This window comes from Cibotium barometz, chromosome 53, assembly GCF_041138505.1.
Source record: "Cibotium barometz isolate CiBa-2024 chromosome 53, ASM4113850v1, whole genome shotgun sequence".
Lineage (NCBI taxonomy): Eukaryota > Viridiplantae > Streptophyta > Polypodiopsida > Cyatheales > Cibotiaceae > Cibotium > Cibotium barometz.
This window is the reverse complement of record NC_141098.1, coordinates 21,015,200-21,087,288: the sequence shown is the minus strand read 5'-3', so window position 1 is coordinate 21,087,288 and position 72,089 is coordinate 21,015,200. Positions and strand designations below refer to the sequence as shown.

Below are 72,089 nucleotides of genomic sequence, written 5' to 3'. Positions count from 1 at the left end.
AAGAGGTTATAGACTCGCTCAATATCCCATATCAAGAATGTTATGGTTCACCCTAACCCTCCTTGAAACACATCCAAAAAGAGATTACCTGGTGAACCGCAACTATCGTGGGAGGATTTTTCCAATGGCCGAGCTCGTAACCCTTGAGGTCTCCAAGCTCTACAACTCCTTGAGAAGCAATTCCACCGTGCCTCCCGTGAGCATTGTCACATCGCCGCATTGCACTACGGGTACTCGTCCCTCCTCTCACCTCACTTCACTCACACACACTCACTAGCATGCATTAGGGAGAGAGATTAGCAAGAACAAGACTCAATTGCACAATGGGAGAGTATGTTGTATTATGAGAGATATTAACTTATATACATGGCCATAAGTGTTCACACTCACTCAAACTATGGCCGACCGGGCACTTTAGGCTCATAAGAGGCCTAAAGCAATTATAATGACTACTTTCATAATATATCCATGAAGTACATCACTTAGGACTTCATCCTTGCTTGCTACCACACGTTCTTGAAGTGGGAATCACCATAAATATTCCGTCATACCATTACGGGCGCCCGTCCAAGCTGTAGCTTTGGACACTATTGCTTCATATCTTGAATGTTTGACTCTTTGGTGTATCTACGGTGACTCCTTGATGTAAGATAATGGCGGTAGCTCTTGTTAATCCTAGGATTGGATTAACAAAGAAGAGGAATTTTCCAAGGGTTTTAAGATTGGCTATTTATACGTGAAAAAATATTGTCACGATGTGGTGAGGAAATAATGCACTTGGCCAAATTGTTGCTTGACTTTGAGCCTTATTAGGGTGGTCCTCCTCACATTGTAGATGTATTTATAGATGTTCTTGCACTTTGTAATGAAGCTGATGTGGAAGAAGACCAAGAGGTGAGACTCCATAACCTTAGTTGAGTAGGAGCTTCCTATAGTTAGAATAATCAAAATCCATCCTCACAATGGTTCACCCCTAGCTTATAATAGCCATCCAAGAACTTGTATCCCATGGTCACCTATGCATCATCATAGCAAGAGGATAATAAATGGGTTTGAATACTGTAGGCTCAAAACTAAATACAACGAGAACCCACCCTCGAGCTAAAGACCACACAACATGCACCCTTAAGGTGTGTATATTCCATACCATGCCCCCCCACCAATCCTCACAACTGTGGTGGCTAGTAGGCTGAAAGGCCACTGTCCCAAGGTCTGAGTCCCACGGAGGAACGCATGTGAATGTTGAAGGTATTTTGGGGTCTGAAAGCTCCCTCATTGAGCTACAAATTGATGTAATGTATTGCTCATTTAAGTTATAATTTTGTGATATAATTTGTATTTACTTAAACTTTTCTTAACTCAATTCAAGTTATAATTTTGTGATACAATGAGTTTAAACTTACTTAATTTTTTAAATTCGTATTTAACTTATATTACATATAAGTTATTTAATTTATATTTAACTTATATTTACTTATTTAACCTATTTAGTTAATTTTATATTTACATATAATCTTCTTAATTCATATTTTACTTATTTAATTTCCTTACCTTGAATTCATGAACGACTATCGTTAAACCTAGTTTGCACAAGTCTAAGTTGTGCCATTTGGCAATGTATGTGTGTGTTGCACAAGTCTAAGTTGTGCCATTTGGCAATGTCTGTGTGTTGCATATTGCGATGGGGCTCAATAATAGAACTCTATCCACAAAAAATGTTGAATCAAACCTAATTCAGCCCCAATCCAAATGTATCCATTGACAAGCAAGGAAAAAGTGAGGTTGTTTTTTGCCCAAAAAGTATTTTTCTATGTCACATTGAAAATATGTAAATATAAAATAAATAAATCCAAAATTACTAGTTTTGAGTGAATATGAAGACAAAATTGCTAAAAATACCCGACTTGTCAACACATAAGATAAAAGAATTTTTGAAGATTTATCCATCCAATTTATCTATGCTTTCAAGTTCTCATAATCACTAATCTATAATTATGAAGACAAAGTCACTAAAAATACCCTACTTATCAACACATACGATAGAAAATGTTAAAGATTTATCCAATGTATCTATGCTTTCAAGTTCACATAATTGCTAACGTAGTATTGCTAACTTAGGCCTACTTTAAAGAATGGGAAAAAGAGCACCAGTGGTGGTGGGCTCTATTGGAAAAGATGGAGTGGGTAGTACCATGGAGTCCTTTGAGAGGGGGTGGGGGGAGGGGACAAATGCTACTTTTAAAAGCCAAGTGAAGAATATGCACAAACAAATTAGAGCCAAAAGAGGGTGAGACAAAAAAAGACAAGAAAAACCCATGAACAATACATGATTTAACAACTCGATCTTTCGCCTCAAGTTGGATCAATTGTCAAAGGCACGATAACATAACATAGTTTAGATTAGTTTTAAAGGCTGAAAAAATATTTTTAAAATGGGAGAATTCCACATACAATGTATATTTAGAGGGAAAACAACATAACATTCCACATAAAAATGAATGGGTTCTATAGCCCCTACGCACGATACTTTCACATGCTTTTGCAAAGGCACTACCGTGAGGCGCTTGCTTTGTATGGGACACTGTACAACTCATGATAGTAACATTTACATACACCTTCAATATATGAGACCTCAAAAGATTACACCTCAAGTTTATGATAAGACAATACATAAATTCTTATAACAAAGGTTAACTTGACTCTTTTCGAAGAGTATGAGAAATCAATGTCAAATTACTACATGATAAAATCCACCTCAAAAGTTTACTTGTCCTTAAGAGAGTTCAAAAGTCATGGAGAGATCCAAAATTTTAGTGGCAATATTATTTATTTCCAACAAATTCAACAAAGTTGAGTTGTAAGCTTAGTTATTTTTTAAAACCATCAATTCACAATGTTCACCAACATTTCTAGACACATTGAAATGCTTTTGCAAACACAAATAGAATCCAACAACATGTAGCATTGATGTCACTGAGGCAAACTTTGTTAAATATAAAGGTAAATGTACTTCTTTTATAACAATCACATTATTGAGTCGTGTAGTACACTCTCTCTCTTGAGCATTGTCTCGTACATAGACAAATTAGATTGAGATTCATCTTTTGCATCCTTTACAAAAACCAAGTACGCGGAAAGATGCTTTTTCATTACAGATGAAATGGCCGAAGCCGATACAAAAGGAACAGATTCCCCTTTAAGCTTTACATCCAAAATGTGCTTTTTTCCTCTATGAGTCAAAGTAATCTTAATGTTGTACATATCCACCACCGCATGTACTCTATGACATCATGGCATACCCAACAAAATATCACACCCATCAAGTGGCATGATATAGAATTTCTCACTATCCACATAACCCTGCACATGAAGCCTCACCTTCCCAATAATAGAGGTAACAGATTCTGCATACCCAAGACAAGCCATATTAGCCTCATACAAAGGCCCCATCTCCTCTGCATGGATCCCCAATCTGCCAGCCAAATCTGGTGAGATAAAGTTGGCTCTTCTACATATAAGAGTGTGCTGCCTTAATCATCAAGTCTACATAGTGTACAGCGAGTTTATACACACAAATGGATATATGTACATTGTCTCAATCGACGAGTTTGTGCACATAGCTAGAATCAAGGCTAGTAGGTAGTAAGCAATCAGGGCACGGTAGGCGGACAACGATGATTCATGTATCCATTATGCTTCCTCAGTAGGATGATTCTTGTATTTAATCAAGTATCAATGATAAATAGCACCTGTACGAGTGGTGGTCTAGTCATGGTCAAGGATAGATTCTGGGACTAAAATTTCTAAGTCTTCTTGTAAAAGAGGTGGGTCATATAGAACATGATAAAGTGGAAGAGTTCCCTTAAATGGGCATAGCAAACTGATATGGAAGGAATTGTGTATACACGAGTGAGGTGGGATGTCTAATCGAAAATCATTGTCATTGATTTTCTTAAGAATCTCGAAAGGCCCGTAAAAACGTGGAGCAAGTTTAAGGTTGGGGTGCTTTTCAATGCTCTTAAGTCTATGTTTTTCGATTCTTAAACAAATAATGTCATTCTCATGAAATTGCATAGGTATTCGCTTCTTGTTTGCTTGTTTTGTATATCATTCTTGAGCTTTTTAAATAGATTGAGTTATAAGAATACAGCGGAAAGAGATATCAAGACAAAGCATAATAGATAATACAATAGATACACAATGGAGAAAATTTAAAATTATGATTATACCAAAGAGGTACAAGTGATGGTGTTGTCCACCCATGTGCTCTCCAGTAGAGCTTAGATGGCGATTTATACAGACTTTGGATGGAGTATGTACGAGGTGTAGAGCGGGGTGGATACCACCGCCCACTAATGATGGACCCCAGCTAATGCTCGTACTCCTAACCATCTCAATGGTCACAATAATGATCCCATTAGCATCTAAGCCGGGGTTCCCACTAAAGACATATGCACCATGGCTACTCCTCATAATGGGGGCCTAACAATGGGGGCCTAACAAATGTGCATTATACATCAAAGTGAGATACATGCTGAGAGGTGGGCATTGAGTGTATACTAACATGAGTCACTTCAACCAAAATTTGGATATGGTCACACGGGTAAAATGGTTTGCGACGCGGCAGGAACTTATGTTCTGACTCTAGAAGACGGAGTAGGTAACTTCTTACCATAGACAACTTTGAAGGGTGCCTTTCTTGTGGGTAGAGTGGTGGTATTGCTATAAGAAAATTACAGAATACGCAAATGCTCATCCCAATTAGAAGGTTTGTCAATGGCATGGGCCCTCAAAAGGGCCATGATAGTGCTATTAGTAGCTTTGGTCTGGCCATTGCTTTCTGGGTGGAAAGTGGAGCTAAAGTCCATCTTAGAGCCTAAATTTGAAAACAAAGCTATCCAAAAATGATTGCAAAAGCGAGAGTCTCTATTAGAAACAAAAAGGCCCTCAAAAGGGCCATGATAGTGCTATTAGTAGCTTTGGTCTGGCCATTGCTTTCTGGGTGGAAAGTGGAGCTAAAGTCCATCTTAGAGCCTAAATTTGAAAACAAAGCTATCCAAAAATGATTGCAAAAGCGAGAGTCTATATTAGAAACAATTAGTCTAGGAAAACCATGATGAGTGAAAATAATTTTAATCAATATCTTTGCAGAGCAAGTGGAGTAGTCAATATCTTCTTGCATGCCACAAAGTATGCTTGTTTGCTAAACCTATCTACTATGGTCCAAATCATGTCATTATGCGAGGAAGTATTAGGTAATCTCGTAATGAAATCCATTGAAATTTCATCCTATGGACCATTCTGAATTGGCAAAGGCATCGATAGCTAATATGGTTTCCATGATAACACGTTGACAAACAATGCAATCAGAGACATATTTTGCAATATCTTTTTTCATGTTAGGCCGATAAAAAGTTTTTCACATGATGTCAAAGTAGAAAGTACGCCACAATGAGGTGGTTCATGCATTTCTTGCAAAACAATATGCCTAAATGGTGCAGTAATGCATAATCTTTTCTCAAAGAATAGGAAACCGCCAGCATATGAATAACTATTGAGAGGCAAATAGTTATTATGAACAAGTGGATTCCAATCATTTGAGAAATCAACATCAGGGGGATAATTGTCACGCATAGCATTCAATGGATTCAATATGAACAACATAAATGTTATTAATTGATGGTCTACGGCTCAAAGCATCTACAACAACATTAGCAACGACGTGGTTTATATTGGATCATGGGGTGAAAACTTTGAATGAAGTAGCCCATTTAATATGATGATCGGAGATCAAGGGCTGACTAAGTAGGTGTCTAATGCTTTGTTATAGTCAGTCTTAATCAAGAATTATGAACCCATGAGGTAGTGCTTCCACATGCGAAGAGCATGTACTATGGCTAAAAGTTCCTTATCATAGGTGCTATAGTTGAGTTTAGAGGGTTTTAGTTTACGACTTTCAAATGCTAAGGGATGATCATCTTGCATCAAAATGGCTCTTATGCTAGATCCACTAGCATCACAACTAGGAAAAATGGTCTAGTAAAGCCATGTAATTATAGGAGTGGGGCATGAGTTAAGAGATATTTGAGACGGTCAAAGGACTTTTGTTTACTATCACTCCAACGAAAAATAGTTTTCTTTTTCAACAGTAATGTAAATGGTAATGCAATGAGAGAAAAGTTTCGCACAAATTTTCTATAAAAGCCTGAAAGTCCAAGAAAAGATCTCACATCATGTACAGTCTTAGGAGTCGGCTAGTCTCTAATGGTTGCTATCTTTTTAGGGTCAACATGAATGCCATCAAACAATGTGCCCAAGATATTCAATTTCACTTTGAAAGAAAGAGCTTTTGTCAGGGATTGCATACAAATGGTTCTCTTTAAGAGTTTAAAAATAATTCTCAAATGGTTTTCGTGTTCTTTTTCAGAGCGACTAAAAATAAGAATGCTATCAAAAAAGACAATCACAAAATCTTAATGGTTCAAAAAGATTCTATGCAGCATGCAAATAAATGTGGCTGGTACATTTGTAAGGCCAAATGGCATTACTAAAAATTCATAATGACCAAATTAAGTGTGAAATGTAGTTTTATAAATATCAGTGGGGTCCATACGTACTTGATGAAAACCTGATTTTAAATCTATCTTGCTAAAAACACAAGAACCTTTCAATTTGTCAAGCAAATCTTCTACTTTAGGAATATGATAACGATTTTTGATAGTCACTTTATTTAATGGACGGTAATCGACACACAAGCGACACGATAAGTCTTATTCTTCTTTAGAACTAACAAGATTGGTACTAGGTCGTATCAATCCTTTATCTAGTAATTCCTTAATTTGGCTTGAATTTCTTGCTTTTTCAAGGGTTTTGTCTATAAGGTGCACGATGTGTTCCTGGGCAAGAGCTCTATTTTATAGTCCTCGGGCGGGGGGAGAAGAAGGTAAGTGAGGGGGATAATCATTAACAAAACAATCATGAAAAGAATCAAGAAAGTGTTGTTGATGTATGCTTTGTGTTCTTTTCTAAGTGCTCTTTTTGCTTGTGTATGTGTAACAAATGGAAAAAGTTCAAGTGAAGAGTCACTAGAAAGAGATATCAATGTGCCATTATGTGTGAATTGCATAGTATGAGTGTTGTAATAAATGTTAGGATTGTGTTGATGACAAAATGGCATTCCTAAAATGATGCCTGGGGAATGTAAATGTGCAATCAAGAAATCACGATGCTCTTTATATGACCCAATTTGAATTTCAAGATTTTTAATTTCATGAGTGCCATTGTAAAACGAGATCCTTGGAATGTAGATTTTACTTTATATGTAGAGGGAGATGTGTACAGTTGTAATTTCCTTACAAGACTTTCTAAAATAAAATCATGCGAACTCCCATCATCATGCAAAACACAAACTTGATGACCATCGCGATAGAACCTTGCATGCGTAATAATGAATGGATAGATTGAGGAATACGTGGAGGGTTGTTTGATTCTTGATTAACCTTGTCATGAAGAGTGTCCTCCGTAATGGTGTCATCATCGACATCACGAGCTTCTTCTTCGATGTAGTGAACCGCGACGATTAGTTTCTTTGGAGGTGGTAACTTAGCGAAGAAATCTGCCGTAATATGACTTGGCTTTAAGCAACGATGTCAAGTAGGAGTAGGCCTAGGTGCTTTTGATGAGACATTGTGAGCACTATTGTGACTTGGCTTGGGGTTTGAATTTACAAAATTTCGCTTTGAAGTCGCCCCATTAAATACATTTTTAGGAGGAAATGCGGATGCACATGAGTGTTGAACATTGCTAGTGCAATTTGAATTGAAAGAATTGGGTTGAACAAATTGTCTAAATGGATGATTATTACCCACAAAAGATGATTGCCGATTTGTTGGACTAGGCCCTTGCATAGGCCTAACAAACTTGCCGATGAAGTAAAGCTTCTTCTCGGCATCATGAGTAAGAGAAATAGCCTCATAGAGAGAAGAAGGTTGGAACATATTCACCTTTGCTTGCAAGCCTTCTTCAAGACCATCCTCATACTTTTGCTGCAAAGTGTCATGATGCACATCTTCTACCATGCGAAGATGTAATAATGTTTGTCGAAAACACTCAGTGTATTGTGACACATTGTCATGATCATTCCAAGAGAATTTGCTCCATGCACGGCGTGCCTGCAAATGAAACCAAGGTGGAAGGAAAGGCTCTTTGACTTTGGCTTGAAACTCAAGCCAAGTGGTTGGCTTGTTAGCAGCATTATGAAGTTCATTCCACCATAGAGATGCTTTATCAACCATGTGATTAGTGACATATTTAATTTTACCTCTTTCAAAGAAGTTTTCATCAGCAAAGTAATCATCAAATTGACTTAACCATGAAAGAACAATGTGGCCATCCTTTCTACCATCAAATTTTGTAAAAGTTAAAGAGCAACAACTTATCTTTGATTCCTTGCGTGTGCTTTGGGCTTCAAAAACTGCTTTGAGAATCTTGGTGAGACGATCATCTTCTAGAGAATCATTGGCCCACGCATGCTTCTCATGCTCCAATAGGGATTCCGTGTGCATGCAACGTTGTTGCTCTTCTTGGAGTTGAGCTTGGAGAATTGTCTATATGCAAATCATCACTTGAAGAAGAATTCATTTTGAATTTGGAAAATTGGTTATCTCGTTTGCACAATGCAAATCACGATCGGGTTAAGAGAAGAGATGCCGAGTGTTGAATGTGGAAAGAGGATCACCTTGCTTTGAATAGATCAAGGACGAGAGGTAATACTTCCATGACCAATCTGCTTCAATTTGTTGCTTTTACACCATAAAATAAAGATTTGAAGGTGTTGTTTATGAAGCAAGAGGGTTGATTTGAGAGTGAAATTGTTGATGGAGAGGCCTGCATTCACAAGCACATTGTTTATGAAGCTTGCAAATCACTTTGCATATGAATTGAAACAATCATTTTTAATTGCTATTTAAAATAAAATAGGAGTGTAGTAGCTCAAAACGACGGGGTCGATGAGGTGAAGAGGGGGAAATTTATAGAGGTGAATTTGGAGGTGCGATGTGGATTTTAGAAGCAAAATAGTATAATTTGGGGAGAAATTTTGGGGGGTTTATGAAAAAGTGGGAGGGTGAATGAAGAGAGGGGAGAAGGAAAAGAACAAATCCCATAAGCCAAAACATGGAGAATGGGAAGAGGGGTATATATAGTGTGTTGGTGGTGTCATTTACATGTATCCAATAGGTGAAAGAGAAGGGAGGGAGCTTGTGGGCTTCACTTGCTTGCTATTACTAATGACCTTGATCCTCTATATAGGGCCTTGCGTCTTAGGGCCTTTGTGGGCATATGTACGACACCGTCAGATTTACCCGATTTTGTAGGCTGGTGGGTTGGTGCCGTTGCATTCGCGTAGCGTGTCTATTGGATGCTTCTTTGCGCAGCAGGTGGCATGTTTATCGAGGACTGATTCTTTGCTCGATGGGTGGCATGCTTACCGAGGACTAATTGCTGCAAGACTTCTGCATGTGGGTCTGGCTATGGTACCACTGTGACAGGAGGGATGTTTTCCTCATGCACAAATTCAATAAAATAATGGACAAAGCTCACTCTACCTCTCTCAAAACACCATAGCTTATTGAGAAATAGACTTGGGCTTGGGGCCTTAGGGCCTTTGTGGGGGCTGAATGCTTCTTTGCGTGGCACACTTATGGAGGATTGATTCTTTGCACGGTAGGTGGTACGCTTACCAAGGATTGATTGCTGCAGCACTTCTGGATATGTGCCTGGCTCTAGTACCACTGTTTATTACAAGAGGGTTGTTTTTCTCATGCACAAATTCAATAAAATAATGGACAAAGCTCATTCTACCTCTCTCAAAACACCATAGCTTATTGAGAAATAGACTTGTATGAACATGAAAGAAGAGAAGATGCACGACACACACATCAGGTACAATCTCCTCCGCACTTGCTTAATGGCTTACGCTTTCAAGCAAGTGTATTTAGATATCTTAATGTCTCACGCTTTCAAGCAAGTGTATTTCAAGCAAGTGTATTTAGATATCTTTTTTTATTACTTTATGATCCAAAAATGACTTTTACACTCCACTTTGGGCCTTGCTCCTAAACTTTAAGAAAGTGTTATGCATGAAGTAATGTGAATCATCCTTGGGCCTTGAATTTAGCAAAGTGTCATGCATGAATTAATACGGGCCATCTATTACAGGTAAACAAACCATTTAAATAAATATGTCTCTATAACAAATGTGCATAATAAGTACGTGCTGCCATTTTATGTACAAGATAATGACGGCCACCAAGCCACTACATAAAATGTCACATAAATATTATGTCGTCAAAAATATAATATTGCCATGAACATAGTGATGCCAAATGTGCATCCAATATGCACGCTAAAAATGTGTAACCATCATCATGCTGCTCGCACTAGCCTTGCCATGCATAAGATTATATCCAGTGACTATCTACCTAACATGGTGCGACCAGTACCTGGTGTTAAGTCACTGACCATGTGGCAAATAATAAAAAATAAATATCCATGAAAAATATACCACATAAATATTTTAAGGGCATTTATGTGAGCCCAAAACCCATTTTTTTTTAAAAAGAGAAAAGATAAACTACATGTTTGAGATATAGAGGATAGAGTATAAAGAGGGGGTTACCTTGGGAGTTGGAGGTGAGGGCAACCCAAACTCACACCTCTTTGTCACATCATCAAATGCAATAACATATTTTTCAAATGTACTTATAAACCCAAACTCACATCACTTTGCCACATCCCCAAAGGCAATAACACATTTTTCAAATGTTCTTATAATTGTAAACTTTCCAAATACTCAGAACCTAATGTTTTTTTTTGATATTTCTCAACGAATTCATCATTGACCCAAAAGTTTCCTAAAGTTCATACCTATTTAGTGCCACATCACCAATCCTTACTCTACTTATGCCCAACATCAACCAACTTGCAACAACAATTATGCAAAAATAGTTTAAAAGTTGTGAAGTCATATAAGTTCTTAGCATTTACACATTTATAATATTGTATAAAATATAGCTTTCAATTTCATTTGTAAAACAGGTGACAAATTCTTAGTAGCCCTCATAAGGTAGCGTTCCCAGAAGCTTGTGATTCCTATAGCTTGGATGGGTGCCTCCAAATGAGGTCCTTTGAAGTTAGAGAGCCTTTCTTCGTGGCATAGTTTACTGTACCATGAGAAGAGCATTTATTGATTGAACGACTACAAGTTGTCATGGTCAAGTTGATGAGGTTTGGTGATGTAGATGGCTAAGTATTGAAAGTGTTGACACAAGGCTAAATTTTGAAGAGCAAAAAAAATCAGATTTTTTTTGAAAATGCATTTAAAACGTTGTTTTCACAATGTTTTTTTTTTGACGATTATTTAAAAATTGCCCCCAAAAAAAGTCCCATACACAAGAGGCCAAGTTTTGGGACAAGCACAATTTACATATAAAAACGTGTGACTAGATGGCGGGACACATGGATGGGTCCTGTTCACACGGACGCTGCTGCAGGAACCAGCATGCGTCTTCTCTCTCGATAGCTCCGACTATCTACGGTGGGCGAGCTCTGCGTTTGCATTTCTAGGGTTCCATTCCTCGGGAGCCATAGCTTGCTCTCCTTCCCTCTCTCTATTTTGTACTTTCTTCTTCAAGGTTTCTCTGCGGTTCCCTGTGAGACGACAGCCATGAATGGATCGACCTCGCAGGAAGCCAGAGCTGGAGTCGCCGAGCGATGGATAGCTTCTCACGCAGGTAGTGTCACCAACGACTCCCCACGCTCATCTGCAAGCTCCTCTCCAACAGGCTCCCCCTGGCCAGGAAACCCTGCCGCTGACTCTGCAAACCCCAACCTTAACCCTGACGCTAACCACAAACCTGTAAACCCTAACCCTTACTCTTCCTCGCCGGCTCCATTATACAGCTTCGAAACGGTGCTCGGCAACAGGCTGGCTGCCAAAACGGGATACATGAATGGCACATTCCTTAACTCTGCACAGGAAACTCCATCGCCGAACGCATTTTCCAAGCCTTATGGAGCCTTTCTTGCCATTCATAACATGCATAGCGATAGCTCTCACATGGAAGTAGGCCCTAATTCTGTACCCGACAGCATTCACGCATCCCACCATGATCAAGGAGATGGAGTGAACGATGGCATTAGGGTTTCTCCAGGCTCTCCAGAGAGTTACTACCCATCCTCAGGCAACGAGAAGCTTTACGAGGCTTACAATGACTTGCACAGCCTTGCTCAAAACTTCCACAAACCATTCGATGCCCCAGCAATACTGGTTGTGGGGCACCAGACAGATGGAAAGAGTGCCCTTGTGGAAGCCCTCATGGGTTTCCAGTTCAATCATGTGGGGGGAGGCACCAAGACCAGAAGGCCCATCACGCTTCATATGAAGTACAATGCAGCATGCGTGGAGCCAGTGTGCTACTTGGTAACTGATGATAAACCTCCAAGAGAAGAAGAAAACTCTCTTGAAGAGCTACAGGTGCGTTCTTCTCCACATTTTTTGTATATTTTGAACGATGCCATCTCCTGCTTAACTATGTAGGGAAGATTGTTAATGCGATTCTCATTGGATGATAGGCATATATTGAAGCAGAAAATTTGAGGCTCGAGAGAGATGCCTGCCAATTCTCAGCAAAGGAAATTGTAGTGAAGATTGAGTATAAGTATTGCCCTAATCTGACCATTATTGATACACCTGGGCTCATTGCTGCTGCACCTGGTCGAAAAAATCACCTACTGCAGGTATCCTTCATTTGACTTGATCTTGGGGATGGCCATAAACTTCATTTTGAAACCTTTGCTTTGATTAGCAAGTGAAAATATTCTGTATGAGTCTTGAGTGTGAGGTTTAGAGAAAACATTGCTAAAACTTCTGATAACAGGCTCAAGCAAGGGCAGTGGAGACACTGGTTCGCTCGAAGATGCAGAGTAAAGAATTCATTATCCTTTGCCTGGAAGACTGCAGCGATTGGAGTAATGCCACAACTCGGAGAGTTGTGATGCAGGTATCCCTAATGAATTCTTATCATGGCTTTTAATGCCTTTTAAAAATATATTAAAATGTAGAGAGGCCAGGCATATGTAGCTGGACATGCAGTGTTTGTGTTTGTTTGTTTGTTTTTTGTTTTTTTCCAATTCACACACTGTTGTTATATATATAAAAGACCAGATTAAGGTGGTCAAGAAGAATAAGTGCAGCCTGGGCACGTTGCTGCCGCCCCAGCACCTTCTGCCCATTTCTGTCCGTTTTGCAGTGCTGCTTGCAGATAGCATTGTCGGAATGCACAGCGGAAAAGAGATGAACTGCTGTGAGAAAGAAAATGCAGAAGTGTAGAGAGAGAGAAGCTGTATAAACTCTGCTATATACACAAGATCTGGTACAATGCTGATACAACCAAGTGTGGGGGGCATGGGGCAATATATATGGCCAAGGGCTGCTGGTCGGCCAGTAGAGAACAGGCCGACAGCCCATGAAAAAACCCACGACTGGGAAACAATCCAGTCGGCGAGCATATATGGAGTTGGCCAGCCACAAACAAGTCGGCCAGCAAACAAAGAGCCCCTCCTGGTTGTCCAGCAACACTACAGCCGGCAGCCGAACAAAACACCCCCATGGGTCCTACAAACAGGGAAAATGGACAGGAGATGGCAGGCACACCCACAAGAGAGGCCCTCACTTCCTATGGTACAGAAAGGAGATGACTACTAACACCCCTTCTCAGCTCTTGCATGTGGAACCAGCCCCAATGAGCTGAAGTGCTAACGAAGCATCACCTGAGGTAAAGGCTTTGTGAAGAGGTTCGCTGCATTGTCCTCCGTTGAACAATAGATAAGCAAGATGTCACTAGCCAAAATCTTCTCCCGAACAAAGTGATATTGTATCTTTATGTGCTTGGTCCGGGCATGGAAGACCAGGTTCCGAGCAATAGCTATACAGCTATGGTTATCGCACTAAATGACTGTGGGTTCCTTCTGCGGAATCCCAATCTCGCCAAGTAACCTCTACAACCACACAACCTCGCAAGCAGCACCACAAGCAGCCCGGTACTTTGTCTCTGTAGAAGACAAGGCAATAGTTGGTTGTCTCTTGTTGCTCCAAGAAGTAGCTCCTGAACCAAGGGTAAATCCGTAGCTTGATGTACATCTCCTCGTGTCTGGATCTCCTTCCCCATCTGAGTCACTCCAACCTTGCAGTTTGACTTGGTCCTTCGTTCCCCCTCTAGTGTCATAGAAGAGTCCAAGATTCTTTGTACCCTGTAGATACTGCAAGATCCGCAATCGTGTGTCCCAATGAGTCTTCAAAGGTGTCTGCATGAATGAGATCAACAACCCCACTGGAAAACTCAAGTCGAATTTGGTGTTCAGCAACCAAATCAATGAACTAACAAGCTTCTGATACAAGGAGGTATCCCAATGGTTTCCAGTAACTCATGAACATACCGCTGCTGTGAAACAAAGAACCTCCTTTGGGTTTGCTAAATTTCCAATCCCAAAAAGAAATGGAGCAAGCCTAAATCCGTCATCTCAAACTCCTTTGACAAGGCAGCCTTCGTCACAACTATGTGCTCCACATGACCGCCAGTGAGAATAAGATCATCTACATAAAGGATAATCAAGGTGACCATACTGCATTCTTGAAAGAGATGCAAGTTTGGATCTGCAAGTGATCTTTGGAATCCCTTTCATAGAAAGAAGGAATCAATCTTCTGATTCCAAGCCTTGAGAGCCTACTTAAGACCATACAAGGTCTTTTGTAACGTGTAAACTATCCCCTTTGATCTCGGAACCTCAAAGCCTGGAGGTTGCTCAACATACACCTCCTCCTGCAAGTCACTATCAGGGAACATAGATTTTACATCCATTTGATACACTGGCTACCGTTGAGAAGAGGCAAGAGCAAGAACTGTCTGAATCATGGTCATCCTTGCTGTTGATGCAAAGGTGTCCTCATAGTTGATGCCAGGCCGTTGAGCATAGCCCTTAGCCACAAGTTTGGCCTTGTGCTTATCCACTGATCCATCATACGTATACTTGGTCTTATAGACCCACTTGACACCAATGACTGACCGTTTTGATGGCCTCGGAACGAACTCCTAAGTGTTATTCTTCTCTATGGCTTCCAGTTCCACTTGCATGGCTTTCCTCTTAAGTCTCCTGGGAAAGAGCTTCCTTAACAGAAGTGGGTTCTTTGTCCCAAATGATACGAGACATCAAAGCATAGTCCATTTGTAACAGCTCCTCTGATTCACTTTTATCACGAACTTTGTGCGATCTTTGAGGTCACCTGACTCCCGAATGGTGTCCAACAACCACTTTGGTACTTGAACAGAACGCAAAGTCTGTTGAGGCTCATCTCCAACCTTGGGACTTCGAGTCAAGTTTCCCCCTTTGCTTCTTTGGAATGTGAACATAGGCATCACTTCCAAAAACATGGAAATGTGAGACATCTAGTTTCCTGCTAAAATAAGCCTCATATGGAGTCATCTTAGGTACGGAAGTTGTCGGAGATCGGTTGAGGGTATGGACAACCGTAGCCACATCCTCTCCCCAAAGTGGACGAGGAAGATCACGATGCTCCAACATCGTCCTCGCCATCTCCGCCACAGTCCGGTTCTTACGCTCAACTACTCCATTCTCTGAAGGCGATCCTGTATTGGTCAGCTCCCGCTTGATGCCATGCTTGCCAGATGTTGGCAGCAAGTAGGAACACTGTAGTTCTTGCATTCGTTGTAAGGAGCATAGGGAATTTTTTCCGAAGCAAGCTATTATGCGGGTTTCGAAACCTTTGGAGTTGGTACACACTGACTTGTGTGGACCTATGCAAACCCCATCTTTGGGAGGTTCTTTGTACTTTATGCTGCTTGTGGATGATTGTTGTAGGTTTACATGGGTTTATTTTCTTTCATAGAAGGACCAAGCCTTTGCTCGGTTCACTGAGTGGCATGTTATGGTGGAGTCGTCGTCTGGATTGCAAGTGAAGACTCTTCGGACTGACAAAGGAGGGGAGTTCTCTGTAATGCTTTTATGCAATTTTGTCTGGTCCCGGAAAGCCCGCTTGCAGCGCATCCACATTCAAGTGGCCAAAACCCTTTCTACTGCCCGAATACCTCTGTGTTTTCAGATTTGCAGCCATGGGTGCTGTGTTTTTTTGGACTGATTTCTGCTGGTAGCTCTACCTTCACTTGGGGTTCATCCGTTGGACCCGAAGGTACCTTCTCTTCAGCGTTTTTCCTGATAGGAGGTGTGGACATTGGTTGGCCTGAATTTTCAGGTTTGCAGCCGTATGTTGGTGCTGCGTTTTCTTCTCTAGTGGACACAGATCACTTGCAGAGGGGGTTTCTTGTTTTTGGATTGTGGCTTTGGAGGCAATTTGGTACTTGAGGAGGATACTGACTTTCTGATTTCAGTCAGCGTTTTGCTGATTTTGGATCATTTATACTTGCGTTTTGTTCCTGGCCTTCACGGTTTCCCGGTTTCTTCATGTTCCTTGCCTTTTGTTGGCGGTGGAGTGCTGTTTTTTGCTGGACAACAGTGTTTTGGCTGCGTTTTGCTTCCCACAGGAGTTTTCTATACTCAGAGGGGGCCTATCTCTAGCTACTTCACTTGAGGATCAGTTTCGGGAGCTGTTTTGTTTCTGTGGAGACTTTCTTCTATGATCGGTGTTTTCAGATTTTGGAGAAGAGCAGTGATCTTTTCAGAGATCTTGAGCGGAGTTTATTTTGTCCGAGCCTGTATTCTTTGCAATGTTTGTAGAGAAAGGAGGGTGTTCTGCCCTTGAGGTGTGTGATCCTTTCACATGGATCATTTATTTGTTGCTGATTCTTGGGATCTGATTCTACTTTTGGAATAGTCTTTTGCTCTCAGTGATGCTTTTGATGACTTTGTTACCATTGCAGTTTATATTCCTGCTTCCCTTTCTCATTGTGAGGAGTCTACCTTTGCCTCTCTTTGTGATGCTTTTGAGGATGCCCTTCCCCCTGTCAGTTTTGCAGGTTTATTGTTTTGGAAGATGGTTTTTTGGACCCAGTGGGACTCTTTGGATCTGTGGTTGCTAACCATGCCTGGGGCACAGTGATACTTCCAAAATTTTTGGATTTGGATCAAAATCAGGTTGGGCTTGTACGAGTCCGACGATATCTTTTTTCAAAGGGAGATGTGGAGTCCTTTCATCTTGCGATGCCCACCTCAGTGGCGTGTGCTTATGTACAGCATTGGGCAACTCATGGTACGGAGTTTGAGCAGATGGACTTCATCTTTTCTATAGAGTCTTTACATCTTGCGATGCCGACCTTTTCAGAGGATGCTTTTGTACAGTATTTGGCTACTCTTGGTACAGAGTTGAAGGAGATTGACTCTATTTCTTTGGAGGGTTCCAGTGAGGAGCAACTTGCTTCTCCCAGGATTGATTATATACAGGATCTAATCTTGGTTGGTTATGAGGTTTTTCATACCTTCTCCAGGCTGGAAACACGGCATTCGACTTCGGGGAGTGTTCTTACTCTTGGGTTTGGAACCATTATTTGGAAAGCACTTCGCAACCTACTTGGTTGTTTTCTTCGAGAGGAGTGGTGTACCTGGCAGCTTGTTTTGTTGCTTTTGTGGCTGAGTTGTTGAAAAGATTGCTTGTGGAGCTTTCTTGGTACCTGTTTTTGCAGTCTTTCATCTTTGATTGAGGACAACGTCTTTGTTGGAAATTATTTCATCCCCAGATGGACTTTCCCATGCATATTCATGCTTGTATTTGGCTCCATATGAAGCCTTGCATTGGCATATCTTAGCAGAGATTTTTCAGCATTTTTTCTACCATTTTTTAGGCATTTTATATCATTTTTTGCTATAGCCTTGTTGTTGGCCGCTCCCTTTTTCCTCAGATCATCTCTCTTTTCAGCTTCTGCAGTGATAGGCAGCATCTACGGGACCTCCCTCGTGTTGCTCCACATGATGTACTACTTTTTCTGGTGATATGGAGCAGTGATCTTCTTTTCTCCTTTATGCTTGCTGTCCATATACAGTGTTGTACAGTTCTTGCAGCATTTCTGAGTGGGTATCCCAGCATAGTATCCATTCTTTCATGGTATCAGAGCGGGTAACATCTACAGGGACCTGCGTTTTCTATTCCCATGCTGCTGTTGTCTGTTTACAGCATATAGGAGTTGTTCACTTGCTGCGTTTTCCAGTGGAGCTGCGTTTTCACTCGAGACTGCCTCTAGTGCTGCAATTTCTTTCTACAGAGTTGCTTTACAGCCTTTACCATTGGAGAGTAATTCTATTCTCTTCTCTTTCTGGTTCCCTCTCACCCACCCTCTCTTCTAGTCTTTCTAAAGGTGGCTTGGGCTCTTGGAGGTGATGGCTTCTGGAGATCACCATTCTCCCCTCTTGGGGATTCTCTTCTCTTCCCCTCTCATCCCTTTGGATGAGTATCTTCCTTCCCTTGTGCTGTTTCATGCTGAAGCTATTATTGCAGATTTTCTCTCCTCTCTTTCAGAGGAGGATAATGGTTCTTCTACAGAGCAGGTGGATGTTTTTGTTGAGATATCCTCACATATTCTGGAGCTTCCTACTTTGGCAATTTCTCTCCTGGCAGTTGCTTCTCCTTCTTATGTTTCAGAGGAGGCATCTTCCACTATCTTAGAGCTTGTCCCTACTTCGAACCTGGCAAATTCAGCTATCACTGACGATCAGTTTGTTCCAGTGGTTGTTTCATTTCCTTCTTCAGAGGAGGATTCTACTTCGGCCCCGATACTTGTTGTAGATGCAGAGGAGGCACCACATTTTTCGGAGCCATCTATGGTTCCATCTCCTGAGGGCTTCTCTCTCCAGATTGATCCTGTTGTTTTGTCTTCAATATCCTCTCGATCTTCTCGTGGCTTCTTCCGGAGACCACCTCGGTATTCAGATGTACCATATCTTCGTGAGCTTTGTGCCTTTTATGAGGAGGTTGTTTCTTCAGACTCTTTGGAGGATTTTTTGCAGCGTACCGGACCTGGTCCACCCATCTGGTGTGCTGAAGAGGAGGTGTTGGAAATTATTTCATCCCCAGATGGACTTTTCCATGCATATTCATGCTTGTATCTGGCTCCATATGAAGCCTTGCATTGGCATATCTTAGCAGAGATTTTCCAGCATTTTTTTGGTATTTTAAAGGCATTTTTGAAGACAAACAAGGTTAGGGTTAGGGTTTACACAGGTTCAAGCATGCGTGGAAAACAAGGAGAAGAAGTGAACACGACTGCTGTATTCTACAATGATAGAAAAATCAAGTACAAGCCACATGATAGTGACCCCTAAAGGATAAGTGTTCACATGTCCGGCCATAAATGTGCCGGGTGGACCAAAACACTTATAAACTGCATATAAGTGAAACTGAACTAAATTGGGGGAAAAAACCTCCACTAACTGAAGTAAAAAGTGCCCCAGTAACCTACTGATGATCACTAGCACTCCTCTGGGTGCATACACAGCATAAAACCCAACAAACCCCCCTGGAGTGATATGTGATCATTGTACATCATCCACCAAAAGGAAACAAATTCAAAGCATTGCGGAATGCTTCAAATTTCGGACGTGGTAATGCCTTGGTGAAGATGTCTGCCACATTCTGATCTGTAGGACAGTAGATCAGACTGATATCTCCTGCCTGGAGTCTCTCCCGAACAAAATGATAGTGAATCTCAATGTGTTTCGTGCGAGCATGAAACACAGGATTCCTGGCCACAGCAATGGCACTCTGACTATCAGTATAGATAGGTGTAGGCTCCTCCACTGAAATATCCATATCAGTCATAAGACGACGCAGCCAAACACACTCAACAGTAGTAGTGTAGGCTGCTCTGTACTCTGCCTCACAAGACGAAGTGGCCACTGTGGTCTGTTTCTTGCTTAGCCAAGAAATGCATGAAGCGCCAAGGAAGAAACAATTCCCACTAGTGGAATGTCTGGTATCAAAATCACCAGCCCAATCTGAATCACTGTAAGCGTGTAACTGCATGTCACCCCCCTCAGGGTAAAGCAAACCAAGAGTCGAGGTACCCTGCAAATAACGGAATACACGCTTCACAGCTTGCCAATGTGACAACCGTGGGCTGTGCATGAATCTGCTCAACTGAGAGACTGCATACTGAATATCTGGCCTTGTATTACACAAGTAAATAAGGCACCCAACAGCCTGAGCATATGTAGTGGCATCAAAGGAAACACTGTCATCTTGTAGTGACAGTTTCATCCCAGGCTCCATAGGAGTACTAATAGGCTTGCAATCCTGAAATTTAAACTTCTCCAGAAGTTTAGCAACATAACGTGATTGCAACAACCCAATGCCTCTGTTATCCTGCACAAACTGTATGCACAAATAGTAATGTACAAGGCCCAAGTCAGACATGTCAAATGTCTGTTGCAGTATCTCCTTAAAAGCTGCAATTTTGTCATCATTTGATCCCATGAGCAAGAGATCATCCACATAAAGACTGATGACCAGCAGATCTGTCTCTTCTTTCTTCACATACAAAGTGGTCTCTGATGGACTGTTCACAAATCCCTGAGTGAGTAGAAAAGCATCTATTTTTGCATACCAAGCTCGTGGAGCTTGTTTCAAACCATACAAGGCCTTTTTCAGCCTGCATACTTTCCCCTCATGACCATGTTCTGCAAATCCCATGGGCTGAAATACATATACTTCCTCCTCGAGGTCCCCATGTAGGAATGCAGTCTTTATGTCCAACTGGTGAACAACCCAACCACGATGTGCAGCCAATGCAATGACACACCTAAGTGTCGACATACGGGATGTAGGAGCAAATGTCTCCTCATAATCAATGCCCTTTTTCTGTGCATAGCCCTTTGCAACTAGACGGGCTTTGTACCTGTCAATGGATCCATCTGCATGTCTTTTCAACTTATAGACCCATTTAGTACCAATGGCTTTCCTGCCTTTGGGCAGATCAACTAAATCCCATGTTTGATTCTTTTTAATAGAATCAATCTCATCCTGCATGGCTTTGTTCCAATGCACATTATCTCGTGCATCCACAAATGAATCAGGCTCATCATCATCCTGTAAACTGGCTGCCATGACCAGATTCAACTCCATGATGTGTGCATGCTCATTGGTCCTTGTCTCCCTACGAGTACGACCAGCAAGAGGACCCTCTAAATGGCTGTCCTGTAATGTCCTCAAATACCATCTAGGTATATGTCTGACCTGTGGTGCCTGCTGTCCCATATTTGGTTCAGCTTCTGGCTCATTTGGCTGCTGAATTTCTGCACCACCTACATCATTTGCTGGCTGTCCAGTACCCTCATGAGTTGGATCACCAACTGTGGAATGAAACTCCATGGGTAGTAGACCTTCAAACACATCATTTTCAGCCTGATTTGCTTCATAACCAGCCATGGATAATTCTGATTTTTCATCAAAAATCACATCCCGACTGATGAATATCTTCCTGGATAGTGGGTCATATAACCTGTAGCCCTTGCTCTCACGGCTATACCCAACAAAAATGCATCTTGTGGCTTTATCATCAAGCTTCCTCCTTAACTCTTTGGGTATGTGTGCATATGCAAGACACCCAAAGATACGAAAATGCGATACAGAAGGCTTGCGGCCATGCCAAGCCTCAAAAGGAGTAATAGAAACCAATGCCTTTGTGGGACATCGATTCAAAATATGACAAGCACACATTACTGCTTCCACCCAAAAGATATGTGGTAGTCTTTTTGCCTTTAGCATACATCTGGCCATCTCCATGAGTGACCGATTTTTCCTTTCTGCAACCCCATTCTGCTGTGGAGTGTAAGGAGTAGTATACTGATGTTTTATACCTCTACTCCCAAGAAAGGAATTCAGCACATGTGACATATATTCCCCCCCTCGGTCAGAACGGAGAGTCTTCACCTTGCATCCTGACTCTGTCTCAGCAAGTGCTACAAAGGCCAAAAATGCATCATATACCTGTGATTTCTGTGTCAAAGGATAGACCCAGCATATACGAGAGAAGTCATCAATAAATGTTGCAAAATAAAAGCAACCACCTAATGACTTCGTCTGCATGGGACCACAAAGATCACTGTGTATAAGTTGCAACTTTGCAGTTGCTCTTAGAGCCTGATCACGTGGGAAGGAAAACCTGTGCATTTTTCCCAAAATACATCCTTCACAAATGTGATCTGGAGGCTTCTCCATGAGAGGTAGATCTGTAAACATATTATGTCGCTGCATAAGCATAAGACTACCAAAATTTACATGCCCCATGCGAGCATGCCATAACTCCGCATCAACCATAGCTGGAGTAAGAGTGAATGCATGATAAGCAGACTGATCCACTGGCTGAAATGCATCCAACTCATAAAGTCCATGACATAATGTACCAGTAAGCATCAAGGTCAAGGCATTTGCTTTGTCTCTGACCATGCATTTATCATCATCAAAGTGGACTTGCATTCCACAATGTGCTAAAGAAGAAATGGACAACAAATTCTTCTTTATCCTTGGTACATATAAGGCATCTGTAAGGCGGAGAATGGAGCCATCAATGGCTGTAAGCTGAATCTCCCCAATGCCACACACTGGATATGAAGCATTGTTGGCACACTGAACAGTTTTGCCAACAGGGGGAGGGCTAACATGACTAAACAAATCCCTGCGAGATGTGATATGTTTTGAGGCACCACTATCAAAATACCAAGTACATGCATGCTCTGTCAAACTGAGTGCCTGTGAAGACCAAGAGGCATCATAGCTGCATGTAAAAAAACAGTAATCCCTGTCCTCAACAAAAGAAGCAGTCTCTGGAGGAGCTTTAGGAGCATCATTAACAGACATCCCAGCTTCCTTTGCCTTCTCTTTGGCAATCCTCTTCCTACATTCCGTGATGTAGTGACCTGGCTTCTTACAGTAATGACATTTGCCCTTCTTCTTGGGCTGTCCATCACCTTTCTTGGTATCCTGTGAAACCATCACCTGAGTTTTGATTTGCACTCTTTGGCTGAGATTTCCCTTTCCCCTTTTGACGTGTAGTAAATGCTTGTTCAGCATTTGTGTTCATATTCATATTTTTCCTCATTTGCTCCTCTTGTAGTAAGAGAGCAACAAGTTCCTGATACTTGAGGGGTTCAACAGCATTCCTCATGCTGAGGTTCAAAGAGGTATGGAAAGCCAAGTAAGATCTTGGCAAAGAGTGCAAGATGGTGGACACAAGCTGTGTCTCAGGAATAATCTCATCCACATTGATGAGTTGCTCTCTCAAATCCTGCAGCTTGTTTAAGTGGCTAGACATATCATCTCCTTCATTCATCTTCTGATTTTCCAGCTCTCTTTTCAAAAATGAGATCCTAGCCTCATTACGAGCAGCATACATTTGCTCCAAAGTCACCCATGCATTCTGTGAAGAGCCAGCTGAACGAATATGAAGTATAATGGACCTCTGAACTGATAATGCAATGAGTGACAAAGCTTGTGCATCCCTGGCATCCCATGTCTTTTGAGCATTTGTTCTCTGAACAGGCAATGGCTGTCCTGGAGCCTGTACCTGTTGTCCTCGTCCACGAGCACCCCCTTGGGGAGGAGTCTCTGGAGCCAATGGACCTGGACGTGGTTCATCACCACTAACAAAATCCCAAAGACCTTTTGCCACAAGCACATTTTTCAGCATAAAACTCCACAAGGAGTAGTTCGTGCCATCCAATTTGTCTTCCTTAGACAAATATGTGAATACATCACTTTGCTGTTGATTTGCCATTATGCTTTACGCACAATGTTGTACCTGTTTACCAAAAAACCCAATAGCAAAAACCCTGATAACAACTGTACTCCACTGAATACAGTTCACCCAAATCTGCCTGCACTCTCAATCCTCTGAATGTGCAGCTCAATGCACCAATGACTGAGTAGAGCAGCAAATGGCGTACACAATGCCAAAATGTCCCAAAAATGCCCAAATTTGCTGCACCCAAACTGTGCAAAAATCTGTATATTTTCTTGCTAGAAAATCTGCCTGTTGTGCCTGTATATTTTCACAGAGAAAATTAAAGTGCCCAATATTCAAAACTTGTAATGCTTACCAGCTGAGATTTCAACAGGTCTGAGTTGACTGAAGTGTGCAGATACGTAGACTGTTGTACAGTCGCCAGGTGCAGTCGCCAGGTACACCACTTTAAAGTTGCACTTTTCTCTGTGCAGGTGACGATTAGCGCTGACTGGGGCTACAGGCGGCGTCTTGCAGGTGGCGCACAGGTACTCGGGCTGAATAGCAGAGTGAAGGCGACCAGGCACAGTTGGTACAGGCGTTGACAAGTGCAGTACAGTACTGCGCTGTCTTGTACAGTTGGCGCAGGCAGGTGACAGTCGGCCCTTACAGGCACGTAGGCTGCAGTACGGCGGCGCTGTCAGGTACGGAGGCTACAGTACGGCGACGTTGACAGGAACAGAAGCTGCAGTACGGCGGCACTGTCAGGTACGGAAGCAGCAGTACGGCAGACTGGTACGGACAGATGTACGGGCAGATGTACGGCAGTTGATAAAGGTGAATGTGTACAGCAATGGGCAAAGGCAAAGCTTCAATGGCTCTGATACCAATTGAAGACAAACAGGGTTAGGGTTAGGGTTTACACAGGTTCAAGCAAGCGTGGAAAACAAGGAGAAGAAGTGAACACGACTGTTGTATTCTACAATGATAGAAAAATCAAGTACAAGCCACATGATAGTGACCCCTAAAGGATAAGTGTTCACATGTCCGGCCATAAATGTGCCGGGTGGACCAAAACACTTATAAACTGCATATAAGTGAAACTGAGAGAGAGAGAGAGAGAGAGAGAGAGAGAGAGAGAGAGAGAGAGAGAGAGAGTTATATTAACGTCCACGGGAGGCCGAATCCGACCTATGGGACAGATCAGGTACATCCATTTACATTCCACTCTGGGTATCGATGCCAAAGAGGCATAAAACTGAAAAAAAAAAAACTCAAAATGAACTCTTAAGACTCTTAAGAGTTTAAGTTACAATGGGTTCTATTGCATCTAGTTCGAAATTGAGGTTCAAAATAAAAATAGCTATATTTCATCCATGGATGGATTTGCTCTTGAGGGGGGTGGGGTACGGAATTCTTTAATGATTGCTTGTCCTCCTCTGTATATTGCCCATTTGCCATTCTTTCTTGCTTCTTTAACTTTATTCAGCTCTGCCGATTTGTTCTCGAGTTGTAGCGGGGGAGAGAGAGAGAGAGAGAGAGAGAGAGAGAGAGAGAGAGAGAGAGGAGCTGTCTTTAGGGTTTTGTCTACAGTAGAGCTGCTGTTTTAGGGTTTTGAAGAGAAATTTGCTGCTTTTTTAGGGTTTCGAACAGATTTGGGCTGCTGTTTTAGGGTTTCCTGTACATGTTTTAGGGTTTCGTCTTAAGTAGAGCTGCTGTTTTAGGGTTTCGAACATAGATTTGCTGCTGTTTTAGGGTTTCAAACAGATTTGGGCTGCTATTTTAGGGTTTCCTCTTCTTCGAAATCTGCTGTTTTTGAACGTAGATTTTGCTGCTGTTTTACAGTTTACAGCAGTCGTTTTGGGGTTTCCTTTTGCTGTTATAGGGTTTTCAGGCTCTGCTCTTAGGGTTTCCAGGGTTTGCAGCTACTGATTTAGGGTTTGCAGCTGCTGAATTAGGGTTTGCAGGTGCTGAATTAGGGTTTTCAGGTGTTGAATTAGGGTTTGAGAGAACGGGTTTTCTTTGCTTTCGTACATGGATTTGGATGACCCGGCTGCTGCTGTTGGTGGCATGGCTGCCAATAGCCTTAACATGGATCTTATTGAGGAGATGATCGAGAAGGATGTGGGTTATGCTTCAGATGCCTCGGAGCAACAAAAACGTCAAAGGCTTGATGTTGATGCAAGCTACACTCCGGTGAATGTTGGAGAGAATGCAGAGGAAAGTTCTCATGTACCTTCTCTGGAGTTTGCACGTTTGCTGCAGATCACTGGTGAGCTTCTGCAAGAATATGTGAAGGCAAATAGCATGCAAATGGTTGCAGTAGATAATGGTGGTGTGGCTGATGTATGCATGGAGACTCCTTTGTTGCTACAACAGCTAGCAGATTTTCATGTTTGTGCTGCTATCTTCTTCTTTACTGGGCGTATTTCGTTGTTGCCTCGTCTTAGAGCATGGTTGGGCCGCTTGGTGTCGCCTGAGGCACTTGAGGAGATTTATGATGGTCCGAGAGGCTTTTATGAAATATTTTTTCGCACTTCGGAAGCCCGTAGGGTAGTCTTGGAGCAGGTGCCACTCTTTTTGGATGGGCAGTTGGTTCATGTGGTTCCGTGGAAGCCTATGGCAGAGTACCAAGATATGTTGCGCCAGGCTTGCCCAGTTTGGGTTCCAGTTTGGGTTGAAGTGAAACAATTCCCACCAATGTTTTGGCGTGTTTTACCAGGTCTCATGCGAGGTATCGGTGATGTCTTGGTGGTGCCTCGAATGACATCTAGAAACCGAAATCGTCTATGCATGTTGTGGGATACTGGCAGACCTAGGCCGACACATTTGTGTGTCAATATGGCTGGGTTGCAACCTTTAATGTATGAATTGAGGTGGGATACATTTGCTGGCCATTGTTTCAAATGTGGTGAGATGGGCCACTTTGTCTCTGAATGTCCTAAGAAAGAACAAGAAGTTGCTACCAAGGATATCGTTGATGGGCAGTTGCCCGTGGAAGATGAGCATGATACTCCTTTACATGATGCCCAACACATGGATGTACATGTGGATGTTCAGAATGAGGTTGAGCAGCCATGGGTGGAAGTACGTGGTAAAAAGACATGATTTGTTGCCCCGCGGGGGGATTTCTCAGATGCTGTTTGGCGGGGGCCTTTGCGTACTCATCAGGGGCCCTTACATACATATGCTCGTCGCCCTTTGGATTCAGGTGCCCAGCAACAGACCAAGATTGAGAGGTTGGGAGGCCAACTTTCTCAACGTACGGGCTCTTGGGGTGGATAGAGTAGAACGCTATCCTATTAGAAGTCGCCTAACAAAAGAAGCACAACAACAATTGCCTCTTGTGTTTGGTTCGAAGGGTGAGGTCATCTTGCCATGGGATGGTCATTACCCTTCGGCACGTGCTCGGGAACTCCAAGGGCAGTCTGAGATCACAAATACCATGTCTAAAAATGCAATGCTTCAAAAGGTTCGTGATTTGGCAGATTGTCCTGGGCCTAGTACACGGCCTTGTTGATTCCTTTTCTGGGAAGGCTTATGAAAATTGTTCAATGGAATGTAAAGGGTATTTCTTCGCGCCAAAAGCAGTTCAGGCTTTGGCGTACAATTTTTTGTCATGATTGGGATGTTTTGTGTGCAGTTGAACATAAGCAGCATAAGTTGGCTGGCAAAGCCTATGTATATAAGGGGTTTCATGTTTTCTACAGCGGACATCCTGCTTTGCAGTCAGGTGTTATGTTTGCTGTTCGTTCGCAGTTTCAGCCTTCTCTTGTGATTCAAGATGTTCATGGAAGATTTCTAGTGATACAGATTGTTTGGGATGATACGCCTTTATGGTTGTTAGGGGTGTATGCTCCAAATAATACTTGTGCACGCCGTTTGCTGTGGAATGACTTGTGTGCTCTTTTAATCTCTCATCGTGGCTTTGTGATGGGAGACTTTAATATGTGTGTCTCCAGAGAGCAAGCCACGTCGCCTCATTCTGTAATGGATGGCGCGGAGAGAATGGCGTGGGAAGCTTTTGCAGCAAGGTCGCTAAAACAAGACATGTGGTCTTGGTTGCATTTAGATGACAGGGGTTACACTTATGCCTCACAACAGTTTTGGGGCACTTATGCTAGATTGGATAGGATGTATATTTTACATCAAGATCTCTTTTTGCCAGAGGTTCTTACTACGATGGTTGATCAGCAACAGGTTTTCTCGGATCATTGGCCGCTTGTGTTTGAAATGGTCTATCATCCTGTGGATGCATATAAAGGCTTGTTGGGACACTTGCCTTTGTGCTTAAATCACACTTTTTTGGAGCATGAAGTTTTTGATGTTTATATGCGTCAGTTGATACGACATTTCTCCACAAGAGTGTCCATGGAAGAGTGTCCATGGCTGATTATCATGCTTGGCCAGTGTTCCTTAACAACACTCGGAAATTAGCGCGGCATTATGGTCTTGCTAATGCCTCTATACAAAAACAGCATGTGGCTCTTCTTGAGTCGCTTTTAAAGGGCTTGCAGGCGTTCATGTTTACTAACTCTATGGATGCTGAAGTTGTGGATGCCATAGAATGGCTGAAAAAGGAGCTATCTAGGGTGCAGGAAGCACAATATGTTCGCTTTAAACTACTTGCACGTCTTGATGCTTTGCGGGATGCTAACTGTCAATCTCATCGCTTCTATGATAAGTTGCATCAAAAACATATGCGTGAGAATATTGTTAGGCTGATGGATGCCCAAGGCAACCTTGTTACTCAACCTTCTGAGGTTATTCTTTTATGAAGATTTGCTTGCCCCTCGAGAGGATTTCTCGCCGGCTGTCCTGGCTGCACAAGGGAGTCATTGTTTGTTGAAGTACGATATCAAGTTGACCCTGATGTGGCGGTTCAGCTTGATGCTCCTGTTACTCAAGGGGAAGTGGAAGGTGTTCTCTCCAAACTTCCCATGGAAAAGAGCCCTGGTTGGGATGGTTTGACAAATGAGTTTTTTCGAAAATATGCTGATCAACTTGCAAAGCCTTTGACGCTCATTTGTCAAAGGGTTTGAGATGAGGGATATATGCCTGCCGATTGGAAGTTGGGCATACTTCGTTTGTTGCCCAAAGTCCCTTCGCCTACTTCTTTGGCTCAATGGCGCCCGATCTCACTTATGGGTATTATGTATAAAATCTTTACAAAGATTTTTGCCAATCGCTTGCAGAAGGTGCTTCCTACTCTTATTCATGCATATCAATATGGATTTGTGCATGGCAGGAATATTTTGCATAATATTTTTAATGTTCAAATTGGAGTGGATTATGCCAAGGCAAAGAAGCAAGAGATTGTGATGGTGCAGCTGGATCTTGAAAAAGCTTTTGATCATGTCAGTTGGTCTTTCCTTTCTCAGTTAATGACAGCCATGGGCTTTGGTCCCAAAATGGCTAATTTGGTGCATTTACTTGGCTTTGGCTCTATCACGCGGATTATGCTCAATGGAGGACTTTCGGATGGTATTTCTCTCACCTGTTCTCTCCGGCAGGGTTGTCCTCTTAGCCCTCTTTTCTTTGCCATTGCCACTCATCCTATGTTATCTCGCCTAGATGCTATGGCATCGCATGGTGAAGTGGTTGGTTTGCATCTCCCTCATGGCAAGCAATTGGTTGCTCAAGCCCTTGCGGATGACACTTTTATGTTTCTCAGGGCCGAAAAAGCCAATATAGATCGAGCAATGGAAGCTTGGAATAATTTTGCATTGGCTTCTGGGCTGAAAATAAATTCAACAAAATCAGCCCTCATTGTATGCACGGAATTTGATCTTGAGGCATTAGGGTGGCAAGGCCGTGTGGTGCATATAGGAGACATTGTTCGTCATCTTGGGTATCCGGTGGGTGTGGATGATCCCCAAGCGCTTCTTGCTTGGATTTCTGCTCGGATCCCGGATAAATTTGTGTATTGGAAAGCTCAAGGGTGGCCTATGTACGTGAGGGTTAAGGTAGCTCAGGTTATTATGCTTAGCATGATTTCCTATTTTTTGCCTTTGCCACCTTGGACGCACAAATCTCTTCTCCGTTTGGTTGCTCCCATTCGGTTTATGTTGTGGAAGAGGCAAGGAAATATTATGGGTCAAACATGGATAGCTTGGAATCACATTACGACGCCCAAAAGAATGGGTGGGGCTGCTTTACTGGATGTCCGCTTGCATATGGTGGCGTGTAGGTGGGCGCTTTTTCAGGATATGTGTTTGCAGGAGTAGCCTTGGGTATTCATGGCTCGTGACTTGATTGAGTTGGAGGGATTGTCACATGGACGGACACGTGTGCAGGCTTCATTGTGGGACATTGTGAATGCGGCTCATCCTGTCCGTATTCGCTCATCTCACATTTTATCGCATATTCTCCTTTCTTGGCATGAAGTTCTAGTATTGGCTCGGTGGGATCCTGGTCATGAAAGACTACTTTTGAACTCTTTGCAGTTCGAAACATTTGTGGAGTCGCGTGTCATTGTTTGGCCAGACAGAGATGCTTCACGCATACGACTCAACCGCATGGTCAGGTTAGGCTTGGTTAGAATCCGAGATGCTGTGATACCTGGTCGTGACAGGCCATATTCGTTTCGTCGTATTCGGCAGCACTTTAAGGTTCCAAAATACATTTCAGCCACTATGGGTTGACATCATGCATGCAGTTGAGCCTTTTACTCCATTACCTCGGCCATCTGCAGATCAGCCTTGGCTTGATTGGGCACTATGTAAATCTGGTGACTTGATATCACTTTCAGCTAACCAGGTTTATCATAAGCTCGTATCAGAGAAAGATTAGGTTTCAGCCAAGGCCAATAAGGTGTGGGGATTGCACAAGTCTAAATCATGGTGGCAGAAAACTCTTATCCGTGGTTGGCAGTCTAAACTCCCTTACCAAGGTAAGGTTTTCATTTGGAGGATGTTGGTGGGAGGGTTACCTACACGGGATCAACTTAGGCGTCGTAAAATTACATTGGCCTCTTGCTTCTTCTGCACGACATGCACTGAAACAGTTATGCATCTGTTCATGAGTTGTCCAGTGGCCCGTCAGATTTGGTCTTTTGTCTCTCGCGTTTGGGAGGCAGTAGAGAGGTCTACTGTTTCGGCTCATCAGTGGATATTTGGGATTTGTCCTCAAGTCATTACTTCGGACAGTCACCTTGTGATATTCCATTTCCTTAGATGGACAGGACTTTGGCATATTTGGACTACACGGAATGGGTTCATCTTTGATTCCTTGTCTGGAATACATGGGCACATTCTACGTATCCGCGGTTTGCTGCTTTGGCAGTTTTCTTCTCTTCTCTCAGCTCAGCTACTGCATGCAGATGTTATTTAGTTATGGTCTACGGCGGCTCGGCTGGCTCATCTTTGATGCTTTTATTTTGGATGCTTATTTGGCTAGGAGACTTTCTTATTAGTGTACAGGTTTGCATGGTCATGATCCTTTAGAGGATCTTTTGTGGGGGTTTTTGGGGCCATAGGTTCTGTGTGAGCCATGTTGCTGATGTACATTTTTTACATATAATATAAAACACCATTTCACGAAAAAAAAAAAGATGGAGAGGAAACACAAGTGAGAACCTGCTCTCAATATCATCACCAAAAGGAATACATGTCTCGAGCAAGAGGGGAGAACCTCGTAAGTGAGGGACTGTGCAGCTTGACAAGCTAGGCAAGCAATGAAATATGAGGGAGGCATGCCGGCTATATATACCTCTACATGAAGGCAGCCGACTGGTGATAAATATCTCCACGACTGGGAAAATACCTAGGACCATAAATGGGAAATAAATATGGGTAAAATACATGTGAGGGGTGACCAGTCCCTTTGACTAACATGGTCAGTCCTAGAGGCTAAAATAGGACACTAAATAGGAAGCCAGCAAGTAGGGGATGATATCTAACACAAAGCACATGAAGCTTATAGCAGACATGCAAATAAGTCTAGACGAGATGTCCACTTCAAGGAAGGGGATTGGGTCTATCTGCGTCTCATGAAACAGAGGTTGAAACTTGAAACAAGTGGGCAAACGTTGTCCCAAGCTTTCTTTCTGTAGTTTTGGACCTTTCCCAATAGTTAAAAAGATAAGTGATGTCTCCATGAAGTTGAAGTTGCCTAACAGTTGGACATTGCATGATGTTTTCCATGTTTCTTGGCTAAAACCATATGTTGGACCAGAAGTGTTTGATGTTTCAGATGAACAGCAGCCAGACGTGGTAGACGAAGCAGAAGTCATTGAGCCTGAGGAGATCCTTCTTCATCGTTGGAAGCATGGTTCCGGTCGACGAATACATCAGTTCTATACGAAGTTCCGAGATCGAGGTACCCACGAAGCTGTTTGGCTAGATGAGGAGTTCTTTCAAGAGTATCCCCAGTTATTGGTGGACTACTTGGAAGCCATGAACCTGCCACCGAGCTAAGCAGGAGGGAATGTCACATGCACTTTGCATTGTAGTGCATGGTGACATGAAGGCTCATCATCATTAGTGCAACATTGTACAATATCAGCACCCTTTAGGATGATAATTGTCGTACGCCATGATCCCATTGTAATCCTCACTCCAGGTTATGTCAGGCACGAGCTATGTAGGTCATTCCTCAGCCATGGTGAGTCAGTCAATCAGTCAAGTTCCTTAATCCATTTGTCCATACGGAGCGTTCCATACGCCGTGGACAAATTTTACAAGCTTCTATATAAATGTAGCTCTAATTTGTTCTAGACCTTATCATGCGTTCCCTATGTCTCATCCATGCATCCTATATGCTTTCCCACAGCCTGCACACATTATGTGTACACAGTTGTTTTCAAAATACCATATTTAATGTTCATATTATTCAAACTAGAAAAAGAGTGGTGTACTTAATGTACCTTATCTTATCAGTACTTTTTGCACTTATATCAAATACATATTGTGTGCATTGTACCTAACGTTTCTAACCACGTCGCTTAGGCATCACAGGAGCTTTGCAGGTCGTCTAATATATAGGATGTTTGAAAGTTACTTGTTGCATTTATAGCATTATGATGTAAATTGTACTTTCACAGATCTTTACACCTAATGCTTTCTCTTATGTATGCCAAATGGGACATGTCACATGGACTAGAAATACGAGCTAACACTTTTTTCCAGGTTTCTAATTAGGCAATTACTGGCTGTTACAGTGCTTATTTTTGGTCTAGATTTCTTTGCTTTCCAGATTAGAGTGCTAACCATACTGTGCCATGCTTGCTAGATGGATCCGGAGCTTTCAAGAACGGTGATAGTATCCACGAAATTGGACACCAGAATTCCACAATTTGCTCGATCTGCAGATGTTGAACTGTTTCTCAGACCTCCTCCTCGTTTGTTGGATGGAAACATTTTGGGTGATACTCCGTTCTTCACCTCTGTACCTTCTGGAAGAGTTGGCAGTGGGCGGGACTCAGTATACAGGTCCAATGATCAGTATAGAGAGGTAGGAACCTGATACGAGGTCAAACTTGTATGGCTAATTATTTTGGTATCTACGGCTTGTATATAGTTTAGTTCCTGTTGTGTTGTGCTCTTAGATGAACAGTGGTAGACATTCAGCTTGAATAACTGAGACCCAAAGTTAATCCCGCTGGCTTTTAGACTGCTTATTCTGTTTACCCAAGAACTTGAACGATTGCAATCTGTTTTTTTGGTGTTGCATTTTGCAGTTTCAGCTGTCAGGCAAATCAGAATGGTAGGGTGTGAGGGGAGAGGGGAAAGGGTTTTTTTTTGTTGTTTGGTAGGGGTGGGGGGGTGGGAGAGTGGCTACAACTGCTAGGTGGATGTGTAAGCTGCTCGACACTGTATTAGGACAGGTTCGAACCATCTGTCCCGAAATTATGTAATTACTGTTGGCAGCAAGAGACGAGGCTGGCTTGTTATGAAATTACTGTTTGGCAGCACGAGAGGAGGCTAGCTTGTTATGAAATTACTCTTTGGCAGAAAGAGAGGAGGCTTTCTTCTGCACTTTGTCCTGAACATGTCACATGCATCCATTGCTCCATCAGATGCTGGCGAAATGACCGGCTCTGTCAGATGCTGGCGAAGTGACTGGGCTCTTTGAATAGGGAAACATGTTTGCTAGCCTTGAAAGGTAAGCAAAAATGGCCGTGAGTGATGTTTAGCTAGGCGTGCCTGCAGTCGGCAACAGACATGTGCACTTTCAGGCTGGGGTGGCAGAAATATTGGCCTGCCTTTCTAGAGGCCCAGCCTCCTGGCAGCTTTCAGAAGTCTTCAACTCTCAGCCTCTCAAAACAACACAAAACAGCTGCAATCTAGGGCATTGTTCTTGCTCAGTCCATATACACAGTTTGCAACAAAAATGCCACCTAAGCTTTTTCAGCATTTGGCTTCAAATCAGTGAAGCAAGAGTAGAGAAAAAAAGGAAGGAGGGATGGGAGGAAGAGGCTGTTGAGATTCAGTCCTTGTCATGTGTGCTTTTTTCTCGACCTTATCTCCAATGTGCATGCTTGTGCTCTTCTAACAATGGAAGTCTTGAAACCATTGGGCAAGGTGAATCTTACAATGTCAAGTCATATTTAAACATTGATAGGGCGATCTACGTAAGTTAGAAGTTATTTTTTGGCTGGTCTGTGAGGACTGCAGGAACTAATGGCTCAACTCCACAAATGTGTTTCTTCAAGTATGATTGTTACTTTTAGCATGAGGTTTTGCTGCGAGAAGTTTTACTGGTTGGAGGTGCCATGGAGTAGTCCTCCTTTTCATGTTGTACTTCAGAAGAAATTCAAGCATAGACAGAGGTTGATAATTCATAGTGAAGAAGAGTGAACTCTATTCCTTGCTCCAAGGAAGGAGGTTTGAGGTTTGGGAGCCTTTCTTTGTCAAACAAGTGTTATTTGAAGAATGGGAGTTGGAGCCCCTTGTCGAACGCGAAGGCTTGCCGGCTATGGAAGATACCGATGCTGATCTTTTTGACGATTATCTGTCACAATCAGATTTCCAAGAGTTCAAAGCTGCTCTTGAAGCTTCTTCTTCGGAACGTTAGGCACAAATTGCCGCCCAGATGCAAGCCTTGCAGAACTCCATCTCTCTCTTGACCACTACCCTCTCTACTCTTTCGGGTGTGGATACCTTGGCCTCTGCTTTAGGCCCCAATATTACTCCGGAACCGTTCGGGGGCGAGCAAAAGCAGCGTACCAAGGAGATCGTGGACACTTGGCTACATAAGTGGCAGGTCCATTTTCAGTTTCATCCATATAATAATGGAAAAAAGATCGAGTTAGGAGCAGGTTTCCTCTTAGGCAAAGCTTTGCTTTGGTGGAAGGAACTCAACCCTAAGCCAACAACTTGGGCACAATTCGAAGACGTCTTCAAGAAGGAACTCCTCAAGAAAGAGGATGATTATGATTTTGTTGCCCAGTTTACAGCTTTGACCATGACCTCGTAGCACCTCACTTATGAGGTCTACCTCCAGAAGTTTAGGGACTTGCAGATGAAAGCTACAAAGATGGATCCCACTACTCTTTTGGGGTTCTTCGTAGCTGGTTTACCAGACTCATACCGTTTACAAGTTAAAAATAACAAATGCAAAACATTGGACGAAGCCATTCATTCAGCTCGTATCTATGATGATAAAATGGTCTCTTCCAAGTCGAAACCCGTTACCGAGCAGGGGAACAAGCATAAACGAAAGTTCTCTGCACCTATGGCTAACACGATGAAGGAAAGTCTTCGGACTAACCTTCGAAGAATTCAAGTTCGACACCAGCGAAGAAGAAACGACTCCTTAGGGCTTTAAAGCTCAAGAAGGAAGGACGTTGTTTTATCTACGAAGAAAAAGGACACATGCGTAACGATTGCCCAAAGCAAAAGGGTGCAAAGACCAACGCTGGACCCAAGCCAAAGGCAGCTAACCAATTGTCTTTGACAGGCACGCCAGTTACTGTACTTTCTCGTCCTAGTGCATGTTCTGATTGTCTGTTCAACTCTAAAGTATTTGGCTTGCATGATCTTCTCCGAGTTTATGGAGAAGTAAATGGCCATAAAATTCACATTCTTCTAGACCCTGGCAGCTCACACAACTTTGTTAACTACAAACTTGTGCAGAAATTGAGTCTTGATACGACACCCAACGATCATACCTATGAGGTACGCCTACCTGCGGGAAGGCAAGTATGAGATTGAAAGGTGGAGATGCTTCTAATCCAGATTCAGGACTACAAAGATACTCTGGAATGCTATGTTATGCACCTAGAAAATGTAGACTTGTTATTAGGAATTGAGTGGTTTAAGACTCTTCAAGTCCAGATAGATTGGTCTAGTCATATTTTTTCTTTTCAGCATAGGAACACCCAGTATAGTATTTTAGGTGATTGTATACATCCCTCTCGGGGACCTCTTGTAAATACAGTTGATTTTGGAAATATAATGGATTCTTCTTTGTATACTGCTTTCCATTGTGTATTGATTCCACTTTCTTCCTTTCTCATCCCTTCCATGGATGTAAATGAATTAAGTGTGTTTGAAAGCAAAGAATTACAGAAGATACTTGATTCGTTTGAAGATGTATTTTCTAAGGAACTGCCATCGGGTTTACCACCTGAACGGGCCGTAGATCATCGTATTGACTTGATCCTTGGTGCTCATCCTGTCAGTATTCCACCTTTTAGGATGAGCCAAGTTGAGGAAGATGAGTTGGCTAAACAACTGGAAGATTATTTGAGGATGGGTCAGATCCGTCCAAGTAAATCACCTTGGGGTGCACCTGTGTTGCTTAGGAGAAAGAAGAACAACACCTGGAGAATGTGTATAGATTACAAGAGATTGAATAAGATGACAATTAAGAACCGTTATTCTCTCCCTAGATTAGATGACCTGATTGACCGGTTAGCAAGAGCGAAATATTTCACGAAGATAGATTTACGTACTGGCTATCACCAGATACGTATTCATGAAAGGCATGTCGAAAGAACCGCCTTTCGGACTAGGTATGGCCATTACGAGTTTCTCGTATTACCTTTTGGGTTAACCAATGCTCCAGTCACTTTCCAGTAAATGATGAACGATCTTTTTCGTGAACATTTGGGAAAATTTGTGGTGGTGTTCCTGGATGATATTTTGATATATAGTCGTACTCTTGAGGATCATGTTAGACACCTCATGATTGTCTTATCTATTTTAAGACAGAATCGACTATATGCTAAGTTAAGTAAATGTGAGTTTTTTATGACAGACATCATTTACTTGGGACACAAGATCACTAGAGATGGATTGAGCATTGACTATGACCGAGTTCAGAAGGTTCTGGACTAGCCTATACCGCGAACAGTGAAACAACTTCGTTCTTTTCTCGGTTTTGTTGTTTTTCTTCGGAAATCCGTGCGGGAGTACTCTCAGCTCACATCTACCGATGACCGACTTATTGAAAGGTCGTGGACGTAAGTCAAATCAGCCTATCACTTGGAATAACGATTTGGATATGGCCTTCAGACTTTTGAAAGATAAAGTCAAGGAAGCACCTATCGTAGCATTACCCGATTCTAGTCGGCCTTATGTTCTTGAAACTGATGCCAGTGACTATGCCATCGGGGCTGCTCTATTGCAAGATGGTAGACCGGTTGCTTTTGAAAGTAAAAAGCTAGACGACTCTCAATCTCGTTGGCCAACCCTTGAGAAGGAGCTTTATGCTGTGATTCATGCTCTCAAGGTTTGGAGACACTGCTATAAAAGCAAGATTTTCCATAAACAAAGAAATGAATACAAATACCAAACAATGTTTGTTGGGGAAGACTTTCAACAATTCCCCGTCACTCACTGGAGAGTAGCAAGGGCGTCCTTGATGTTCCAGGTCCACACACAACACTGGTGTGCCTGTGCTAGCACTTGGTTTGCCCTCTCACAACACGAAAATGTAACGGAAGGGCAGCTGTTACACGGAAATCTTATCAATCATGAACACCGAATAATCACATAAGCATGCCAGATAAAAGAAAGATGTTAGCCCTGCAAAGTACACACTGGGGGCCAGAAGATGGGTTGACTCTCCCCCCTCCCCCTCCCCCCCTTTATGGTTAGATTACCAAAAAGGAGTTTGCTTCCGAATACAACTTTGTGGGTGCCCAGGGATTCTCCACTGGCTAGCACACATTTCTTCCAGTATAGTATGAAAACAAAACAAAACATTCAGCACCAGAGAGCATTCCTAGCATTAAGCACATGTAGGACAACCATGGACAGCCCATAGCACTCCCACATCAGCCCGAGACAGCCCTGCAGCTTCATCTTGCTCCTGTCTGGCTCACAGAGTAAGTCAACCAGCTCTCAGAAGCCACAAAGGAAATCGACTAGCAACAGTTCACAAGCCAGATGGTCTCTGATCAATAGAGGATGTCTCTCCCACAAATCGGCCAGTACTTCCCTGCCTCCAGTGCCTTGACCAGCAGCTTCTTAGGGCCGTAAACAGTTGGCCAGCATCAAAAACAGCCACTATGTGAAGTCGACCAGCCTTGGCCACACCCGTTGTTCAATTCCGTCACGGTAGGTAGCGAGCGGTAGATGGCTGTAGGAAGTTGCAGAATCAGTCGACCAGCTCCTCCCATGCACCAAAAAGTAGGTGCCTATCCAAAACTGGAGTGCCTCCACCCCCCCCCCCCCCCTTTCCCTCTTCCCCGTAATAGAGTTCCACCGCTCAAAATAGCCCAGGCTTGTGCTTTTTCGTCCAGAAGGGGGCGCCTACAAGAGATTGGTCCAAAGCTTGTCCAGTACCCATCTATTGGCCGCCACGTGTATTAAATTGGTCTTGCCCAATGTAAATAACTTATAATTTGTCCGGTCACTTATAAGTGAGTGTGGACTTGCACCCATAATTATTAGTATGTGAAATCATAAAGCTGTAAATTGGGTTTTTGGGGACAGTTACCACTTGCAAAACACAAATAGACCACCTGTCAGTCCCAAATAGGTGTGCACATACACGTCAGAGGGTACCGAGATGTCCCCGTCCCATGGACAACACATGCAATAATCTCAGGCATTGTCCAAGCAAACAAAACAAGTCATCCAAATATAAAATCCAAGTCATGCACACACATGAGTGCTGCTAGACTGGAAGAAACACCCATCTGCTCAGTTGTATCAGTTAAAATGTCCAGGGCTCATGGTCCTTCCAGAACCTTTCCAGAACATAAATACATAAGATCTCCAGGATGGCTAGTTCCAAGGAATCACATCATGTCAGGCTCCATGAGTCATACATGTACACCATGTCAGGCCCCACAAGCCACACATGTACTATCATGTCAGGCTCCATGAACCATACATGTACTGTCATGTCAGGCTCCATATGCCATACAAACACATCATGTTAGGCTCCACCAGCCATACATGTATGTCATGTTAGGCTCCATATGCCATACATGCATGTCATGTTAGGCTCCATATGCCACACATGATCAGTAGAAAACAGAAGCTGTGAGGAAGTTTGTGACATTCCCCCGTGACTTCTAAGCAGTTGACCGCAATTGAGAAGCTTCCAGATAGGCCGTTAGAAGCTCCAGATAATCCTCCAAGTAATCCGCGTCCATCCATTTTGCATCCATAGCTAAATAGTTTTTAAACTTCACAAGATACCTGCGTACTAGCTTTCCACCTGCATGCTTATGCTCCTTATGAAAAACTATATGCTCAGGTTGCAATGCCTCCTCAAGTTCATCCACCTCTGGTGGATTTTCCAAAACTGGTTCCATAGGAGGTGGTCCCACATATGGCCTTAGCAAACTTGCATGAAATGCATTATGTATTTTCCAGTGATCGGGCATTACCAATCTATAAGCCACTTCATTTTCAATATATAAGTCACTGGAGGAGTATATGTCCAAGGAATTTCATGCATATATGGCTGAAAAAGGCATAAGGCATCAATGTACATTGCCATATACATCTCAACAAAATGGTATGGCTGAGAGGAAGAATAGGTCTCTCATGGAGATGGCACGATGTATGGTGAAAGCCCAAGATTTACCTCATGGTTTTTGGTTAGAGGCAACTATGTGCGCAAACTATGTGTTGAACAAATGCCCTACTAAGGCCTTACAGTGTCTAAAACTCCTTATGAAGCTTGGCATGGCAGGAAGCCTTCTGTGGCTCATTTGCATGTTTTTGGTTATCTTGCTTATGCTCTTGTGCCTGAGCAACAACACAGTAAGCTTGATGGATAAGGCAGTTAAATGCATATTTGTGGGATACAGTTCAGAAAGCAAGGGATATAAACTCTACCATCTGGCCTCAAAGCGGATTTTGGTAAGTAGAGAGGTTGTTTTTGTCAAAAACTCAATTCAGCCCATGTTTTCATGCAAAAAACAATAGAATGTATGCTCACAAGACATGTTTAATTTGCTCCTACCTTTGTTTAATGGAGGGCATCCATATGTAGAGCAATTGAATGCTCAACCAAGTGCTGAAATTTATTTGCTCTACTAAATTTGCCTTTATCTCTCAAATCATGCCATCTTATTTTGCTGCTTATCGAAAAAAGTTATAGTTTCAATAAGACTTTGAAAAAGGTTCGTTCTTTCATGAATCGTAGTAAATTTATCTTTGTTGGTATTTCAGCTTTTGGAATGTTTAAAATGATAAGGAGTAAGTTTTATAGAAGTGGGGAGCTGAAAAGCCTACTTAATTCATAATTCAATGCTCTTTTTTGTAAAAGTGACTTGTTCTAGCTTAGAGTAGGGTTTGTTGTTTTAACTTAGAGTAGGCCTTGTTTAGTCTTTTTGTAATTCTTTCTCGCTTCAGCTTAATATTGGTTCTTTCCTATGTTTTGTGATTCTTTGTTGTTATACCTTAGAGTAGACTTTGAGTGCTAGTCTCTATCATGGCTGAGTATGCCCATCACCTCTGGAGAGTGATAGAAGCTCAGTTCGCTGGTTTTATAAAGCATGTTCTTTTGGACTAACCTTATACAAACCTGCACCTACTCTTGGGCACTGATGACGTGAGTAGGGATGTCATAGCTTATTGTCCACGCTATGCATGATAGATTTGATGAACCTACACTTCATGTTTGGACTGACATTGGAGTTAATGGTTGCACTTTTGAGTTGAAGTCTTTTTTAAAGTTTAGCTTAATGTTTCGTTTTGGCTCTTAAGTGCTTTAGGTCTAGAGTTTACAGTTCTCTGTTTTGCTATTTTGTGTCGTATAGTATCTCAGCTCAAAAGGTTAAGTTCTTATTAAGAAGAAGTGTGTATACTTTTGTGTGTGTGTTTTTTATTTTTTAAAGTTTCTTTCATTCATGTAATTGTTTTGTGGTTGTCCGAACCTATGCAAACGCACTCTCCAAATCTCGGACATACTCATTTGCTCCAAAGATTTCATCTTTTGTTTGTAAGATAGGTGGAAGAACCACCTTGCCATAGACTATCTCAAATGGAGCCTTATTAGTTGAAGAATGCATAGTGTTATTGTATGCAAACTCAACCAATGGCAAATACTTTTCCCAATCTGACTTCTGTTGAGATACGTAACACTTGAGCAAATCACGTACGACTGAATTGACAATTTCACTCTGACCATCCGTTTGAAGATGATAAGCTGATGAAAAACTCAGCTTTATGCCCATATTATTAAACAATGCCTGCCAAAATAAACTAGTGGTCCGAGGATCTCTATCCCCCACAATAGATTTAGGCATGCCATGATGTTTGAAAATCTGAGCCAAAAACAACTTTGCCATGTGCTCTGGCTTGATGGTTTTCCTCACAGGAATAAAATGTGCCTGTTTGCTAAAACGATCAATGATAGTCCATATTGCATCATTACCATGTGTAGATCTCGACAAATCCATAATGAAATCCATGGCAATGCTTTCCCATGGTTCTTGTGGAATGGGTAAGGGCTGAAGCAAACCGGGTGTCCTATGCTTGTCAAACTTGACTTTCTGACACACTAGGCACTCACGAACATAAGCTTCAATACCCCTGCGTATAGTTGGCCAAAAGAAATCTCTTTTCAAAGCCTGTGTAGTAGCTAGAATACCACGATGACTTGCATATGGAGGAGCATGACACTCTTCCATAACCTTTTGGCGCAATTCTTGGACCACACAAATACGGTTTTGCATCATCAGAAAACCATCTCAAGTTGAATAAGATGGGATAGTAGTACCATCATTCAAATCAGCCCAAATAAGCTGAAAATCTGTGTCCACAGAATATATATCCCCCACTTGAGACTTGCGTGACAAAGCATCCGCCACCAAATTCTTCTTGCCTGGAGTATGCAAAATCTGAAAATGAAACATGGACAAGAAATTTGCCCACCTTAGATGTTTTTCTGAGAGTTTAGATTGACTGAGAAAGTGCTGTAAACTCTGATGATCCGTTTTAACCATAAATTCAGTCCCCAAAAGATAATGCTTCCATGTTTGTAGGGCATAAATAACGGCCAACAATTGTTTCTCATAAACCTACAAATACAATTCTACATGTTGCAGGCGGCGGCTTTCAAAAGCCATCGCATGTCTCTCTTGATTCAAAAAATCTCCCAAACAATCTCCTTATGCATCACTCTTGACCACAAAAGGTCTATGCAAGTCTGGAATAATAAGAACATGCCTTGAGCTGATGGCGTCCTTCAACTTTTGGAAAGCTGTCCTTTTTGAATCAGACCAACAGAATGCAACTTTCTTCTTCGTCAAATCATGCAACGGAGAAGCCAAGAAAGCAAAGTGTTGAATAAATCGACAATAGTAAGAACATAGACCAATGAAGCTCTTGACTTAATGAACATTTTGAAGCTTTGGCCAGTCCTTAATAGCTTGAATCTTTGTTGCGGGATCCATGCGTACACCTTCTTTTGAAACAATATGCCCCAAATAATGGATCTCTGACAAGAAGAATTTACTCTTCTTTCCATTGATGAAAAGCTTGTGTTTCCTAAGCTCTTCAAAAACAATGGCGAGATGTTTTTATGCTCAGCCTCACTCTTTGAAAAGATAATAATATCATCAAAGAAAGTTCCCATGAACTTGTGGTGAGGTCTAAAAATTCTGTCCATCATTTAGAATTCTATTAAAAGCGGCGGGAGCATTTGTAAGACCAAATGGCACCACCAAATATTCATATAGCCCAAATGAGGTTCTGAAAGCGGTTTTGTGTACATCTTGAGGTCCCACTCTAATCTGATGGTAGTCACTCGAATTTGATGGTAGTCACTTTTAAGATCAATGCGACTAAAACAAGCAACACCCTCAAGTTTGTCAAGAATATTATTGATTCCAGGAATTGGAAATCTGTTCTCGATGGTAATCTTGTTAAGGGTCCTGTAATCAACACACATTCTGTATGTCCCATCCTTTTTCTGCAGCATCAAAAGTGACCACATCAGCCTTAACCTGAGACTTTGATTCAATAACCCTCTGTACATCTGGGTCCCTTTGCAAAGCACGGAGCTCTTCAAGCTCATTCATCAACAGTCAACTCTCGAGGTTTTGTCAATTCCCATCTGCTGGACAATTGCATCAAAAGTGACCACATGAGACTTTGATTCAATAACCCTCAGTACATCTAGGTCCCTTTGCAAGGCACGGAGCTCTTCAAGCTCATTCATCAAAGCATCAAGATTCTGCTGATCCTCAGCCCTAGCAGACAACGGTGGATCTACCAGAGGAGTCAATAGAATGATTTGGCTGGCTGGCCATAATGTATCTACCAGATTTTCAGAAAGAAAATTCTGCTCTCTACCAGCTTCCCAAGTATGATAATGAATAGACTGCAAGGGTGCAATAGTGCCCCTACATAGATAGGAGGGCCATGAAGTCTTTCCACACGCTCAGTGCCATTTAAGCTAGAAGTAACCTCTTTCGAGGCGCGGTAGTAAGACGAGGGATACCTCAGAATTCCAATCTTCTCTCATGGATAATGACTCCTTACAGCTATATCCAGCATTATATAAGGCACAAGCTTTGTAGAAAGCCAAGCTCTGATACCAATGTAACGGAAGGGCAGCTGTAACACAGAAATGTTATCAATCATGAACACTGAATATTCACATAAGCATGCCAGATAAAAGAAAGATGTCAGCTCTGCATAGTACACCACACTCGGGCCAGAAGATGGGCTGAACCCCCCCCCCCCCCCCCCCCCCCCGGCGGCCCCCCTTCCCTTTGTGGTTAGATTACCAAAAAGGAGTCTGCTTCCGAATACAACTTTGCAGGTGCCCAGGGATTCTCCATTGGCTAGCACCCATTTCTTCCAGTATAGTATGAAAACAAAACAAAACATATGCTGAATTTTGATGTCAATCTTCAGCACCAGAGAGCATTTCCAGCATTAAGCACATGTAGGACAACCATGGACAGCCCATAGCACTCCCACATCAGCCCGGGACAGCCCTGCATCTTCATCTTCCTCCTGTCTGGCTCACAGAGTAAGTCGACCAGATCTCAGAAGCCACAAGGGAAATCAACCAGCAACAGTTCACAAGCCAGATGGTCTCCGATCAATAGAGGATGTCTCTCTCACAAATCGGCCAGCACTTTCCTGCCTCCGGATACCCTGACCAGCAGCTTCTTAGGGCCATAAACAATCGCCCAACTTAAAAAACAGCCACCAGGTGAAGTCGACCATTCTTGGCCACACCCGTGGTTGAATTCTGTCACGGTAGGTAGCGGTAGATGGCTGTAGGAAGTTGCAGAACTAGTCAACTAGCTCCTCCCATGCACCAGAAAGTAGGCGCCTATCCAAATTGGAGGCCCCCCCCCCTCTCCCCGCGCCCGCGTCATAGAGTTCCACCGCCGAAAATAACCCAGGCATGTGCTTTTTTGGTCCAGAAGGGGGCGCCTACAAGAGATTGGTCCAAATCTTGTCCATTGCCCATCTATTGGCTGCCACGTGTATTAAATTGGTCTTGTCCAATGTGAATAACTTATAATTTGTCCGGTAACTTATAAGTGAGTGTTGACCCGCACCCATAATTAGTAGTATGTGAAATCATAAAGCTGTAAATTGGGTTTTTGGGAACACTTATTACCACCTGCAAAACACAAATAGACCACCTGTTAGTCCCAAATAGGTGTGCACATACACGTCCACAGGGTGCCGAGGCGTCCTTGGCCCATGGACAACACAGGTAGTCATCTCAGGCATTGTCCAAGAAAACAAAACAAGTCATCCAATTATAAAATCAAAGTCATGCACACAGATGAGTGCAGCTAGATTGGAAGAAACACCAGTCTGCTCAGTTGTATCAGTTAAAATGTCCAGGACTCATGATCCTTCCGAAACCTTCCCAGAACATAAATACATAAGATCTCTAGGATAGCTAGTCCTAGGGAATCACATCATGTCAGGCTCCATGAGCCGTACATGTACACCATGTTAGGCCCCACAAGCGACACATGTACTATCATGTCGGGCTTCATGAACCATACATGTACTGTCATGTGAGGCTCCACCAGCCATACATGTATGTCATGTTAGGCTCCATATGCCACACATGATTAGTAGAAAAAAACTGCTCCTACTCCAAGGGGAGTAGATTCTAGCGGTTGCAGTTTCTTCTTTCTCGTATCCATAACAACACTCTTTTAACGCTTCATGTTCGTGTCGATGTAGAAGGCATAATTGGCTGTTTACTCCAAGGTGACCCCGGGACCCAAGAACCGCAGGAGAACCTGTGAGGAAGGTTGTGACGGAAAATGCTGAAAATGGAGAACTGGCACCAGTGGACATTCGTGGGCATGATTTCCAGCAGCGGTGATGTTGATGATTTTCTGTTGCGTAAAGTTCAAAGGATTGGTCACGGGCGTTGTCCCCATAGGCACGAACAAGCATGATGGACGCCCGGAACAGCCCCAAAATAGCACAAAACAGCCCCCGGAATGGCTTGACTGGCGCAGAACATGCTGTCCAGCAGCATGAGCAGGTCGGGGCGGCACACGGACGCTGAACACCAGCCGCTTGATGATGATGTAATGTCCACATAGTCCGCCTTGATGAGGTAGCTGGAAAGCTGACGTGCAGGGATGTAGCAGGGCGTTTTTATGATGCTGATCTTAGTTATGTGCTCGGATTTGCAAATGGATGAGTGTAGCATGTGCAAAGAGCATAAACGATGGAGAGCTAGGCGTTTTTATGATGCTGATGTTAGATATGTGCAAATGGATGAGTGTAGCATGTGCAATGAGTATAAACGATGGAGAGCTAGGCGTGCAAGAAAGTGACGATTTGCTTGCAGAGTGGTGAAAATGAGTCGTGCATGAGATTTTAGTTACCCACACCAACTAATGGCGATTTGGGTGGTGGTGGCGAGGAGCTGGAGATCCTCTTCTGGAAAGGAGAGGCAAGGGACGACGGCCTCAGTAGGGGATTACGGAGCGTCTGCCATGGAATCCTCCTAAGGGTTCAAGACCAGAAGTTGCGGAATCTTGCCTAAGAAAAAACACACCGGACTAGCACATGTGCTGAAGACGGATGGAGGAGAAAGCTGGAGGGGAGGGGAGTAGTGGAGGAGAGCTTGAAAGGGGAGGATGGGTGGTGGACAGCGCGAAGGAGGAGACCGGAGGCGGGCGCAAGGAGGCCGCAGAGGTGGAGGGAGAGGGGGCGTCGAACAGGTAGGCGGGCAGCCCAAAGGGAAGGGGGGGGGGCAGCAGCATAGGTGCAAGGGGTGGGTGGGGTGAGCGGCGCACAGGAGGGGATGGGGGCGGCGCAGAGTAGACGGGCTGCGCAATGGGAAAGAGGGGGGGCATGGGAGGGGGAGGTGGAGGTGAAGGCGGGAAGGCCATGGCGAGGGTGCAAGGGAGAGGCGGCGATGGCAAGGACAGGTGCAGGCTACAGAGGGGGGGATCTTCTACTTGGACTTTCAGTGTGAACAACTTATAATTTTCCCTGCCTCTTTTTAATGAAGTCTGAACATGCAACCATACACCTTAGTAAATAAATAAAACTGAGCTGTAAAAGAGTTGTGTGGACACTTACCGCCTGCAAACCCACAAGACAACTTTTTAGATCCAAATAGGTAGTGCACACGCATCCACGGGGACCCGCGTCCTCAGGTGGATGGACAATCACAAGCGAAAATACTCGGCTTTGTCTGCAGGGTATAAACAATGCCACACAGGAAAATAATGTCCAGACATGCATCAATTATGCATATGCACATTTGAGCTTGGAGAGTCACCCATGTGCTCTCTTGTACTTCCAGGATTTCGCCTGCCATCTCCGTACACCATATGTACATGGCTGGAATCACCCACATGCACCATGGATACTTTCACAAGACTCGATATTCACATGATCTTCGCTTGAATATCCTGCCATGCCCTTGGACTCTCCAAGTTTGGGGAATGACCTGAAATTTCCTTTGGTGTTGCATTGAAAGGAGTTTGTCTTAAGAGAATCGCGTGAAACCTTTATGTTGTGGAACGAAGCAATGCCTTTGAGCAGTAGTTTAATTCTTCTTTTGTAGGCTGTTGCTCTGAGGGAAGCACAAGATGTAACAGCTTTGGAGGAGAAGTTGGATCGCATTTTGTCCCCTGATGAGCGTGCTCATGTGGGAGTTAGCAGGCTGAGGTGGTTCCTTGAGCAACTCTTGCAACAACGGTAATGATTTCTTTTCTGAGAAGATGTAGTATTGTAGAGTTCAGTTTCATTTATAGAGGAAGCATGCACTAAACTGAGAGCTTAAGTTGTAAATGAACATTTCCAGGTATTTGGAAAGCGTGCCATTGATTGTACCTCTCTTGGATAGGGAGTATCGCAATGCTTCGAGAAAGCTTCGGCAAACAAACCAGGAGCTGGGGTTATAACTTTCTCCCTTGAATGTATAAATAAAAATACACATTTATGTGTACATTTGTATGTGTAGATAGCATCTTGCAGATTACATGTTGAGAGTAGCATAAAAGCTCATCTCTGAACACAAAACCTCAAAATTCTGAGACGAAATATTTTAAAACATGAACAAAACTCCCCAATGAGTGTTTACATCATATTAGTACCTTAGGAACACATGAAGAGTATCTACAAATCGTTCCAGGGTGCCCATTAGCTCAAACACATGAGAGGATCGCCATCTGGACTGTCTTGACATCATATTAGGACTCGTGAGGTATAGTCTTTGGACGCAGGAGGCATAGTCTTAAGGAAATTTTGTTCTAGACTTAGGGAGTGGTAAAAGAGACAATGGCTACATGTGGATCACATATCAGAGGTTTGACATCTTGCTTTGAGCGTCAATATCAAGGAAATCCTGATTTAGAATTTAGTAATGGTATTAGAGTGTTTCATGATCATTCAATGCTCATTCAATTATGGCTTGTAATGTAGAATTAGTATATTGTTTCTTGTCTAGGTGGCATCCTGCTCTTTTAGATGGCATCTCACTATTCATATTCCCTTGCCTTGAGGTTGGTGTTTAAGGGAAACATCCTTTTTGAGAAGGGCAAAAAAGGGGGAAGACCGCTTCATCAATGGAGGTGCAAGCTATGGAGAAAGAAAGAAAGTTGTATTAACATCTTCAAAAGGCCAAAATGACCTATGAGACCAAAAGGTTACATCATATCCATGAGGTACATTATCCTGGTACAAAATAGTAATAAAGAAAAATAACAAAAATCTAGAACTAAAAAATCTGATCTAGGTACATGAGCAGAGAGCTCTCATAGGGTGCCTAATACATCCCTCATGGGCCGCTGTGACATGGTGCTCAAGGTGGTAAAACTGAGCTGGCGCGAGAAGGTCCTGTGATGATGGGAGATGATGGCCCCAATCCTCCTGTGGTGGTGTAGCCGTGGGCGAGGGCCATGGGGTCTGGGGTGTCGAGCTTTGCATAACTCAGTGGCTCTGACAAGTGTCAAACCTCTCGGCCGAGCTCTTGCACTAGCCTGTGGTTTGGGTATGATGGGTGGATTGGCCCTCAGAGTGCTAGTATGGAAGAAGTTGGTTAGAGCTCTCTGTGCTTGTCCTCGAGCAAGTACAGCTGATGTGGATCTCACTAAGGACTCCCTGTGTCTATGGAGCTCTAGAAGAAAAAGTCCGAGGCATCTTTGATCTGGGAAGTCCATGATCTTGGAAAGTGGTCCGAACCCAGCTTGGAAGAGGCAATGGAACCTCCCTCGAATCTCATAGTATAGAGGGCATCGGCATATGTAATGATCCTCTGTCTCGGGCTCTATGTGACAGAGCTGGCATATTCTGTCCTCTGGTGCGGCCGCCCTAGGCCCATATCTGGCAGTCTCCACTCTCAGCTGGTGGGACGAGGTGCGGATCTGGCCGATCGCACATCTCACCCCAAAGAATAGGTGTGTGTCCATGTAGCGTGGGCGGATGATGAATCCATCCTCTGTCAGGCATAGGAGGTGATCTATGTAGAAGGCCATCTTCGTCCCCAGTGGATGACTAGGTGAACTCCATGTCCTCTGAGTATCCAGTCTGACAATGTCCTTCCTGATAACCCTGTTCCGCTCTATGTGGTTGAGAGCAAATGACGGGGCCTCTATGCTGCACTGGAACGGGGGGAGTGCTTCCATTTGCATACCGTGCATGCCAAACCTAGTGCCTACCTGTGCATACCAGCACTCTGTATCTCCCTCAAGTGTCAACTGTCTCGAGGACTCCAGGGCTAGCTGGGGGTATCTATCAAGTGGAAGCTCCCATAGCTTGTGCAAGTATGTCAGTGTCTGTAATAGAGCCTCTGTCACTATCGATGTTGCCCCCATCTCTGCCCGCACAATCTCATGTGGCACTGATAGCTTACTCCTAATCATGCGTGAGATCATCGCCACTATGGGCCTCTCCATCAGCTTCCACCCATCATATACCTCCTTTGTATGTGTCTCAGCCTGTTCTCTCTTTTGTCTCCTCCTGTGGTATAAGCTAGGACCCTAGATAGGGGCACCATATAGTAGTGTAGGTGTAACTAGAGTATCAAATAGCCAAAGCTTTGTCCTCGGCTCCTGAAACTATCTGCGAGCATTGCCTCTCTAGCGAGCCAAGGGCTGCATATCCCCTCATCAATCTAGCTTCAGCCGCCTTCCGCATCGAGAACTGAGGTCCAGCAAAAGTGATCCCAAGGTATACATATGAGGGAACATACTCCATAGGCTCTCCACTGTATGCAAACTGTACTGCAGATCTACTTATCCAGTATGAGGAGGTGTTAAAGATCATGACCTTGGTCTTTCCAAGGTTCACAATGAGGTCCCGGTCCTCGCAGAAGGCCCGTAATGCATCCAAATGCCTCTATAGCCCCTCTGGCGAATCAGAAATAAGAACAATATTAATATGCATACAAGAGGATTGTATCATGACTCCTGCCAAATGTGCTCCTGGTCCTCCTTGTCTGTCTATGTAATCCGAGATCTCGTCAATGTATAGACCAAATAGAGTAGGAGACAAGGGGCAGCCCTGCTTCATGCCAATAGTGTTGTGTATGATCTCTGAGTCACCTCTTGGAGCCGGTACTTTGCCTATGACTGACTCATAGAGTGTAATGATCCCCCAAAGCATCTCTGCTGGCACTCCCATATCCTGCAGTCTCCTCATTAGTCTGGACCGTGGGACGATATCAAAAGCTTTGTGGAAATCCACAAAGCAACAGTATATCCGATGCCCGTGAGCTCTCCCTCCTCAATGATCCCCCGTAGTGTAAAGATATGATCTAGTGTGGAGTGCCCTCTCCTGAAGCTTGCCTGCCCCGGTGCTCTGAGTCTCTGCTCCTCATACCATCTACTAAGCTCATACTCCAAAATCGAACCATAAATCTTGGCCGAGGTGTGACCAATCATGATAGTCCTGTAGTTGTCGGGGTCCATGGGGTCACCTACTTTCAAGATAGGTACAATAGTATTCGATGACCAGCTGAAGGGGAAGCCCTCACATAAAGCCATGTTAAACATGTGAACCAGTAAAGGGGCTAGCGTGTCCCTAGCATGGGAGAAATGCTCGGTGAGGAGTCCATCATGATCCTGTGCTCTCCCAATCTGCATCCTGTCAATGGCATCTCTCACCATGCTGAGGTGAAAGAAGGAAGAGTGTGGGGGACGAGGTTCGGGTGGATGGGGGAGAGGTGCCTGCTCGGGGGCATGGTAGAGAGATGTGGCATAGGTGTTCCAGGTGCTAGGTGAAGTAATCGGAGTCGGAAGGCGATGATCTTGGAAGATCCTCCAGGCTTCCTTACAGTCCCTTCCAAGAAATAGTTGGTATAGCTCCTGCTCAAGCCTGGCTAGGTCTGCTCTCTTCTTTCTCCGTGTGAGACGTCGAAAGATCACTCACGCTTGCTGGTGAGTGATGGATCCTAGTGCCATCTCCCGATGTAGACAGGTTCGGGTATCACGACATTCCTTGTCGTAGCAGCGATTCTGTGGGACAATTCCTCCTGGTGATGTAGGGGTGGCTCTGGAGTGCGGGAAGGCAGCTGCAGCGGACGTATGAAGGGTGGCTGAGAGGTGTGTGGTAAGCTCATCAAGTGGGATGTGGGGGTCGAGACTGGAGAGGATGCGGTAGACGTGATCAGAATAGATGGAAGAGGTGTCTCTGGTGAAGTGGTATCTCGGACGGTGATGGGGCAAAGCAGGTGGTTGGATGGTGTATCGGCATGGGAGGGAGAAGGCCAGGTATGCATGGTCGGCTGCTGCAACACCGATGGGGCGAGGTGAGATGGTAAAACTTTGGAATGAGTGGGATCAGAGAGAGGGATCCCATTAGATAGTCCACTGTACTGGCTCCATGTCCGAAGGGGTAGGAGGTGTAGGAGTTGGATCTAGGCCATCTAGCCAGGCCATTATAAATGGCTAGCATATGAGCCCCGCTGAGGGCTAAGAGATACTCTCCATAGTCTATGCGGGCTGCTGTATCCTGTGATGTCCGCTCCAGATCTGTACTCACCGTGTCAATCTCCTGGTACATGGGATCATCTGTCTCAAAGAAGGGTACCTGTGCACTTGCGGTGCGGGCGTTGAAATCTCCAGCTAGGAGGATGTCCCCTAGACTAGAAAACTTCATAATGTCATCATAAAGGGGCAGATACGGGGACTCTCCATGGGTGGCATATTTAGAATTGGAGGGTGCAAAGTAGCACACTGCAAGGTAGATGTCTCGGGACCTCTCTGTCTGGATCCTCACGCACAAAAACCGTGCGGCCTCATCCCGTCCAACCACTTATACCACCTGTATCATATTGAGAAGAGGAGAGAGGGGTATGGAAGGGATCTGAGATGAATTGGAAGAGGGAAAGAAGGAGAAGAAAGAAGGTGGGTGTGAAGAGACTTGAAAAAATGTAAGTCATTTGACCTAAACATGACCTAAAATTTGGGGGGGGGGTGTTGTTGCAGAGGAAAGATGCCTTCTGTTGCTGGGGGGGAAAACACCAAAACAGTAGAGGAGAAACACCTTGGAAAATGTCAAAGATGCGTCTAGAAACCCAGGACCCCAAAATGATATTTGGGCCTAAAGCCCTGCCGTTTGGTTGTTTTCCATAACTATGATGCCAAGAGTAAATGTGAGGTCATGACAGAAAGCTAACTAGACCAAGTTGATGATCAGAGATGTAGATGACATGACTGCTTGATGGGCTCACAAATATATGTGAGATTGTGTATTGGTATCCTTGTGTATGTGAGGGCGTATTCATACCCTAAGGATTATGTGCAGCCAAACTCATAGAACTTCAGTTTTTTCTTAGCCTTGGCACACTGTCTTATTATTGACTTCTATTTTGCAGTGAGCTTGATGAAATAAAATTGAAGGAAAGAGGTCGGCTCTTTAGAGACTCTTTTCTGGCTAAGGTGGGAACTTTCAAGAATCTTTGGTTTTTGTGTGTGTTACACCCCCCTCTATTTAGGGGGTTTGTCAAAGGACGGGTACGTACCAGGGAGTAAAGAGGGCTAGGCCAGTGGAAGAGGTGGCGGAGTAATGCTCTCTTCCTTGGGCATTTCTCCTCCAACTGACCTCATCCACTGGCCTAGGCATCATAGACACCCTGTTACGCACCCTCCTTGTTCAAGCTAACTTGACACACTCAATAAAGGGGATTCTTTGGCATTATTGACCTGTTTCAGGTTTATTTTGCAGCTGTCTTTACTGCTGAAAGGGACAGTGGTTGCTCCACCTGAGAAATTTGGTAATACTTAGATAACCACCAAGCACTTTTTTTTCTCACTTATCATGGGTCATGTGCTTTGTATGATATGCAACCTTTTTTCCCCTGGGAATTCGGAATTATCTAGGCTTGCTTTTGTAGGAGAAACACTACAGGACGAACGTACAAATGGTGGCACGTTTGTAGGAACTGATGGTCTCCAGATACCATTCAAGTACATGCCAGTAAGAAGCAATTAGTATTTCTCTGGTTTTTTTTGGGAAGCAAACTGATAATTTATCAATTTGAGGTGCCCGAGTATGTGCAATTACTTTGGAGGTGGTGGGTATTATGAGATCTTCCAAGTGCTGTAAAAAAGATAGCATAGATCGGGTGTGCGAACCTGTGAAGGTGTGTGAAGATCTTTGTCTAGAAATGGGACACGACACTGTTTCTGGCTCTGGTTGTGTCTGGCAGCGGTACTGATTCCATTTTGGTCTTTGTTAGAATGCAGGAATGCGTCTTTATGGTGGTGCCCAATACCATAGAGCTATGGCAGAGTTCCGTTTTGTTGTTGGAAGCATGAAGTGCCCTTCAATAACCAGAGAAGAGATTGTAAATGCTTGTGGTGTTGAAGACATTCATGATGGAACAAACTATTTCAGGTAGTTTGAGTGCTTGCATAGCTGCCCAAGCATTAAGATCCCTCTCCGCGCTGCAGGTAGAGATGTTTTCCCTGTATCAATCATTTGCCTTGCTGATACTGTTGCTTTTCTGCACAGAACTGCTTGTGTCATAGCTGTCGCAAAGGCACGGGATGTTTTTGAGCCTTTTCTTCATCAAGTATGTGGTCAACATTGTCACATGGTTCTCAACTCTTGTCATGCACTGTTGTTTTGCAGTACCACTGCTTTTTAGAGGGTTCCTTAGTCGTGGGTTTGCACAACATTATCTTTTACAATTTTCACGTGTTTTAACTTGCTGCTTGCTCAAGATGGTTTTTGCTTATATGGGTTCTGTGTAATTTCTTTGAATGCAGCTTGGTTTCCGACTCTCTCACATTTTGAGGAGGCTTCTTCCGATTGCTCTGCATCTACTGCAGGTCAGTTTGAGCTTCCCGTTGATAGTACTGCTGACTTCTCCTGGGCTATGATTTTTTCTAAAGCTTTTGCATTTTTGTATCACAGAAAGATGGTGAATATCTAAGTGGACATAACATGTTCATGCAGCGGGTCTCTTCTGCCTTCCACATGTTTGTTGAGTCAACTGAGCGTGCTTGCAGAGAAAAGTAGTCACTCTTACCGTGGAAATTTCTACTGCCATCTACTACTTCATTGCATTTTGAAGTCTTGTTGCGCAAATGTTTGCACGCATGTGCACACATGCTTTTTTTAGTGAAACCACTGATTTTAATTAACTTAATGTAGAACTGCTACCACCCAAAGTGGATGGAAGCTAGAAACAGTGGGAAAACACTTCTAAGATATGCAGAGAAATGTCTCTTATATGATAGGCATCATATAGAGAGGTATGCAAAGAATGCTTGAAAAATGCATATTTATCTAAGGGGGCATGCATGAAGATCTGATGATTTCTATCATGCCAGATAGTCCAGAAGGCAGTAAATCTGACCCAAGCAAAGAAAGGGGCATATGTGTCTAGCGATGAGGGGAACTTCCCAAAGAGCTAAAATTGCTTCAAGAAACGTTTCGATGGGAAACGAATCTGCAGGCGTGCCGACCATGCTACAATGAACTGCCTGGTAACCGAACAGTGCCATAAACGGTGTCACTGCGCAGCGCACATAGTGCGACGATGCAATATGTCGTTTTGCCAATGTGATCCCCACCGGTAACAACCCGAATAGACATCTCCACATGAAAACTTTTTGCTTCAAAGGAAGACCAAATGAACCGAGTCCACCATCTGACAGGTTTATCAAGTCTCCAAGTCTGATTGGCATGTTGGTTTATCCACGGTGGGGGAATCAATATTCTATAGGCCTTTGCTGCTGTTATTTCCTTCTTCATAGGAATGGCAGTGTAACCAGTCTCTTGCCGATCCAGTGTCCTATCATCCATATAATTCTGTATCTCTAGCATGGGGGCAAGAAGGGTTGAAGCAACTCTCGGAGTCTATGCCAAATTGGCCGGGAGTGCATTAGTCTGCACCTTGGTGCACATTTCAGCCAACATTTTCGTCCATGGTTGCATTTGGGCAGCAAAAGTAGCTTTCCTCGCAATCAGGTGATCGTGAATGTTCAGGATGTTGAGTCCTCCATGCATTTTAGGAGAGCATACCAGCTCAAATTTCAGAAGGTGGAGTGCTTTCAGTAGAGCGATATGAGTTGGGACAAGCCCATAGTGGCATGTGCACACATGCACATGCATTCATGCGCACGTGCACACATAGGCGCGTGCGCGCGCGCACGCACACGCACACACACACACACACACACACACACACACACACACACACACGCAGGAACCTGCATATGTGCAGGTGCACCCACGTGTACAGACATAGTTCTCAATATGTATGTGTATGAAGCCTCGATATACTCCAGTTGATAAGCTCTGTGTGTGTGTATGGATGTGTATATGTATGAACGTATATGTGTGTTTGTGCTGTTTATATACATATAAATATATTCACATAAATACATGCATGCATGCATTCATACATGCGCAACCCCTGAAGAGTGAGTATCCTGTGGCACCAAAAAGTTGTCCATGGCCTCTGCAAGGTGATTGTGAGCAGCTCTGTTAGGAATAGCAAGAGATGCAGCAGCATTAGAGACCTTTTACATGTGTCATGGTCTCACTTCCCTACCACCCAAAAAACAAACCTTAAGGTGTAGGCTGGTTTTCGAGGGGTATCACCATCTGATAGTTGGCAGGATGGATGTGACTTGGTTGAACACAATGCTAATCAATACACTTAAATACACTAAGATTTGATGGACACTTGCTCAAATACAAGAAGTAAATTGCTGAATTGACAAGAGACACACAATGAGCCGAAACGGCCGACCCCTCCCTCAAATAAAGTATATTGATCTTGGGAGAATCAAGTATATAGTGTCATGGGCATTTTTGACCAGATTTCCATACCAATGCATATGAATACAGTATTGCAAACAAGTGATTGTCAATGTAGACTTGCAATCCACACTACCCTCTTAAGTAAGTGCCCATGTTCCCTACCATCTGCTCTCTATTGTTCCACCAACACATGGTAGCAACAATCTGCAAGAGCACGTAGGACAAGAGAACACTACACAGGGTATGTGATCTTCTAATCCGGATCTTCCCTCCTGCTACTTGCTCCCATATTTAAGCATTAAAGTTTACCAATTGCAAGTAGAGTTGATGACAACGGAAGTCTTCGCGTTGGAAGTCCTTGGGGTGAAGAGATCTTCGATTTGTCGCATTTCTTTGCGACAAAAGTCTTCAAGAGGATGAAGGGAACCTTGGGAAAGCTTCCCCTATGGTTCAACTTGAGAAAGGAGGGCTGAAATTAGGGCTTTCAGGAAAAAGACCAGAATTTACAGCAATAAAGAGAGCTGTTTTATTGAATTTCAGTCATTGGGAGTGTGTAGGAGAGTGATTAGCATCCGGAAACACTCTTGGAAGCTTGAGAAACACCTTAGCAAGCTTGGAAATGGAGTTGGGAAGGAGAAAGTGCAGAAAATGCAGCCCAACAGTCCTCATGAAGGAGGCGCCCATCTCTAGAGAGAGGTGGAAGAGTGAGGTGGTGAGTTGTCCAGTGTAGGTGGCAGGCAAGTGCTTTGTGGAGCAAGCTAGAGTGGACACATGGCTGGTTACTCCCTTTGTATAAAGGGGATAAGGTCTCGACGGTGGACATTGGGTTATGTCCACCTCGGGACATCAGTGTGTGTGAACACGGGGTTGGTCATAATTTATAAGTGAGTTTTGGTCGCCCAAAACTTAATGAAGTGTGTACACACTCACTTATAAATTAGTGCTAACGCCTAAGGCCTGGTTAATGACCAATACTTACCACCTGTCACATGCCACATAACCATGTCAACAGACAGTTTCACATGCGCGGTTCGCGGGCGGGCGTCCCCGTACCCGGAACTACACATTGGTCAAGTAGGCATGAAGCATGCAATTTCAATTGCAAGCAAGCACATAAAGATGCTATGGAATGCAGCATTGGTATGGACAATCCCCGTTCATGAGACTATACCAAAAATAGACGTGCTCCAGGCAAGTACACGAGGTACCAGACCCAATGGAACACCAATCCACCAACCATTTCTGGGCATGTACAAGGAGGCACAAGTCCCAACGGAAAGCCAAGTCCACAATATCACATGAGTGGAATCAATCCCCGGCATATACAATTGCCATGGACACCAGTCCAATGTACATACATGATAAGAAAGCACGGGTGGACCAATTGGGTGGCCAAATGGTGACAATGGATGTAGTAGCTAGCCCTCTCTCTTGTGTGAGCGTTTGCATGAAGGTGATGTATTGAAGTTCTGACCAACTTGCATTGGCTGGCCAAGTGGTGATAGCTAACCATTTGGCAGTTGATTAGGAAGCATCTCTACTATGGCCTCCTCCGAGCTTTATCAAAAGCTGCAACTGTGTTTGTCCATGCTCCATTGTTGAGGCTGGGGATCCTTGTTGGCGACATTTGCTAAAATAACCCCGTTACCCTTAATTTTCCGACTTGGTGAGGTTGGGGCAATAAATTAGGGTTCAACAATGTGGCCAGATTTGTGATGCACCCCCATTAAGTCATCTCTCTATATAATTCCCAGTCTTATTTTCCTAGTATTCCTTGAACTTTTCACGCTCACACCATCTAGAAGTTTGTATATTTGAGGCATGCATGGAAGTGAGCATGTTCATTTAGTCACTCTCAAGATTCTTGAGACGGAATCAGTCTTGCAAGTCAGTGTAAGAATGCTTGTTTAGCTCATTTTCTTTCTTTGTTCTTTGCATAATTTCTTGTTTCAAAATTCTAAGAAATGCTTCATCTTTGCCAAGTAGATGTATGGAGGATCTTATGAGTACGACCCGATATGTAACCTGGTCCTTGCACAACAAGGTATGTACTTGGTTTAAGCTTGTGCTAAGTAGTGTGGAGTTGTTAACTGATCTATGTGGATAGATGCTAGAGATTGAACCCCTTTTTATGATTCTACTCATCGATATTGCAGAACCGATCTGGGCTGCGCCATTTCCTTGATAACTTCTCTACGAGTGAGACTTCTAATTTGAGTGCAAGTGCTGGCATTGCTGCTGTTCCAGATGCTGCCATTTCAGCTATTGGAAGTGGAAACAAACAGGATAATAAGTCACGTCAAGAGTTCAAGGGAAGTCCCTCTGCTCCAAATTCTGAAATGAGCAGTAACCAGACAACCCAAGCGAGGTTGGTCGACCTGCTGGAGAGTACTCTTTGGAACCGGAGGTTGGCCCCGTCTTCTGAAGAGATTGTGAATGCTCTTGTTGCTCAGATTTTTGATGGCATACGGGATCACTTTGTTACAGCCGCTGAATTGAAGGTAGACTTCTCTAATGGTTTTCTGTTTCTGATTTTACAAAATCTTTGAAATATGCCTTAGCAGGGTAAGAGCTATCTAGGTTGGTGTGCCTTGGTACAGGCACTAAAGAAACATGTGATTTGTTATATCAAATCATGATGTGTTGATGTATCTGTTTAATTCGTTTGCCCCACTACAGTTGCGTTGCAGACTGTGTCATACAGAGTTATCAAAGTTCAAGGATATATATATATATATATATTTTGTAAAGTTCACTTGGTGGTCCAAAGTCGAATACTACCTGTGTGCAACTTTAAACTCACCTACTGAGGTCTTTGGGTCTACCATTCTTAAACCTTTTTATGAATCTGGTTACTGATTGGGTGGTGAATATGGCTGTGGAGCTGGAACAAGGAATGCGTGAAGTGTCGAACGGGAGACTGGTTGGGGACATTCTGAAGAGTGCCTGTTTGGGCTTTACAACTGATAGGATTAGTTACAGGGCATGCTGACTTTCTTTCTAGAAAGTTCTGCCAAAAGTGTCTGGAATTATTGCCATATTTGCATTTGACAAGATGTTTATACTCTCAAGTTTGTTTGATGGGCTTGGGTAAATGTCGGCAAGCCTCTTCGTTTCATTTCCTACGCAGGGCTTTGCATTCATAATCATACTGGACATTTTGTGATGATGTGCCTTCTAAGAGCTTTTCAGTGGAGCCAAAAGTGGTACTTGTGGTAAGTGGTAACTGAGGGTGGAGAGATTACGCTATGGGAACACGCCAGGTAGATAGATAGTTATGAAGGTTCTGGACCACTCCTGGCATGGGTGAAGAAATCTGGAAGTCTTTGATATGTGAAACTAGGAAGGGACTCTATAAAATAGTCATTTGCACCCTTATGAGCTCCATATGGATGATATGCTGGGCCTGATGATGAGGCCATTGTAATGAGCTGTACTTAAATAGAAATTTCCCATACTGCATGATAAGTGGCATTGTGGTCGTCTGAGCTACGAATTACATTAATATCTTGGAATTCCATCTCTGGAAATATCATTGCATCCTCCTTAAAATCCAGCTTTTCTAATTGTTTGCCGAATGTATGAGCACTAAAGTCTCTGACCAACAGCACATCTGCCTTGTGAGAAAACCCCTCATTGCCTCCGTGAATTCTCTACCTTCAATTTACTTTGATCTGAAAAAAATTAGCAAAATTACAAAAATGTTGAAGTTGGATTTGGGGATTTTTGACAATTTCACCAAGTTGAAGTGAAATCGCAATAACTCCCAAATCCAATTTGTTTTTTTTTTTTGGGCAATTTCAATTGCAAATGGTGAAATCGTAAAAAGCCCTGAAATTTATTTTGGGGGCCTCTTGCATTCACTTCAATTTTAGCGAAATTGATGTGGTATCCCAAAATTCCCCAAATCCAACTCGGAAATTTTTGAAATGTCACTTCAATTTCACCAAATTGAAGTGACATTTCAAAAATCCAAAACCCTAAATTGGATTAAATTGAAGTTTCCCTATATCCTCAAATTGGCATTCGGGATTTTTACCATTTCACTTCATTAACTTGATGTGACATTGCAAGGATATTCCCAGATCCAATGTGGGGAATTTTAATGTCACTTCAATTTCCAGAAGTTCTAACAGTTTTCAAAATCTAATTAAGATTTTGGTTTTTCGAAACTTGTCAGTATTTTTTAAAAATTTTTAATGGGGGGTTTAAGGGCTTCTCAGAGGAAACCTAGAAAACCTGGAAACGAAACCAATGATTCTTGTGACTACGACGGAGAGCATCATAGAGGTGCTCATTGTAAAACCCTTCCGAAGAAGTGTGGTAAAAAAAAACTTTTTGCAGTGTGTAGGCTTTTGCATATTGCACAGTGCATAAAAAAGATTCTAGGGTGAAGTACGTGCTACAGGCAACATCATATTTGTACCATCACAAATTAATCCTATGAGTTCTTACTTTGTAAAACACATTCTTGTGCAACTATGATATATCTGACCATCCCATCATTCAGTTTGATGATGAGAGATCACTTGAATCACAAATCACACTCATGTGGTGAGTGATTTACCAAGTTCAGCCTTATAGCCTTTGTACCAGTAATTTGATTTGAGGCAGTAGGCTTTATCATTTTGAGAAATTAATACTATCGTCAAACCTTGCTTTTTCTGTTTCTTTTGAATGGTCTAGAAAGTACGTGGTTCTTTTGGCAAGCTAATTATCATCTCATATTTTTCTGTCATGGTTTGCAGTTCAATTGCTTTTTCCTCATGCCAGTGGTGGACAAGTTTCCTGCATTACTCCGAGAAGATCTAGAGGTTGCATTTGAGGAAGACCTGGACAATGTGTTTGATGTAGCACGGGCACGCAGGGCACTAGAACAGCAAAAAGCTGACCTTGAGTTTGAACTGAAGAGGGTATTATTCTGGACCTGAAACAAACACCCCCCCCCCCCTCTCTTCCTTCATTCTCCCCTCTCTCTCTGTCTCTCTCTCTCTCTCTGTCTCTCCACAATTTGCTCAATTTGTAAAAGCTTGGATATTCCAGCCTTATAAAGGTATATCGTTCTAAACCCTCTCAAAACAGCCATGACGTGACTTGTATGGAGAATATACCATGTGAGGGTCAGTTAGGGTATAAACTTACATTTCTCAATATTTTTTATTTTTCAGGTTGAAAGGCTTCAAGAGAAGTTCTCGAACATTCATGAGAGTCTGAGCAGTAAAATCACAACTCCTTTGCCAAGAAAAGATATTTCAGAAGAGATAGCTTTGTTGAGGGTCACAGAAAAGTGGTAGATTGTTTCACCTCATGAAGTTTGGCTAAGGAGATGTGAATGCATGGATAGGCTCTAGCAGGTTTGATGCAGACATTTTTTTCCAGATGGTGTTTGGAAAAACTGAATGAGAGGTGGTGCAAGGAATGTGTCTTCAGTTACGTAGCTTGAGATTTTAGCCTGGGACAACTGCATAGGGATAATTGTTTTCCTCTTCAAAAACTTTACATCTTTTAAGGTTGTTAACAAAGAAGTGAAAAATTGTGGCTGGAGGTAGGGCTGCATAAATTGCGTAGGCATGGCTGTATATGTGTGGGATGCTTCTCACAGCCTGTAATATATCTTGCTTTTGGTCAAACAGCACCACTCAGACTAGGAAGACTTGTGCTTGCAGAAAGTGTTAAAATTATTTTGGGCCATGGCTGCAAGGTTTTTCTTTGAGACAATAATCCTTTGTATTTATTGTGTGGATTCTTTCCCCCCTCCCCTTCTCTATTTCTCGACCAGCGGCCTGCCCTTGCATTCTTCTTGCCACCCTTTAGCAGACCCCCCTCTTTTCTCCTCTTTCCAGGCACCCGCTCCTGTTTTTGACCTTCTGCCTGCCTGTGCTCTTCCACCCTGCCTCTTCTTGGCTCCTGGTTGCTCGGGTTTGTTCTTCGTTTGGATTCTAAGTGCAGCCCCTTGTTCCACCTCTCGGGCTTTCTCCTCCCTCTAATTCTGGAAGCTGCCCACCCTTGCATTCTTCTCCCCATCCTTTTGCGGATCCACTTTGTCCTTCCTATCTTTCCATGCGCCTGATCCTCCCCATTTACTCTGTTTTCTACCTTCTGCCTGCCTGTGGTCTTCCACCCTGCCTCTTGTGGGGTCTCGGCTGCTTGAGTTTGTTCTTTATTTGGCTTTAGAGAGCTGCCTTATGGCAGCTGCTCCAACTTCCCTGACCTAGGCCACCCCTCTTTTGCTCACTTTTGGGAGGAGCATACCTCCACCCCTTGTCACCTTCAGTCGCCTCTCTGGAGGCTACCACTCTTGAATGTAGGTTTGGCATGCCCGAGGGTCTCTTGCAAGTCACGATATCCAGGGAGCAAGGATGGATCTCTGACATCCAGTTCCTTGGCAATGGATATCTTCCGATCAAATTCAACTCAGCAGTCCTCGCGGATAGAGTTTTCTAGCTGAGCCCTACATAATAGGCAATGCACATGCATAGTTTGCCAGATGGCCCTATGGCTTCATGCTTGGCTCCAGCCTGCTGGGCTCTGTCGGTGGCTTTCCAGTTAGTGTCTGCTTCCCAGGCTCACTGAAGGAGTTTCATGAGCTTCTCTGCGTGATTGGTTGGAACGTTGGACAGGTGTAGAGACCTGGACTCAGGCAGTTGATGTGACTCAGGCTTTAGGCCTCCTTCCTATCTGGCTGATTATCCCCTCACTTGAGAACCTCCCTCGACACCTAGATGGCTCACAGTTTATACAAAGGATCAGGTTCTCAAGATTCTCGGCGGGTGTTTGATCTGACGCCAGATTTCATCTTGCTGTCCTATCTTCAGTGCCACGCTAGTGAGGGATGGTAGTAGCAACCTTGGTAGGACCGCTTCGCACTAGACTGGCCTGTCCAGCATGGAGGCCTCCCATGAGACTGCCCATCCCATCCTTGGCCCAAACAGCCCTAGACAGAAGGTGTAGCTCCGTGCCCCCTTCTACCCGGGTCAGGCTTAGGAGTAGACCCTGTTGGAGAAGGGTCAGTAGACCGTTGGCTGTCGTCAATGGCGTCAACAAAAGCAGGCCACTGAGGGCGTGGCTCCCCATTATAGTTGCCAGGAGTTTGATGAAACGCGTTTCGTAAAACGTTGCATACGTGTTTTATAAATCACATTTCGTACGGGGTCATACAGGGAGGGGGTGCGAACTCCTACCAACTCCCAAAAAAACTATATTTGATGCTTGAGTGCTGTAAAAAACATAGAAGCTATGAAATAGGCATTATTTAGACTTGAAACAATAAATAGAATACTAGACATGCAGCCTGGGACCTGGAGGGATTTGGGTCCAGGCTCCAGACTGGAGTGTCCAGGCTGGAGATAAATCTATCAAATACCTATAGTGGGATATTTGCCAGACAGGCAGGAATTGCCAGACCATAATACAGCCACATCAAGGACCACGAGTGTCCAGGCTGGAGATAAATCTATCAAATACCTATGGTGGAATATTTGCCAGACCGTAGTATAGCCACATCCAGGACTAGAGGTCTGGCATCACAAAGAGATCTGGTAGACCATCATCCCTCCAAGCTATACTGTTGCATCTCTTGAGAGGGCCCTCCATGAGGTTGATTTCTTTCTCCAGGCTGTTGCCCAAGAGAGGCTCGAGTACGATGATTTCGATATGCTTCAGACTCCAAAGCAAGCACCGTCAGTGAGGTACCATGGACTTCACGGTGTCGGGGAGAGTGTGCAGCTTGGGAGGAGTTGATCTTCGCTACTAAGGACCAGGATGCTTGGCACTTTTTGGAGTTCAGTTGTATATCCCAAAGCCTCCTCTTTCAACAAAGCGTGCCTAGACTGTTTCTACCTCGACAGTAGGCCATCTTGGCCAGGACCGTCTTCCTCCTTTTGCACCTTGGGGATCAGTTGCAGTTGGATAGGCAGCAAACTGTCAAACTCAAATACAGCTGCATCCAAGGCCACAAGTTTTGGCAATGCATGGAGGAGATCTGGCAGATCTCCTTCCTCCCGAGCATTACCCTCTCATCTCTTGATAGTGCAGGAAGGCTGTTGCCCAGGAGAGGTTCGAGTCCTTTTGGGAGCAGGAGAGGAGTCTCTGCATCAATGTAACCTCGCTACAATGGCTCTAGGTGCAGGCCACAGAAAGCCCATGGACCCGAGCCCAGATGGAGGCTGTCCCCACCTCCCTGGAGGCTTGGGTTTTTTAGCCACGTGGTTGAAGGGGGTGTCGGTACTCCTCTCCTTAGCCCTCGTACAGATTAGGGCATGGGAGGAGAGCACTTCCATATCTTCTGGCCGGTTTGTCACGCTGACATTTCTCTTTTTGTTTGTGGTGGAGACCATGAGCAATTATTGGCGGGCACAGGACGTTGGTTTATAGGGCCTTCGCCCACCAACCCATCCGCAAGCCTGGCCTCCCAACCTAGTATGGCCACTGGAACTCTCCTCTCAACACGACATTCCTTTCACGATCTTTGGTGTTGGAGAGGATGCCTCCTGCCTACGGTCATTTGCGGCGCACAGGAATCCCCTATGAGGACTGCCCCTAAACGATGAGTTCGTGTAGTCGGCTTCTGTAAGTGTAGGTGGCACAGGGACCCCTCCCCTTTCAAGATCAAACAACCCCTCATGGCATTTGTAGCTTTGAAGGAATCGTCCCTTGGCCTGGCTTAAGTGGGATCGAGGCGAGTGGCATTGGAGGGACCCCACACCCTCACTTGACCGCTTAGATTGTTTCTTCTTTGAGTACTCCGCCATGCTGAGATGATGGATTCACCATGTAGCTCTCACCAGATATTGAAGCTGGGTGATTAAGAGGGATGCACCTGGCTCCTCACCAGTGTCTTCGGTTGAAGTCACCAAGAAGACACTTCTCCATGAAGAAGAGCATTTACGTTAGCTGATTGGTTTGTGGTAGATTTGATAGATTGTTAGCCCCCAAGTACCTGCAGTTAGGGGAGGGTGGGGTGTCGTATGCGCACTATTAACCTTAAAGTGGGTGAGCAAGTGGTAGGGAGGGCTGAGGAGGTTCCCAGTAGTGAAGAGGGAGCAGATAGAGCTTGTCAGGTACTTAAAACCTCCCTAGAAGATGACGGCGTGTGTTGCCTGGGCTACCAGTCTCCCAACCATTCTAGTGCTTCCCTCCCTCCAAGAGAACCTCCCCCACAACCTCGAACCCTGATTCAAAGGCTTGCACTTCTTGTAGATGATTAAGCTTTCTGGCAAACCTGACCACTGTTGTCTTTTGTCAGATGGGCCCTCTTTGCTTGCCCAAGAGGATTTGGGGGGGGGGGGGGGGGGGGGGGGGGGGGGGGAGAGCAAGGCGTGGGTCGAGGGAGGATGGCAAGGCTGTTCACATGTGGGGACTCCACCACCGGCTGGCCATCTTGTAGCAGCATCTGTATGGGGTTGCATTGCCTGCCTGTTGCCAAGGCACCGCTGTTGGCAAGATCATGCAAGGTACCTGATCACCAAGAACAACTAATGCAAGCATTGGGAAAGACGAGATAACTCTAATATGACAATGAAAGTTGATCGAAAGTGAAGGAGCATGATGATATTAGGCTATGCTCATACAAAAAAAGGAGACAGGACTGTCAATAACTTGTCATGCGTTCAATAACTTGTCATGCGTTCACGGATGACATCTAATGAATTGCAAGTGAAGATCTTTGTAGAGCAAAAGGAGATGGATATTCATAAATGTGTAAAGCAATTGTCAAGGAGTAGATAACATCTACTTTCTATGAATGATCATTTCTTGAGGGGCCCAGTGAAAGATAAGTAATAAATGGAAAGATAAGTAATAAATGTTACACGTGTTAAACATAAATGTTACACCTGAGTTCAACATAAGGGGTTTTATTTTGATATACGAGTCACAAAAAATATACAATTGATCTACTTTCTATCAAGTTGGGTTTTTCAACTCAAAAGTAAAAAAATTGATATAGAAGAGGTACTTTTATCATCTTAAAATTTACATAAAAGGTGTATCTAAAATATATAAATATGTAGACATGGTTTTTTATATTATCCTTTACATATACATCATGGGGTTTTTAACATAGTGACCATCTCAGGAATCATTTAAAGCGTTTCTCTGTTCGAGTCTTAGAACGAGTGTGCTCGCTTTTGACCTCGGCACGAAAAACAAAAACAAACAGGGATCATTTACTATATACTATTTGCCATCCATTTAACATTGGCCGTACAAAAGAGGACATGCTCTTAGATTTTATATGGAGAGAGTGTGCTAATTGTTTCCCAGACTTTTGTTTTTTTTTTGTTTTTTATTCATGAAATTTCTCTCTCTCCCCCAACTTGTGAAGGATCAGACTTGAAGATCAAGAGATGTTACAAGTAACAAGGATTTGTTCATATTGTTGATTTGAATTCAAGAGATATTAAAAAAAAAGATTGTTAATCATCAACCAATGAACATTAGCTATCGACAATTATGGCCGACCATAGATTATTGACCATCTTACCAAAAATTTGTTGACCAATGAGTATCAAGAAGAAAAGGAAATCGATCATAGATCATTGATCACCTACCAAAAACTTATTAACCAGTGGATATCAAAAGGAAGAGAAGGATCTATTTCTAGATTTTATAAATAATGGAGAGGTAGCAAGCCAACGCTCCATCCTTAAATGTTTTCATACATGATTAAGCGTATGTGAAAGTGTTATCATTATCATGGTGGAAGGGTTAAGTTGATATTCTTTAGGCAGTGCATTATTATCAAACATATTGTTAATCACTCAGTTGGTTAACATACTTGACCTACCATAAGGCGCTTTGCTATCTTACCCATGTGAACATGCATTTAACTTTTGTAAGAGTGTGTTGGAACTTATGCAGTAGGCTTACCATGCACTTAATGTTAAATATGGAACGTGTACGGACTTAGTGTATACATAGTTATTTAAGACTAGTAATAGAGGCCATACCATTTTTAAGTTTGGTGGACTTGTGTGAAAACTAGTCGTTTGAATGTTAGTTTGCGAATAAGCAACACGATCATTTCCTTGTGAGCTCTCCTTCTTTCCTTTTCTTGCTTGCTTGCATGCTATTGAATCTTGATTGTAGATTTTCATCTTGCGTTAGCTTCTTCTCCCTTCTCCCTATCTTCCCTCCTTTTTATGAGAGAGAACCATCGCGAAGATGGATCTTTTCTCCATCAAGGCATAGAGAGCTCTCCTTTGTTCCTTTGACAAGGAGTGTTCCAGTGTGACAACGAAGTGAGGGTGCGACATACTATCTAGCACACCCACAATGGAAAGTTGCATTTGTGGCTTGAAGGCAAGATACAATGATAAATGCTTTGGCAAGGCTAAGATAAGTTCTTGACTTGAACAAATTATTTTGTGTTCATTTCAATCTATTAGGATTACCCAACATTACTCAATGTTGATTAGGAGGTCACACTTGGAAAAACACAGTTTTGGAGCATTTGATGTGTTTGATTGTTTACTTTATATTAGAGCATTCCATTTTTAACTATTGGTAGGATGGAACCTTGGTTCTTTGGTGGTTTGCATGAAATTGAAGCGCAAGAGACTTATATTTCATTGTTTAGAGCCAAGGATTAGCTTAGTAATTGTGATTAGGAGTAGAATCCACTCCGAAAACATGAGCATTGAGCTCTATTAGGTTGAATTAGACTGGGATTGTCAATTTTGTTCATGCATTTTATATTTTTTCATAATTTGTTCATGCATTGTTGGAATTGGTGTATTAGAAGTATGTTAAATCTTAAAAAATAATAAAAAATACTTAATTAGCTGAACTACAATTAGAATCCTTAGTCTCAACCCAGCAAGCATAAAAACAACTAAAAAGCAAGACAAATTAACTCTTGGATAGGAGACGTGAATCCACAGTCTCGTGTAAAAAGACGTGAGCTTGGATATGTGAGTCGTGAGTGTGGATACATGAGGCATGAGTTTGGACATGTGAACCTTGAGTTTGGTCACGTAACCTTATAGACATGAGCTTGAAGATTGAGTTTAGAGGTAGGTATATCTAATATAATACGTACTAATTATTATTTTCCATAAAAAACATGTACGGATAGACCTACCTATGTCCTTGGAAGATTTTCTTGTTATACAATTTGTATTAGCTACGAATCCCAAGATAAATTTGTCTCTATTACTGATGTAAATCTATAGATGTCAGTCTACATACATGACTTGAAGACGTAAGTCTAGAGTGTGAACAGGGAGACGTGAGCTTAGCAGTAAAAAAAAGAAAAAACTTGTCTGAAACCATTCTCAAAACTGTACCAGAAACACTAGGGACTAATTGTTCGCGAAACGACAACACATTCAATTGCATCACATCAAGCCACACTTTCTCAAATCCACCAAGCTTTCGATCCCAGCAAATGACCAACACTCAGTAGAGTGCTTCCTTGTTAAGAAGGCTAATCTCCTTTAGATCCACCTCCAACGAGGAGCTTTAGGAAGAAACGAGTCAATGAAACATAGACACGAGTGGAGGAATAGTGGAACCCTTGGAAACAAGAGTGGCCATGGGCCTTCCAGCTTTGGATTCAGCACAACTAGCTTTATTAACAACACCCTAAATTTTATGAAGAAGGCATTCAACTACGCTCTCTTTGGGTGTAACTCTAGAGAGAAGAAACGCGAGCAGGACCAAGAACATCAAGGTATAAACAAGGCTCGCTCTCGTGCAGGAAGTGATCAAACCATGTTCGACACCACAATGTTTTAAACATTTTGTGTTGATCCAGAGTTGGGTTTATCACAAGTAGACCATGACCAACAAGCAGCCCAACAAATGCAGTTTATGACAAACAAGACATGTCTCTTTTGATGTACCACTAGGGACAATTGTTTCATACTAGACGCAACAATAAGTGCACATAGCACAAGCAGAAGTCCTGCTCTCCACTAGAGCCTTTACAAGAGAACCTGGTTCCAGTGCTTGTCCATTTGGACGAGGAACATGGAACACGGGGAGGGGTAAGGAGCCAATGTCAAGGGCTACCTCATCACAAAGGTATCCACAAGAGCATTCACAGAACGTGTTCTTAGTCGGGTAAGAGATCCAATATCTTAGAACATAGGGTTTCGTGCAACTACCTCCTTAGATTTCACTGCCACTGGAATATGCAGAAGACATGCTTAGGATGGCATGGGGTTGCGACCAACATAGCACCTAGAGGCTCAGAGTGGGGAAATTCACACCAATCCACATCTCAAGGATGGTGGCCAAGTTTGATGGAAGTGGAGATCCTATTCAATACCTATAGAAGTTCAATCAAATTTGTGAGGCTATGGGACAGGTTGACGATCTCACCAAGATATGCTCATTTGGACTTTGCCTTCAAGGCAAAGTAGGCTAGTGGTTTAGGTCACTAAACCTGCTTGAAAAAGCTAGCTCTACAAGGTCTTGAGGCACTTTCATAGTGGGATTCTTATCCAATGGAGCTAGATGGAGCCCCACTATACAAATCGATAACCTCAAAGAGGAGGGGGGAGAAACCATGCGGGATTGCATTATTGCTAGAACTAAGTATCTCCACATGAGATGTAGCACCCAGGAAAGACGATGATCTATCGCTCATTGATCGATTTATGATCGGCCTTAATAGCAAGAGGCTGCATGACCATCTCTACATGTCGTGACACTACGTCTTTGATGAGTGCTACCTCGAGGGAATAGACCTAGTGGATAATCTACAAGATACTATGTAGAAGTCATTTGCTCGAACCAAGAGATAGGGGATGCCTCATCATCGACTAAGGGTGCCCAACTAGCACCAAGTAGAGTCCTAGTCAAGGACATGGACATGGATGAGTTGGCAGAGAATCTGCTCACTTGTTTAGGCCAATAGTGGTGGTAGGAAAATCCCCAAACGCAACCCCAAGGCTAGTCCCAACCACCACCTCAACTAGGACAACCACATCTATTCCCACGAAGAGAGACGGTTTGGTGTGTGATGTGCCACTGAAATCATATAAGTATAGAGTTTCCAATGCTTATGGCTAGATAGAAACAAATTTGTGCTCATTACCAATGAAGAAATATGGTTTTGTGCGTAATCTGCCACCATCGAAATCATACAAGTATAGAGTGTCCAATGCTTAGGCTTGTGGGAAAACCCCAACCATGGTTTTTGCGTGAGTGAAAGAGCTCAGGGAGGCTCAAAGATCACTACCATGGCGAGGGTGAACCAGCAACCCTAGAGCCTAAGGTGCAAGATGCTAATGAACCAGAACCATAGGTCTAAAAGAAGAAGAAGGAGATCTTAAAGAGGACCCAAAAATGCAACACACAATCGGTTGTTAAGGGCAACAATGTCGTGACCATTGAAAGTGGTTGGAATGATAGCTCTAAAGTTGCCTCCTTTACAAAGACAACAAGTGATCTCTCATTCAAACCAGCTCTTCCCAAAGAGAAGAAACCCATTGACTATACAATTCTCCTAAGAAACTCAAGGAGTACCCCAGCCACGCAGAATGAAACAAGTTCAAGAGCTTGTCAAGAAGGTGTAGGCTGAACTAGAGCTAGGTATTGAGTTAGTGGATGAGTATGAACCATTGAGCAAGTCCAAGACCTTGTCACGAAGGTGTAGGCTAAAGTAGAGCCAGTCCTTGAGGAAGTGGTTGAGTATGAACCATTGACCTTGCTTGAGTTAATCCTTCTTGATCCCATTTAGAGCCAATGTTAACACTATTGAAGGGACCTCAGTGCGTGTGCGAGAAGGTTTAGGTTGAACTAGAGCCAATACTTGAGCAAGTGGTCAAGTATGAACCACTAACCACACAAGTCAATCCTCCCCGACCCCATTATAGAGCCAATCTTAGAACCAATGAAGACCTTAGTGCTTGCCAAAGGCCTTTTCGGAGACCATAAACATCCTTAAAAGATCACAAAAAGAGTGAGATTGAGAGTCTCTGCCCTTTGAAACCAATCCAACCAGATTTCACATTGCTAGATGTAGTGAGAAGAAGAACTGAATGGGAGGTTAAAGTTAGCCTTCCATGGATCATCATAGTCATATCACAATATTTTCTCTGATGTGATAGGTGACGGCTTCATTTCAACCCCATCAGAGGCACTTCCTCTAAGGGAAGGATTGGTGGACATCCCCTACACACTGCGGGACATAGCATGCCTCTCACAACCTTCTTATTAGGCCTCATGAGGGATATAGCAGGCCCTACAACCTTCTTTTCCTCAAAAGTTTGAGTTTCGATAAGTTCTCTTTTATAAGGAAATTTTGAACTTTGGAGAGACTTATCTGATTGGATGAATTAGTGTAATTCCCTATACATTGGCACGTCCAAGCCCACCTCCAAATGAGTACAAGCTAAGTGAGTGTAAATATTGCTGCATGAGGGGCATAACAAGCCTCACAACCTTCTTATCCTCAAAAGTCCAAGTCCCCCATAAGCTCATTTTTACAAGGTAATTCTCAACTTTGGAGAGACTTATCCAACTGGATGAATGGGAATTTAAGGACGTTGAACCTGAACCTGAAGAGGAGGATGAGTCTTTCCATAGTGAGCGCTCTCCTTCCATACCCAAGATGAATTGAGAGAGCCAAAAGTGCCCATGAACAAGCTAGGACATAGCACTGGTACCTGGGACAAAACCTAACCAAATTCTTAGTGGTATTGGTGTTATCATAATCATCAAGGATTATTGGGAGAGGTATGGGAAAGTCCACTACTCGTAGGCACCAGCCTTATGGTCAAGCTTGCCCATGAACGGGAACACAACTAATTATTTGGGCATTGTGTAGGGTGGAAAGATTAAGACCTTCGAGCTAAGCTTCAACCACACATTCGTGGTGATGAATTTTTAAAGAGGAGGGTCATACTCCACGATCCTCGAAAGGCCTTACATGAGAGATGCAAGTCTAGTTCACGATTGGGAAACGAATGACATTTATATACACAAGGGTAATAACGAGTATTTGAAAATAAACTTGAGAATAGAAAGGAATCATCCCATGGGTCGAGGCATTCTTGTCAATGAGTCTGACACAACCACCTAGATTACTTATGTTGATATTTGTAAAGGATGTAACACATTGATTTATATCTAAAGATCATACAAATGAAGAAGCTCACATTACATCGGTTTGTAGAGCATGTAACAAGATGTTCGATGGTGAAGATGAGGACCAAGAATGTGAGCCTTTTTGGAGCTTACCGACTCTGAGGATTGGATTCACATTCTTGCAACCATGGACACTCTTCCCACAGAAGCTTGGGACAAGTTTTGC

General features: G+C 43.2%; 1 protein-coding gene across 1 annotated transcript; it reads left to right on the top strand.

Moving 5' to 3' along the window:
- Nucleotides 1-11,476: 11,476 nt before the first annotated feature.
- On the top strand, nucleotides 11,477-61,455 carry LOC147608396 (dynamin-like protein ARC5). The gene is made up of 17 exons (XM_086789103.1): nucleotides 11,477-12,535; nucleotides 12,634-12,798; nucleotides 12,939-13,061; nucleotides 32,970-33,191; nucleotides 47,172-47,305; nucleotides 47,412-47,504; nucleotides 52,425-52,488; nucleotides 52,775-52,823; nucleotides 52,944-53,026; nucleotides 53,289-53,446; nucleotides 53,564-53,624; nucleotides 53,821-53,883; nucleotides 53,969-54,069; nucleotides 57,812-57,869; nucleotides 57,982-58,326; nucleotides 60,574-60,738; nucleotides 60,994-61,455. Exons 1-17 carry the CDS (start codon nucleotides 11,726-11,728, stop codon nucleotides 61,117-61,119), a joined length of 2,820 nt encoding a protein of 939 aa, XP_086645229.1. The 5' UTR covers nucleotides 11,477-11,725; the 3' UTR covers nucleotides 61,120-61,455.
- The last annotated feature ends 10,634 nt before the right edge of the window (nucleotides 61,456-72,089 follow it).

Bases quoted from the DNA above. Each gene is read 5' to 3' on its own strand.
- LOC147608396 (XM_086789103.1), top strand. From the start codon at position 11,726: ATGAATGGATCGACCTCGCAGGAAGCCAGAGCTGGAGTCGCCGAGCGA. The intron at 52,824-52,943 runs GTAATACTTAGA...TTGCTTTTGTAG, and splicing joins TGCTCCACCTGAGAAATTTG to GAGAAACACTACAGGACGAA. The intron at 53,884-53,968 runs GTCAGTTTGAGC...TTTGTATCACAG, and splicing joins TTGCTCTGCATCTACTGCAG to AAAGATGGTGAATATCTAAG.